General features: G+C 37.2%; 2 protein-coding genes across 4 annotated transcripts; both read left to right on the top strand.

Annotated features, from left to right (window-relative positions):
* The first annotated feature begins 5,457 nt into the window (after nt 1–5,457).
* On the top strand, nt 5,458–17,131 carry LOC115434695 (stress-induced-phosphoprotein 1). 3 transcript variants are annotated; one of them, XM_030156777.1, is made up of 16 exons: nt 5,458–5,646; nt 10,770–10,858; nt 10,951–11,031; nt 11,116–11,172; nt 11,256–11,453; nt 12,211–12,324; nt 12,684–12,729; nt 12,901–12,991; nt 13,081–13,222; nt 13,324–13,428; nt 13,635–13,728; nt 13,859–13,883; nt 14,060–14,137; nt 14,680–14,782; nt 16,349–16,470; nt 16,581–17,131. In XM_030156777.1, exons 1-16 carry the CDS (start codon nt 5,589–5,591, stop codon nt 16,714–16,716), a joined length of 1,539 nt encoding a protein of 512 aa, XP_030012637.1. In that variant the 5' UTR covers nt 5,458–5,588; the 3' UTR covers nt 16,717–17,131. The 3 variants fall into 3 exon arrangements, with proteins under 3 accessions (XP_030012637.1, XP_030012639.1, XP_030012636.1); XM_030156779.1 differs by having other exon boundaries at nt 10,767–10,858; nt 14,063–14,137; XM_030156776.1 differs by having other exon boundaries at nt 10,767–10,858.
* A 4,998-nt stretch (nt 17,132–22,129) lies between these two features.
* On the top strand, nt 22,130–59,736 carry loxl4 (lysyl oxidase-like 4). Its single transcript, XM_030156826.1, has 15 exons — nt 22,130–22,231; nt 23,668–24,004; nt 25,311–25,609; nt 26,221–26,435; nt 40,371–40,409; nt 40,520–40,733; nt 42,045–42,222; nt 47,535–47,689; nt 47,780–47,947; nt 48,817–48,979; nt 49,064–49,307; nt 50,355–50,470; nt 50,760–50,896; nt 56,675–56,786; nt 56,871–59,736. Exons 2-15 carry the CDS (start codon nt 23,689–23,691, stop codon nt 56,939–56,941), a joined length of 2,427 nt encoding a protein of 808 aa, XP_030012686.1. The 5' UTR covers nt 22,130–22,231; nt 23,668–23,688; the 3' UTR covers nt 56,942–59,736.
* Nucleotides 59,737–63,622: the final 3,886 nt, after the last annotated feature.

The raw sequence follows: 63,622 nt of genomic DNA, 5'->3' as shown, positions 1-63,622 counted from the left end.
TTAGGTCAAGTCAATCTCAAGTGGGTCAGAACCAGTAAAATACTATCATAATAACCTATAAATAATAAAAACTACAATTTTTTTCTCTTTGTTGTAGTGTAAAAAAAGTAAAATTACACAAAAAATGTTTACATTTACAGACTAGCCTTTTGCAAAAAAGGTGAATAACCTGAAATTTCTTTTTTTATATACTTTATTTTAACAGGTTTTACATTTTTTAACAAACAGATAGTAAAACAAAAAAGTAAAGACATATGAAACAAGAGATGTCAACAAGCACAGACAGGGTAGTATCAAAAATTAAAGTACAATGATACATAGGTGGCTCAGTGAGTCACAATGTTATCCCATCACAGTAAGAGGGTTGAGTTAGTTTGGGTATTATCCTGTTTCAGTCCAAGTCAGATGATTCAGATATATTCTCATATTGCATCTGATCGTGTCCCGTAAACCTGCTGACATAATTTACATCCATCATTTTCATAAACATTTGTGCACATTTTCCTGGAATACATATTTACACATGTTGACAGTAAAACACAAAGATGTTGATATATATATATATATATATATATATATATATATATATATATATATATATATATATATATATATGTATGTATGTATGTGTATCTATATCTATCTATCTATCTATCTATCTATCTATATACATATGTATGTATGTATGTATGTGTATCTATATCTATCTATCTATCTATCTCTCTCTCTCTCTCTCTCTCTCTCTCTATATATATATATATATATATATATATATATATATATATATATATATATATATATATATCGCATTTAATGATGATGATAACATTGTCTACATTTTTTAAAATTTTATTATTATTATCCTCCTCAGACATTTCACGTGCTACATCTTATACCAGGGGTGTCAAACTCATTTTAGTTCAGGGGCCACATTCAGCTTAACCCAAAAACACTTGGATCCTGTCAAAGAAATGTATTATTAATAATAAGGTACAAGAAGTTACTTTTAAATTGATTCATAGATGTTATCCGGTGAAGACCTATATGATTAAATATAAAAGAAATATTGATACTCTTTGTTCTTTTTGCAGCAATGCAGAGGAAACAATATGTCATTTATTTTGGGATTGCACCTACATACACATATTTTGGATTGATTTAAATAATTTTATAAACACAAAAATTGACTATTCGTGTAAAGTGAACTTTCAACACATTTTATTTGGCCTATCACACATTGATAAAATAACTCCAGAAAAAAGATATATTATCGACCTTTTGATTATTTTTGCCAAATTTCACATTCATTGCTCCAAATTTGCACATCAACGTCCAAACATTACTGTTTTCAAAGCCCCTTTTTCCAATTACATAGACAATTTGAGAAACAGTATAAATTCTAAAGCAAAAAAAAAAAAAAAAAAAAAAAAAGTGAAATGTTTAATCTTATTCAATTTGTATAATCTCTATTTATTCCTCGAGCATTTTTAAAAATTTTTATTACATATTTTTATTTATTTATTTTATTTCATTATTTTTATTATTATTTTTTTTTTCTTTCCTAATATTTTTACTTACACATATTTCTCTATATCATGTAAAAGATTTTGTGAATTATGGAACTTTCTACCCTTGTTGTTGTATACTATTTTGTATATTTACTGTTCAGTGTTTATTGTTAAAAAAAAACAAAACAAAAAAAAAAACCATTCAGCTTAAATAATTTTATAAACACAAAAATTGACTCTTCGTGTAAATTGAACTTTCAACACATTTTATTTGGCCTATCACACACTGATAAAATAACTCCAGAAAAAAGATATATTATCGACCTTTTGATTATTTTTGCCAAATTTCACATTCATTGCTCCAAATTTGCACATCAATGTCCAAACATCACTGTTTTCAAAGCCCTTTTTTCCAATTACGTAGACAATTTGAGAAACAGTATAAATTCTAAAGCAAATAAAACAAAAAAATATGTCAAATGTTTAATCTTATTCAATTTCTATAACCTCTATTTATTCCTCCAGCAATTTTTTTATTTTTATTACATATTTTTATTTATTTATTTATTTATTTATTTTTTATTATTTTTATTTATTTATTTACTTTTTCTTTCCTAATTTTTTTACTTACACGTATTTCTCTATATAATGTAAAAGATTTTGTGAATTATGGGACTTTCTACCCTTATTGTTGTATACTATTATGTATATTTACTGTTCAATGTTAATTGTTCAAATAAAAAAAAAAAAAAAAAAAACATTCAGCTTAACCCTTTCATGCATAGTGGTCACTACAGTGGACAGCTATTCAAAGCTATTATCTTATATATTCCTGGATTTTATTGTTTTAGTTCCATATCAGCCAATAAAGTGAACATACCATTGCTGTAACTTTGCTGTTCTTGATAAACCTGATCTGCAGTAACATGTTTGAGCGTAAGTCAATGCCTTGTTATTGTTATTAGACTATAATTAGCTTTTTTTTTTTTTTGCATATTATCTCCATAAAGTGAGTAATAACTAATATTAGAGTATGTTAAAATGTGACAAAACGTCAGATTAGTGGGATTAAAAAAACATATTTCATAGTTTTCACACAGAATATTAGTAAATGCATGTTTCTTTTTTTTTTTCTTTCTTTTTTTTTTTTTTTTTTTTTTTTTAATGGGCTCAGCTGGCTGACAGGCAGCTGTCTGTACCGATAAGGCAGCAGCCGACACCAACTGTACTCCCAGTCATCATTGCCCATTTTTTTTGACACCTTTGCTTGTGTATCCTTTTTTATTTGGACATTTTACCAGGAAGTATCTCACACTACTTTTTTTTTTTTTTTTTTTTGTACTACTTGTCTTGTCCAGCGTCCTAACAGCAGAATGGTAGTCTGGTTCCTTTTGGTGCTGAACAAATTTGCTTTGCCAAGGGTAACTTCATAAAGTAAATGAAGCGCCCTTTGATATTCTACCGTGTCTATTATGAGTTTTGTTGAACCACATTTCGATGCCGGACCTGACATGGGGGATGGGGGTGGGGGGGTAGAAGAATGCATGTTTCTTTGCTTCAAAAAATTTAACTCATGGTGTCCAGATGAGTGGATATTTTTGCATTTCCATGAAAAATCGGTTCATTAAAAAAAAAAAAAAAAAAATCAATTGCAGTGTTTTTTTCATGCCTAAAGAGGAATAAAAATACTTAAGAAAAAAATCTTGATTAAGGTTCTCATAATTCATGCATGAAAGGGTTAATGATAAGATGAGAAAGTTTAACCCTCCAGTATCCGGGTGCGCCTTTTAGGCACACTTTGCACTTTGTGGTAAAAAACTTCATATTATTTTTCACAATTTAAATAAGGTTAGAATTCAAAAGTTGTTCATTTGTGCATGATCTTTAAAATTCTGGCCACCAACTAAAATTTGCACATTGTGAACAAAAGAAAATTACAAGACTAGCATCTGTCTCCCAAGTGTGCCTAAAACACGCTATTTCTTCCATTATAACTACTGTTTTTGATCTGAAAGCCTTTAAGGCATAAATCCTGCTTTTACTGATATCTGAGCTTCATTTGAGAGGTGAGGGTCGAAATTAATTTATTAACGTTGTTAATGTTGCTGTTAATCATTGGATTATGCCAGGCTGCAAAAATCAAATAATATGTAATCCAATTTTTATGTAGAATATTGAAAAAAAAAAAACCAAACAAAAAAAAACAAACAAACATATTTTGTGTTTTTTGCATCAAAAAATGTAGTGACATGATGATGAAAAGAGATCATTTAAAAGGTTAAAAAAGTAAAATGAATGATTATTTGATCTGTATGATTAGGGCTGACCTTGATTTACAAAAATAAAATAAAATTAGAGCAGAAAAATAAATCAATATATAATATTTAATAGTTTGATTTATAGGTGTGCATTTTACGCACAATTGGTGACAGATGCTAGTATTTTTGAAAATTTGACCTAGCGCCAAAAATAATAATGCAAATTAACCAATGTTGGAGTTAATCACTGACATATGCCAGGATGAAAAAATCAAGTAATATGTGATCCACTTTTTATGTAGTATTTAACCCTTTCATGCACAGTGGTCACTCCAGTGGACAGTTCCTCTCCAGCTGTTCTCTTGTATATTCAGGGTTTTGGTTGTTTTAGTTCCATATCAGCCGACACAGTGGACACTTACTGTATGCACCATCCCATAATACACAGACATTCAGACCATTACTGTAACTTTGCTGTTCTTGATAAACCTGATCTGCAGTAACATGTTTTAGTGTAAATCAATTGCTAATTGTTATTAGACTGTAACTGACAGGTATTTTTTAAACTTTTTTTTTTTTTTTTTTTGCATATTATCTCCATGCAGTGAATAATAACTAGTATTAGAGTATGTTCAAATGTGAGAAAACATCTGATTAGCAGCATTAAAAAAGGCTTTTATTGCATAGTTTTCCATATCATTTGCTGATATTAGATTTTAAATACATGTTTCTTTGCTTCAAAAATTAAATACTGCTGAGTCCAGCTGAGTGGAAATTTTTGTTAATTTTTTTTTTTTTAATCAATCGCATTGTTTTTTTTGTTTTTTTTTTTAAAGAGGAATAAAAACATTGCAGAAAAATATCTTGACTAAATTTCACATAATTAGTGCATGAAAGGGTTAAAAAAAAAAACAAAAAAAAACATAGTTTGTGTTTTTTGCATCCAAAACTAGAAGCACTCGGAGAGCACAGACCTCCGCCAAGGCTGATCAGTGGCCCCCCCCGTGGGCCCCCCCACACCAGGGAGGTTATGTTTTTGCCAGGGTTTGTTTGTCTGTCTGTCTGTTTGTTTGTTTGTCTGTCCGTTAGTGTGCAAAATAACTCAAAAAGTTATGGACAGATTTTGATGAAATTTTCTGGTCTGCACCCCCCCCCCCGTGGGCCCCCCCACCCCCGATCACCACCAAAATTTAATCATATCTTCCTTATCCTATTTCCAACAAACCCTGAAAATTTCATCAACATCTGTCCATAACTTTTTGAGTTATGTTGCACACTAACGGACAGACAAACAAATAAACAGACAGACAGACAGACAAACAAACCCTGGCAAAAACATAACCTCCTTGGCGGAGGTAAAAATGGTTTGTTTACATTACAAACACGGCATTTAAAGGGTTAAAAAATGAGACAATTATTGAGTATTTGGTATTTTTATTTACGGCTCAAGTTAATGAAATAGAAAAAAAAAAAAGTGTAAAAGAATTAAAAACAAACTGTAAGAAATTTTTTTGACATTATTCTACAAGTGTGCCAAAAAGGCCCACTTGGTGCTTAGTAAGGGCCTTAGTGGACGGGATACCGGAGGGTTAATTAGTGATTAATCGATTAAAAAAAAAAAAAAAAAAAATGGTGTACTGTCCCTTTAAGACGCCGTTCAGGGTGGACCCAGCGTCGGTGTTTGACGCTGAGGAAGTGGACTAAACCACCAAAGATTCCCGCAGATTCGATACCGATTGTCCCAATGTGACTAACGTATTCACGCCGGGCCTAAAACGTTTGGTAAAATATTTTTGGGAGATATTTGACCTGATAATGCTGGATGGTTGCTCTCATGAAATTCACCAGGGACATATGCAGGCTTTTGGGACTCGGGAGCGGTAAGAAAAGTGCCCCCCTTTTCGAAAACTTTCTAAACTCAGCCACAAGTTCGATTGATCCCGTAGGCGATAAAAGGAAAAGGCGTGTGATAGAGAAACTGAGATTACTATCGTATAAGACGTGATTTATTCAACTCAAACGTGGTTATACTTTGTAAACTTCTTTTAGTCGTCAAGTTAAAATTGAGTTTTCGAGTCAAACAATGAAGTTCCCCCTCTGCCAGTTAGCGTAACACCCTTACGTACAGTTGCACCACTTCAGTTTGCGCAGTCGGTGTTGTATACATTCGTTATAACACTTATTATTATAAAATACTAACCTTAAACTTACTTATTTTAACTAACAGGGAATATTAATCGATGGTAAAGTAATACAGACTACCACCAGGAGGTTTTAGTAGACTTTTTAGTTGTATATCGGTATGATAACAATGCGTCAAAGTGTTGCAGCTAAACATGCCAGTGGTTCACATTTACGTCTATTTGTGCATGTCTTTAAATGTGTCATGTGCCTAGTTCCTCTTCTTGCTTCTCCATGTTTGTTTTAGTTTCCTAGTAATATAAGCAGCAGAACAGGTTAGTTTACTGACTTACAGGATGTCACATGTACAGATAGGTATTCCTTAATGCAGGGGTGTCAAACTCATTTTAATTCAGGGGCCAGATTCAGCTAAATTTAATCTGAAAAGGGCCGGACCAGTAAAACAATAACATAATAATATATAAATAATGTCAACTCCAAACTTTTCTCTGTGTTGTAGAGGGGGGAAAAAAGGTAATTTACATTATGAACAGGTTTACATCTACAAACTATCCTTCCAAAAGATGTGAGAAACATGAACAAACTGAAAAAAAAGTGTTCAGGGTGGGGAAGCAAAATTTACAATGAACATTTAGTTGTTTTTTCTCAGCAGGCACTACATCAGTTGTTTTGAAACCAAACATATATTGATGTCATAATCATACCTAACACTATTATCCATACCTTTTCCGAAACTTTTGCCCATATGAGTAATCAGGAAAGCAAACGTCAAAGAGTGTGTGATTTGCTGAATGCACTCGTCACACCAAAGGAGATTTCAAAAATAGTTGGAGTGTCCATAAAGACTGTTTATAATGTAAAGAAGAGAATGACTATGAGCAAAACTATTACGAGAATGTCTGGAAGTGGAGGAAGCAACAAAAAACGTACCAGAGCTTTTATTAAAGCTCTCAAATCCAAAATCCTAAAGGATCCAACCAAATCCATGAGAAAAATGGCAATTGAACTTGAGGTAGACAACAAGACCGTTAGAAATGCAGTAAAATATGATTTGAAGTTAAAATCTTACACAAGAACACCAAAACACTTGTTGACAACAGCAACAAATCCAACTTTAGCAATTTTTGGGAATCATGTTTATGGCCGCCTTCTAGCCCAGATCTAAACCCTCTGGATTATGCTATTTGGGGCGTTTCAGAACATGCTACCAATAGAACATCACACAGCAATGTCGACTTTCTTAAAGATACTATTAAAGAAGAATGGGAGAAGTTGTCACCCGAATATTTGAGGAACACTTGCGCAAGTTTCAGGAAGCGTGTGAAGGCGGTTATTGAGAAAGAAGGAGGACACATAGAATAAAAACATTTTCTATTATATAAATTTTCTTGGGGCAAATAAATTCTCATGACTTTCAATAAACTAATTGGTCATACACTGTCTTTCAATCCCTGCCTCAAAATATTGTAAATTTTGCTTCCCCACCCAGTAATTTCAACAATATTCAGCCTCAGTTTATCATTTTCACATGTACATTATAACTTACAGATCACAGTGGATCTTCAAACGCACAAAATATTGAGTAACAGGCCAAATATTGTTAAAATTGAACTAGCGTCTCTTAAGACATTTCAGGTTACTAGCATATTTTTTTGCAAAATTATACTTTGTTTTAGTGTAAATACATGAAAATATTTACATTTACAAAGACAAACATTCGGAGTTGTCCTTATTTTTATGTTATATTGATAGTATTTTACTGATCTGACCCACTTGAGATTGAATTGGTCTGAATGTGGAACCTGAAACAAAAGGATTGTTAATATCTTAATGTAATTTTTGCATTTCAAAAATTCATCCCAAGGGCCGGACTGGCCCCTTTGATGGGTCGGATTTGGCCCCCGGGCCACATGTTTGACACCTGTGCCTTAATGGGGTTCATGAGCTTCACTTATATAACCAGAATTAATCATTTTCTGCTATTACACTGGTCAACAAAAATTTATTGTTAAAGTTTTTTGAGCTGATTTAGGAGAATTTTGGTGTGCTCAATCCAAAAATCACATTAATTTTGCTCAATCGGGTCAACTTTCTGAACTATGCTACATATTGGCTTTTTAACATTTTTGCTTACATTTATGGGCATTTCCACATCATATGATACAAAATTCTTTCATATTTCTTGCAGTAAACGAGTTCTGAAGATTTTACTTTTGCCAATTTATGATTAATGTTTTTTTTTAACCCTTTCATGCATGAATTATTAGAACCTTAATCAAGATTTTTTTTCCTGAGCGTTTTTATTCCTCTTCAGGCATGAAAAAAAAACAAAAAAAAAAAAACAATGTGATTGAATTTTTTTTTAAATCAACCTGTTTTTCATGGAGTTACAAAAATGTCCACTTAGCTACACCATGAATTTTATTCTTGAAGCAAAGAAACATGTATTTAAAACCCAATATCATAAAGTGATTTGAAAACAGTGAAATGAAACCATGTTTAATGCAGCTAATCTGATGTTTTCTCACATTTTAACATATTCTAATACTAGTTATTACTCACTTCATGGAGATAATATGCAAAAAAATAAATATTAACAATTGATTTCCACTCAAGAACCAACCAAGAACAGCAAAGTTACAATAATGGTATGAGTTGCAGTTTATGAGATGATGCATAAGTGTCCACTGTGTTGGTTGATATGGAACTAAAACAATTAAACCCATGAATATACAAGATTAAAGCTGTCGAGTAACTGTCCACAGTAGTGACCACTATGCATGAAAGGGTTAATATTACAGGTGAATGAAATGGCTTCGACTAGAAGATCTTGCAAAAATAAGCCTGATGTAATCTGCTACATCTGCGGTGAATACACCATTGTACCTAACAGGAATCCTGGTAGAAAAGGATTTTTTTTCTCTTAAAACCTATTTTGGGTGAGAACTATATAAAAAATCAACTGATAAAGTCACAAAAATGTAGTAAATTTTGTGAGAAGATCAAATTTTTCAAAATCAAATTAGTAAAAAAAACCTGACCTGATTGAGAAAAACAGATGTCATTTTTGGATTTAGCGGTGCAAAATGGTCCTAATTCAGTTGAAAAAACCTAGACAACTTGCAAAAAACATTTTTTTGTAACCCAGTGTTATTTTAGTTATTTTACTACTAAAGCTCTCATTTTGTTTTTTCTCATTTTGTTTTTTATCTGTACGCATAACTTTTCCCAATGCACCACCATGCACTTTGTTGAATTGTTCTGTTACAGTCTTAATTTTAATAATAATAATAATAAAAAAAAAAAAAAGAACTTCAAATCACTCCTAGTCATTGACTCTTAGCACTGTTCCCTTTTTCTCTCTCTGATTTAATGTTGTAGAAGAATGAAGAAATAGTGCTTCAAGGCTGATTTCCTGCTTACAGTCACAATCCCTGATGATACACTGTTGTATTTTGCATTCCTGTGGAAAGAGCTCACCTTTCAGCTCAACACTAATTTAGGCAGTCTCCTTCAAGGGGAGGAACAGAGACTCTTTTGTTGCCATGGTCCACGGATCTTGTATCATTTATTTGTTAGGAGAGTAGCGATACATGGTATAGAGATTTAACAAAAAGCCAGATTTCAATGGGACACAGTTGTAGTGGTAGTTTAACAGTGGTGTGTCTTGTCATTTGAGTAGTGGGTTAAACACAGACAGCTGAAATTCCTTGTACTTAGTGTAGAGACTCATGCGATGGTGGAATTTCTTTACTAAAGGACACCCAGATACAGAGAACTACGAGTTTATCACCACTCTGGAAAGCATTGTTGAAATGATGGAAGCCTGCCACCTCCACCACCAGTTCCCACACGGCCCAGTGTTTTGCTTCCTATTGTCTTGTCACTTTTTTTTTTTTTTTTTGGTATTACGCCTAAATCTGTGACAGAGATATTGCTTGATCTCATTTACACCTCCACATTGCACATGCAAACACAGAGACACCCCATACTCAAGCCAGTGCTTGTGTTCATTCGTTTTCCAAAGTTTCTGAGAAGAGATAGCATGTTCTCAAACAGCAGTGCCCGACAGGCTTATTGCAGTGGAAACTTAACAAAGTAAACATCTCCTTAAGACCAAAAAGAAACATTCTGAATCTGTCTCACTGGGCAGTTTTCTGTTCTGTGTGCATTTTTGTCATGTTGACTGTTCCCTTGCTGTTTTGTTTTTTTTTTTTTTTTTTTTATGAGCAGCTATTACATCAGCGTTTCTGTCTCCACCCAGTGTCATTAAGAATTTTGTTTTTGGCTTCCTAAGGTCAAACTGGTTAGATATTATTATGAATAAAGATGATGAAACATCCGGTAAACCAACTTGTCGAGTTTAGTCATGTAGTTCTCTTGCTAGATACATTGTCACTTGACGTGGATTAAAAGCAGAAATACTAAAAAAAAATTATTCTAAGTGGTGTTGTTCCTCTTGCTTTTCCCTACATCTTTATTCTTGTTTCAGTCTAGGCCTGTTTATTCATGATTTGAATCTGTGTTATAGATAACCAGTGAAAGATTTGCATTTGATGTAGAAGCAAAGAAGGATCCAATTGTGTCATCAGATTAAATGATAATGCTGCTCATCTCATATTTCCTCAGCACTAAGCATTATGCACTTTCACTTTGTTGGGGGGTAAAGAAATTTAATTAGAGATGTGCTGGTCAAGCTTTACTGCAAAGATACACAAGGAAGGACTCATACTGTAATTACACATTACTGTTGGAAGGAGTTTAATGTCTGTAAAGACTTGCTGTATGCACATTTCCTGTCCACTGTATAATTTGTAAGACAAAATTCTTGAATCTGAGTGGTGTTTGTATTTTCAAGCAGGCCCCCCTGTCCAGGAGCAGGAGGAGGAGGAACACATGGACTGTGGCATCGCAACCCCTGACCCAAATGATGATACCACTTTGTCACAGGTAAACAAATGGTGTTGCCTGATGGTGCAATCGGTACTCGAAAGGTGAAAGTACAACATACATATATGGTATATCGGGGTGTTTGTGTTCAGGATGGACTAAATGGAGAGGAGGACCTGAGTGAGGAGGAGAAAGTGAGACGAAAGGCAGAACGACGTAGAGCTAAGAGGAAGGTAAGCCCACAAATCCCACAGTGATTGTACATGACGGATGAAGCGATGCAGTTTATAATGTGTGAAATGCCAAATCTGTTTCAGCGTCGTCGAAAACGGAAGAAGCAGGAGCAGGTTAAACAAAATGAAAGTGCTGAACAGGTAACGTTCAGTTATTCCTCACAAGCGTTGACTGTTTGCTTTTGCTCTGAACATGTGTTGAGTCATCTGATGCTTTACCGTAGGATGATGAGGACGAGGATGGGGGCGCAGAGTCTGAGTTGGACGAGAGCGAGTCGGAGGCAGAAGAGGTGAAAGATGTACAAAAAGACGAGAAAAAGGAGGCAAAGTCAACCGCATCAAACAAGTATACAACCACTGCAGTCACTGCTTCTTCAGGCATCAAAGGACAACAGAAGACACAAACCAGATCTGCTGAAGAGGTAGGACCAAAAGAAGAGTGGGTTCGCAAGACAGATAACCACAGTTTTAGCTCGGTGGGTCTTTCCATGGCAACTCATCTAGAGTTCAGACCCACTTTACCCACTTCATTGTCATGGATTTTCTTTAAGAAATTCTCATGTGAATGTCATGTATCTCCTAAAGCTTTACTCCAAACCTTTTAAGACATAAATAGTAAAATTGTAGAATCATTTGCTGCATTGTGTGCTATCCCAGTTGTTTGCTTGGCACTAGATCTAGTGTAAATATGTACTGAACATCCATGAAGCACAAACTAATGTAATTAGTTATTGTTTAAATCATTTTTTTGACAACTTAAATAAACAAACAAATCTTTAATTATCAAACATCTCATTGAATTAGATTTTTGATTGTTACTAGTATTATTAAGTTATTTCATACTCAATTAAAAATTGCCAAAGATTTCCCCAAGAAGGATTACTTGAATTGCCTTGAAAGTCTTAATATTCAGTGCAGATGTATAAAAATCTGAATATTGTTATTATTACTCCATATTTCCATATTTTATTACTTTTAAGGGGAGTTGGTGTGCAGTGATCCTTCTAGTTGTGTAAAACCTGTCATTTGTTAGTATTTAAATGTATGCACACTTTTATTCCAACTAAAAGCTTGGAACTTTGCAAATTGGTTTTCACAGTTAATTGACCAATGAAATGACACATTTGCGAGCCTTGGCACCTGCTTAAGAATATCTGTCTGCCATCTTGTGTTCCACAGGAACCAGAGTGGGATGTGAGCAGTGCCTTTTTCGCCAATGCTGCTAGCCATATTAAACCCAAAGGATCCAGTCGCAAATCTAAAGAAAACAAGGAGAACGAGGCCAGGAGAGAGGTCGGCATTTACTTTATATCGTACTAAATATACTAAATATTGTCAGATAGTAGGTGTGGTAGGAGTTTATATCATATCTTACAGCTGTTGTGCTTATGGGAGCAGTGTTTCCTCTGTTGGGTCCAAAGTCTAATGTGAAAAAATGACCTTTGTATTGAAAAAGCCTTTAGAACAGCTATAAAAATGAGTTTGTCACTATAATCTGTATTAACTGCAGGGCTGTGGCTGTTGCATTGCTTTTTTTGTTTAGTATGTATTATACGAATGCAATGAAGTTGGAACATTCAACCAGCTGCAACTCATTTTCAAAGAACACAGCTGCACAAATGAAATGATGAAAATAAAACATTTTGTTACAGACAAATGGAACTGACACCATAACAAAGAAAAGCGCGTCTCTAACAGGTAAATAATGTCTCTGTAACAAGTATGTAATAGGTTACTCAGGACACAGGAAAAAATATTGATTACACATTGTTTTGCACAAATATGTTGCTGCACGTAGTTAGTTAAGCCTTTGGTCTCCTTACATGTGGAAATTATTAACGAGTTTTTTTTTTTTTTCTTTTTTTGCAGAAAAAGGGATAAAGCTGGTGCAGGAGGGGCAGTACGCACAAGCAGTCAGTATGTTTACAGAAGCCATCAAATGTGATCCAAAGGATTATAGGTGAATCATCTGCACCCACAGCCTGTTAGAAATTGCACTATACACTCTACATATATTGAACAGTTATTAAAATAATTGTCTCCCTGTAGGTTCTTTGGGAATCGCTCTTATTGCTACATCTGCTTAGAGCAGTACCCTCAAGCCTTGGCAGACGCTGAGCGCTCCATTCAGCTGGCACCAGACTGGCCCAAAGGACACTTCCGCAAAGGCAGTGCTCTCATGGGCATGAAGGTGAGTACAGGCCATTTATTATTTGCAAAGGATGAAATATCAACCCAATTTTTACCTTTTCTTTGGCTGAATTAACATGGTTTTGTGTGTCTGTGTCGTAGAGGTACAGTGAGGCAGAAAAGGCCATGGAGCAGGTGCTTAAACTGGACAAAGACTGTGAGGAGGCAGTAACTGACCTCTTTAACTGCAAAGTGCTGCAGTTAATGGTAAATGCACTCACAAAGTGGTTACGGTTTTGCTGTAAGCTTGTTAGCTCTAAATGGGAGGGAAGCTTTCTCTTAACTTTCCAGTGTGAGAAGCAACACTTTTATCATGAGTCAATTTTCAGCCAAAACTGTATTTTCTTTTGTAGTTTCATGATTGGTTCTTTTTTGTTATTTTTTTCCTTTACTTATATGTTTCTCTCCTGTAGGACCTAGGTTTTGAAGAAATGCAAAGTGTCCTTCTGCTGGAGAAATTTTCAACTGTGCAGGCGGTTATAGCATCTTGTTCGGATGCTGTCAAAGGTAACAGCACCTGTATAGTTTTTTATTAAATGGCAAGAATTTTCCACTGTAAATCAGCAACCTATAAACCATAAACTCTGGGTAAATCATCTTGCACATGAATTTGAGTGTTTTTTGTTTTGTTTTGTAGCTGCCAGCCAAGATCCACAACCAGGGTAGGTAACTTTTGTTTTTTTCTTTCTTTATTTTTTTTTTTCTTTATTTTTTTTATGAATACTCTCTTGTGGCTGAACGAAAGCACCTACATTCATGTTTTAAGAAATATGCACATGTCACATATCTGAACTCTGATGTCATGGCTTCATGTCACATTCTTGCTCTTCTCTCTCAGAAGCCCTTGCCCATCTCTCTGGGTTGGAAATGTGACAACAGAGTTAACTGAGAAACACCTATGGGACCTTTTTAAAATGTAAGAACCAAGTTTGCATTGACCTTGTGTACTTTCTTATATCTGTTTATTTATTGACATTTGTGAACCCAGGTGATGTACCCACCAATGAGACACTAAATTGCCTTTGTTTCGTTCTAAATATGCTTTTGGAGGAGTTTAAGGTACATTTCTGTACCCTTTGTTCAGAGTCTGGTCCTGTTGAAGCAGGGAACCTGACCTCAGGCTGCTCCTCAGAAACTAGGCCATGACATTTGTTACTTATATTTGTGTAATACATCTGTCTATTTGTGATTTATGTCCTGCCCTGTCTGTTTCTGTTGTGTATAAATTGAAGATAAAGTTAAAAAAAAAAAAAAAGAGATATTGACTTCATTTATGATTAAGTACCTGTGTAAATGAGCACAGTCAATCAGTTACAGTCCTATTGTTAATTCTGTAAGTGAATAAATATCTCAATACAACCATTTGACCCTAAACCCTTTGAAGAGAAACATGGAAATCTGATCTTTAACTGTGGTTATTATTAACTTGTCTGGTACATTGTTTGCACCTCTTTGTAGGTGTGGTGAAATAGAGAGTATCCGTGTGCTGCATGAGAGATTCTGTGCCTTTGTAAACTTCAAAAATGCAACCATGGCTGCTCGAGCCATGGAGAAACTAAATGTGAGTATTCTGCTCATCTTCTTCTCAGTCACATCCTCTTATATTAATTAGTAGAGTCTTGGACTATCATTACTTTTTGAGCTTAGTAAAAATAAACACTTTCTTTCAGCAGCACTGCAGCCCAACAAAGAGGAAGATCAAAATCCATAAATATGATTCTCAGTATCTGTGTAGGTTCTCATTTACCCAGGTCATCATTCTTCTTGGTAGTTCTTCTCGGTTCAACTGGACTGGTTTAGCTCTTTTTTTTTTTTTTTTTTGGAACAGACCTGAAGAAGTCTCTTGGATGAAAGTACATATATGTATTATTGTATTATGTGTTCATGTAAATCATATAATATTTGTTCATAATAATATAAAGCCAGAAATCAAATTATTTAATAATAAGTATCAGTCATATTGTAGTATATAGTATAGATATGCTTAGACTAGGAAGATTATTATTGTTATTAATTATTTAAGGAGAAGGGGTGGGAGTATATAAAGTTATACTTCTTCTCATTCCCTTTGGAATATGTATTATATATCTTATGTTTAAGTTTTTTGTTTATTTATTTTCTTCTGTTTTGACATTCATATTTAAAACTAGAAAAGCCCTCGGAGAGCACAGACCTCCGCCAAGCCAGATCAGCCCCCCCATCACCACCAAAATTAAATCATTTGTTCCTTGTGCTAGTATCAACATTTCCTGAAAATTTCATCCAAATCCATCCATAACTTTTTGAGTTATTTTGTTAACAGACCGACAACCAAACACCCCCCCCCGATCACCACTAAAATGTTATCATTTGTTCCTTGAGTTATCTTGCTAACAGACAGACAGACAAACCCCGATGAAAACATAACCTCTTCGGTAGCAAGGAAAAAAGCCGTCACTAGGAAATGGCTAAAAAAAGGATGCACCGAAGATGGAGGACTGGATAGAGGTTATACGTGACATTTATAGGATGGAGAAGTTGACTTTCTCTGTCAGACTTGATTCAGACAAATTCACCAAGTATTGGAAAAACTGGGTTGATTTTCTAAGACTATTAAGAGCAGATTTTACTTGATCAGAGTAATGTGCATTTAGATCCATGTAAACCCTGGGTTCATGCTACACTTTAAATGTTCAATGTTCATCTTATACAGGGGAAAAGAATGTGAAATATGTGTGTTATTTCCCTTTAACTATATTTTGGGTTGCTTTGTATATTTTTGCTATTTCTGTCAATGCTCCCCTGTTTGAGCACGTTTTGTGTTTTTGTTTTATTTTTTTTTTCTTTACATACATAGAAGTAATGCAAACGATGTAAAATGCTAAGATGATGCTGACTGAAAAAAAATAATAAAAAGATAATTACAAAAAAAGAAAACATAACCTCTGCTGTTTCACTTGGCGAAGGTAATCAATCAATCAATCAATCAGAGTCGAAACATTTTCAAAAAGAGCTAAACCAGTCCAGTTGAACCAAAAAGAACTACCAGGAAGAATCATTCTCAGTGGCTTGTCCATACCAGCATCACTAAAGCAGATCATGAAGAGGCTCATCAACCTGCAGCTCAATGTCTGTTCTTCTCTTGCAGGGTTATTGTATTGAGAATACACGTTTAGTGGTGCGCTATCCTGACCGTCGCACTCAGAGGGTTCTTCCCATTCCACTTAAGACCTGTATTCCTGTCACACAGCAGGCAGGGGCAGCTGCTGGGTAAGAAACACTACATCTGCACTATGAAAACTCTCTAAAACTAAATTAATACAACAGGACTGCACTTTGCCAACTATTTTTATAACCTGCGATCTCTGCTGTCTGCTCAGACCTAGACGGCGTGGCCCAGTGAACGGAGACGAGTGTTACTTCTGGAGAACTACCGGCTGCCATTTTGGGGACAAATGTCGCTATAAACACATTCCTGATCAGAAAGGCAAGGACAGGAAACCCTGGCAGCCTTGAACTCAGTTTATCCTCTGACTCAGTAGTGTGCAGGATGTCAGACTAGGCTAAATGAACCGGTACAAACTGGATCTGGTTCTCTGGGCTAAAATATTCCCCCTGGCAGAGTGGACCATGATAAAATTAGAGAAATATGTGCCTCAAAGGACTGACAACATCGTTGTTATTTCAACCGAAGTTTTTTACTCACATGTATGACATTAACTAGAAAGAACAACACATTTTGGTGCAGGTTGGAATAAAAACTGTTCTCAGCAGTTTGTGGCACATAAAAAAAACCTGTCCTCTCTCTAAGCGATACAACCTCACAGGCCTACAGCTGCAATTTATCTATTGGATTTCCCCCAAAACAAGGAAGTGGAATAGCCTTGGACCACTTCTGGAAAAAAAAAAAAAAAAACCTCGTGGATCTGTACAACAGTAATGAAAGCACACTATGTGATTTTTCTGATTAGGTTTTTTTTTTTTATTTTATTTTTTTCATCCTGGACCAGGGTTTCTCAGTGATAATCCTGCCCCTCCCCCTTTAGAATGCTGCATTGTTTCTCCCATGTTGAAAACTACAGTGATTTGGTCTGATCATGAGTTTGGTTTTATCAGGGACACCTCAGTCTCATTGGTCTGTGAGTCTAAAATGTACAGTTGTCAGTCTTTGATAATGTGTTATAGCAATTTGGGCTCCAGACCATAGACTTACCGCCAGATGGACTTTACAATTCAGAGCCTCTATGATCCAGATTAGAGCCCGACTGATTAATCGGCCCAATTATAGCATATCACCGATTAATCAACATCGTTCAATACGTAACCAGTGTATTAACTATTTGCTGCACAGAGATTCTGTCGCTCGCTGCTCCCATGTGTCTGTGCTGCCTGGAGAGTTAGAAGAATAGTAAAGTGTGTCAGTTTCACTTTCACCTCTGCTCCGACAATCATGCTACCCCCACCCCCCCACCCCCGAAAATCACAGAACGCTATCCGACCCCTGTCTTACGAACTATTCACCCCCCAGCCCTGTCCGTGCACTTCCTGTGTACCTCACAGTTTCATTCCGCAGGTACACCTGGGTATTAATGCTGTATATTAATTGTCGCTTACATTTTAAAGAATGATTTACCAAACTATTTTTATGTCACTACTTATTAAATATAGACTCACATCTTTTCCCAAAAGTGTGCTCTCCCCAGCATAAAAACTACCACATCTACAACATGTGGTTCCCCACGGGTCACATACTAGTCTAATATAAGACTATTATACAGCATTTTAAAGTTGTGTAAATTATCTTTGTGAGATAAACAAAGATTTATGCCACTGTTAATTCACATGTCCACCATTATCTAATATAAGACTGTTATATCATGTATATATCAGTGTTCTTATTTCATATATTGGCCGATATATTGGATATCGGCTTTTTTAAAGCCCCCAATATCAGTATTGGCATCGGCCCCAAAAATCCAATTTCGGTCGGGCTCTAATCCAGATGAGTTTTTTTCTCCCTAAGTGCTCTCATACTGTGCCTTGTTACTCTTTATAGGTGGTCAGACATCGATAGTAGTTTGGTTTAATCTATGTTTCACTTTAATTAAGCATTATCTGCCATTTTGTGAAAACACTAAGTGCTTCCACAAAATGGCAGATATTGTTGGATATGGCAGAAGCAAAAGACACATGACAATATCATACTATCCAGGACAATAATACCACCTGTATAAAAGCTCAAGGTGAAATGAGCTTTGTTGTTCTGAATTGTATGACATGTTGGGTGTTAAGTTGTTCAGTTCTGCAGACTGCTTTTCCCTGTTTTGTGGCCTATAGGAGATAGTTGAGACACTGATCTATATCAACTGAGTAATCTTCCAAAGTCCTAATCATGCCATTGACATTGTCTAAATGGTGCATTTGCAGAGCAAGCATCACAATGCTTCTGTCTGCTGTTGTTGTCCTTTGAAAATCTTTTGTTTTCTTGGTGATAATGTATCTTACGAAGAATCGAATATGTCTTTAAATTGTTCAGTTGTCTTAGTTTTTAAGATCCAAAACATGGCTTTCACTGGACAGCAGTACCATGCAAAGGAAAGTGGCTACTAGGTTTTCATTTCTAGTGAAAAAGGTCCAATTCCATTCTGCAGGACGGTGCCTTACTGAAATATATATTCAGTTATAGTGTTGTCATACAGAAGTTTTAAACTTTGAAAAGCAGTGTTTTTGACCCTAGGGCCTCCATTTCAGTATTTCTGTGAACCAAAGAATGCTTCATCTGATGTCTGTGCACCAGAAACAGCCTTGTTCTATGAGTTTGAACACTAACCAGTGCATTGAAACCCATTGACATGGGTCTGTATCATCCACGAGACAAAAATTACAGCTCAGCACCTGGTGTAAGTCCACACTACGTTCACTAGTAAACTATGCTCAGCATAGTAAGAGTATTTATTTTCTTATTTATACCTTTTGTGTTTTTTATTACAGTGTAACCTGGATGATAACTTCGGCTTTTTAATTTGCTGGCTTTACTGTTTTTACACAAGCGTATAGCAGGTTAAAGTAATTCTTTTTTTTTTTTTTTTTTTTTTTTTTTTTTTTTTACAAATCCCCCCTCACAGTTCAGAAAACAAGCATGATAAAGAACCCTTTGCTGTTCTGAGTATTAGGTACAAACACTGTCACATGATGCACTTCTGCTTTTCTTCTATTACTTACTGTCTTGTGGCCAAAACTTGTGAAAAAGGAATTGAACACCAAACCTTAAGACTGCACTTGCTGATTAAACAAACTGGTTAGCTTGTTAATAATGTGACTGGTGCTGTTAACTTTGGAGGTGCAGTTCATTTGTTTTTGCAGACTTGTTGTCGTCATGTAAAATATACTATAGTCATTTTATCTGATGGATATTTCAAAGTTTGATACGATTTCTCTGGGTTCAATGTTGTGTATTTGTTAAGTTAATCTTTTAAACCCATTTTAACACCCATTTCAGGAAATTGCATTTTTTATTACAATGCACCATTGGTTATGATAGCACTGCAATCATGTTTATTCTTCAAATATTTTTTATTATTGTTACTGCACTGCAAGCGCTGCAAGTCTTTTTGTATTTAATAAAGGTATGTGAAAACTTATGTCCAAGTCTGCTCCTCGATGTTGATTTGTGGCAGTGGTGTGTGGTTATACTGGCTGCCACATGGCGGCAGTGTTGTACATGAAAGGTTTACATTTGGATACAGTACATCACCAACTTAACCACCCAATACAAGACACACATTTATCGTGTTTTTGATCTCTAGATGAGGGGATGCCATGTTAAGTTGTTCCAGGTGCTCATAACCCAGAAACTGTAAATCAAAACTTGCAGAGCTGGTGTGGGGGACACATGGTAACCCTGTCATAACCAGTAGACACTTGTGCAGCCAGCATCAAAGATACAGTGGGGAATCTGTAACCACCCAGACCAGTGGGACACTGAGACATGACTAACAGTACTGAGAATGTGTGGGAATGGCAGTTATTATGCCACAAGAGAGGAACTGAAGCCTGGTGGCCACCAGTGAATGTATGTGAACACGTGTGCACATGTGAGAATGTTATATTAAACCTGAATGTCTTCCCTCAAAAATTACCTTTTTTTTCATTTAACACATCCTGAGAAGCTGCTAAGATGAGGGGATGGCAATTTTATGTGATCAAGCCCACTTTTGGCTGCAGCAAATGGGCCTTATTGACAGGTATGATGACTGTTCCATACAGACTAATCCCTATAACATGTGCCTCCATGCTCTTACAGCCATTATAAAAGTAACAGCATTCTGAAAGTCTGGAGAAAAAGCAGTGGGGGTTAGCCTGAGGAGGTGCTGCCGTTTCAAAAGGCACTTGTTTATTGTTGGAGAGCATGTATTTATTTCATGCCTCCACAGATTGTGGGTAAGGGCAGAGCCGGCTCGGTTGGCGTAATTAGAGAGGAGGAGGAGAGAGAGAGAGCGCTCCGCCACAGAGAGCTGCTGCGCTCAGATACTCAGCCTCGTGAGCCTCTTGATCGCCCCTTTAACACACTCTCACTTGTACACACCCACTGAGCTGCTGAGCATTGGCACACAGGCAGGTACACCTGTCTGGTCTAGTTTAATTAGAGTGATACACAACAGTGCACCTAAGGTTACAACGTAAAGATGTCACACACTGCATTGGTAGTTATATATATTTAACCTTAGCACCCCCTTTTCCTTTTGCTTTTTTTCCTAGAAATTCTCTCTTTACTCTCACTGTCGGCCTTGGCCATCCCTCTGATTTAGCTGCACTAATAGGGGGTCTGCTTTTCCTGTTAAGGTTTAACCAGTCAGGGAGGGACCACCATCCTGCCACCCAGTTGCACCATCAAGTAGTGCACACAAACATCTCAATTACACCTTTTAAGTTTGCACGCGTGCACACAAATACACACATATGACTTAGAAATCTGCATATTTTCATGTTTCTTTTTCTGCCCCCACCTGTCATGATTGTAATTCTTCATGCCTATGAATAAACCTTGCTGCATTAAAAGGGTACCCACTGAGGTTTACTGAAATACACTTTATCAACACAACAGTCCAGAGCCAAAAATTTCCATGTAGCTAATTTTGGCTCATATCCTACTGAAATGTCTCAAAAAACAAATAAACAGCTTTCAAACATGTTGAGAGATCTAATTTGGATGAGGTCTAATGCACTTAGGTGACCCCTTCCTCAAAGGCTATAAACAAGACTCCTGAATTGAATTATACTTTTATGCTCTCTATTTCTTTATGGTAGGTTTTACTATAGTTACATACTCCTGGGCAGGGGTGGTATGGCATATTCTCATCAGTCACGTTCCCCATGGCTACGGTGAGGCTGGGCTTATTTTAGAGTTGGTGGTTTGCGGTCATCTCAACAAGGAAATATCTACCCTGTGGTATAGGGAGCTTCTTTAAGACACTTGGAACTTGATGTTTGAAACTATTCTGGAACCATGTCTTTCCTGTTGGTTACACTTACACACACGTTTACTCGACTGTTGAGTAACAGCCTTGCGTACAGTTTCGTAATGTATCAGCAGCCCATTAAAGAAATACCAGAGTAATTTAAGTCAGGAATGAAACAGTGATTGCTGCTCTTTTATTTTTTTAAAACGTGACACTAAATTCGCCATCTGACTCATTCATCTTTGAGGAATGACAACCTCATGGTTTCACATATAATTAAACAAATGCCAGCCAGAGAAGAATACACCTTAAGTTGAAATCATAAAACTCTTCTTAACCAGTTTTACATTTACATTATAATAAGCGAGTGAAGTCAGTGACTGTACGTGAGAGAATGAGACCTAAAGGGTAAAAGAGCACAGCAGGGGGGAGGGATGCAGGGAGGGATATAGGGAGAAGGAGGGAAGAAGGGAGGATTGACTAAGGGGAGCTTTTGGTAGGCACACTCCTTCACTCAGTCACTCTCCCCTAGCCAGTGACATCCAGGACTGCAAACATTTGCTGCCTGCCAGGTGAGTGAACTTTCACCTTATCTTTTACTTTTATAATAAGGAGCTTGATTTTCTTCTTTCTTATTCTGCTTTTATTTAACATATATCTACTTTGTGCACTACTCTAACAGGTGTTTTAAGGATTTAGACACATTATTGTTCTCATTTATCACTTGATCAGGGTAACATGTCAGTCAGCTATAACAGTTAGCTTCTGTAAATTCCATGACAAGTGATGTTATATTTCTGTGCATATTTCACTGAGCTCTGCAAAGTCTATTTACTTGTTGCTGGTCTGTTTCTCTGTGATTTTATCATCCTGAACATGTTGCCCAGTGTGGCCTGCAGTGATTTAGTGTCCCAGTGTCTGTCTCCATCACTGTTTCTGTTTAGTTGTAACACTTGTTAACCTCCAGTTATAACCTGCCACATGTTTCTGTCTGGTTTGTTAGCCTTGGGGGATGTTTATTTGCAATACTAGTGCGCTGCTGAATCTGTAATTACATGCCTATGTTTGACATGGGTGAAAAACACTCATTTTATGCGTTTTGGCTTTCATTGCTTCTCTGCAAGATTGATGCTAGAATAAAATGTAGGTCTACAAAATAAGTACATAAACTAGAAGGCTATCTCTCAGGTTGTCAACAGATAAGATACCAGTATCATTTCGTGATGACAGAGGATCCAAAAACAATTTTCTGTAGAAATACCTGGACTGTTTTGTCCAGAGGATGTCACCGTTGGGCTTTTTACTTACTAGTGTGGAGCTGAAAGAAATTACTCAGATATTGTCTTATAATATTTCTAAAATATGATGTGTTTTTCATTACAGGGCCTTTACAGACTGTTTTTTAAATGCTAAATTAAGAAAGATACAAAGTCATTTAATAACTTAAGTGTATAAAATGAGAAGCACCATTCACAGTTAGGGCTGTGTATCGGTAAGAACCTGGCAATACGATAGAAATTACAATACTAGGATCACGATACAATATATCGCGATATATCATGATACTGTTAAAAAGGCAATTTTTTTTTTTTTTTTTTTTAGATTATTTCCTGGAAGAATTGAATTACACCCGAAATATGCACAAATACTAAACACATTTTTATTTGATCAGAACAGGATCGAATGCTAAATCACAAAATTTTTCTAATTCTCCTAGTTTCCAAAGGAACTAACATCTGCCACTCTCAGACAGTAAAAAGTGCTTTTAGGATGCTTCAAATAACCATTAAACAATGTTAAGTAATAATAAATAAGATATAAACAATAAAGAAAATCAAAAAACAAAAATGAACCTCCACAATATCTGCATTTGAATAAATACCTAAAAATATCCACACAGTACTTTTTAATATCGTTACAGTATTGTGAAATGAAATATTGCGATATATTGCAGAACCGATCTTTCCTTACAGCCTTATTCACAGTGTGTTTGAACCTTTACCTGCAGGACCCCTCCTCTCATACCAGGATGACCCGCACCCTCTGCTTCAGCTTCCTCCTCCTCCTCCTCCTCCTGTCCATCACCAGTCCCGCTCGCGCTGAACCGCGGAGGACCACGACCTCTCAACGCAGGATGGCGCGCGCGCCCGCCGCCAAGGTGCGTCTCGCGGGAAACTTTGCGCGAGAGCCGCACGAGGGTCGCGTGGAGGTGTTGCACAATAACACCTGGGGGACCGTGTGCGACGACGAGGTGGACATCAAACTGGCCAATGTGGTGTGCCGAGAGCTGGGTTACCAGGGTGGCATCACGTGGGCCCACAGTGCCAAGTATGGAGAAGGAGAAGGTGAGAGTACTTCCGGTCTGACGTTATCTACAAAGACTAAAACAAGTACCGAAAAGTCATGGTGGAGGCCAAAGCCAAACAGACTGAAAGTTATAACAGGGGTGTCAAACTCCTTATAGTTCAGGGGCCACATTTAACTAAATTTGATCTGAAGTGGGCCAAACCAGTAAAATAAAAACATAATAATATATAAATAATCTCAATTCTAAACTTTTCTTTATGTTTTAGTGTAAAAAAAAGTAAGATTACATTATGAAAATGTTTACATCTACAAATTATCCTTTAAAACAATGTGAATAACATGAACAAACTGGATAAATATGTGCAATTTTAACAATATTATGCTTCAGTGTATTATTTACAGACATAATATTATTAAAATTGTACTTACTTCTCTTAAGACATTTCAGGTTGTTCAGGTTATTTCCAGTTTTTGCAAAATTATACTTTGTTTTAGTGTAAATACATGAAAATGTTTGCATTTACAAAGAGAAAAAGCTGGAGTTGTGAATATTTATAGGCTATTACTGTAGTATTTTACTGATCCGACCCCCTTTAGATCATATTGGTCTGAATGTGGAACCTGAACTAAAAGGATTGTTAATATCGTAGTGTAATTTTTGCATTTCACACACTCATCTAAAGGATCGGACTAAACCCTTTGGCGGGCCAGATTTGGCCCCCGGGCCACATGTGTGACACTTGTGGTTTATAAAATAATAAGTTAAACTGGCTTGAATAATACATGAAGTCATACTAGTCTAGTTTTAACCTGTACACACTGCACCAAAAACCCAGTAACACGCTAAGTGCATGGCTTTATGAAGAGACCACCAATTAAGACATCTAAAATAACTAACACCATAAAGTTACAAAGATAACTTGTTGTGGGAACGCAGTCTACATCTCATTAAGGTCGCCTGGCAGACTGGCAGAGCAACTATATGGGCTGGAAAAGGGCATTTGTTTCAGAATAATGACAGCATTCGCCTTACAGAGTTGTGCAACACTTGCTGTGGTTTATAGACATTCTTTACTGCTGCTTTTAAATCCAAATTAAAGAGAAGGTTGAGAGGATTCAAGGAGCTGGATCTACAGCACCCTTCCTTGTAAAATACTATGTATCTACCGCTAAACACGCCGCTAAGGTGCAACCTTAAATCAGGCTGCCTGTAAAAGTCAAGTGTTAGGTACTTAGGAACTGATTTTGGCCTCTGTGTACCGTAGATGCTTTGCCTTGTCAATTCATTTTGCTATCAAGAATCCACAATGCACTCTATAACAATAAATTATGTATTCTTTCAAGGACCAATATGGATGGACAATGTACGCTGCGACGGCTCTGAGAAATCCTTGAAGGACTGCAAGCACAACGGTTGGGGGGTGAATGACTGTAAACATACAGAAGACTTGGGGGTGGTGTGCACCCCTGAGCGCAGGTTGGATCAGACCGCCAGTCGAGGCCACACCACCCTTAGGCCCCACAGCAACACCGCACCCCAGTGGCAGGGCCATGTGTCCACCCGCAGGCACCCTGGATATGGCTACTATGGAAATGGACATCCATATGAGATACCCAGGTTCCACAGACACCAGCAGTACCCGGTACAGTCACATGTCTGATTAACTCCGCCCTAGAGACCTGACCTTTTATTTAACCCTTTTGTGCACAAATTATGAGAACCTTAATCAAAATTTTTTCCTGAGTGTTTTTATTCCTCTTTAGGCATGAAAAAAACAATGTGATTGAAAGTGTTCTTCTGAAAAATAAATTTAAAAAAGTAAAATAAAATAAAAATTTAAAAAATAAATAAATAAATAATGGGAAAAAAAATTCTTATGAACCTATTTTTCATGAAGTTGCAAAAATGTCCACTCAGCTGGACACCACACGCTTAATTTTTGACACACAGAAACATGTATTTACTGATAAATTGTGTGAAAACTATGGGGAGGGCTTGTGATTCTGGGGGTTTATGCTCAGGAGAGATCTACATAATGTTACCAATTCATGTCAGAAAAGGTATGTAGTGTCTTAAAACTTTAATAAAGCTATGTGTAAAAAAAAAAAAACAACAACGAAAAGAACAACAAAATCCATGAATATACAAGAAAACAGCTGTAGAATAGCTGTACACTGTAGTGACCAGTGTACATGAAAGGGTTAATCTAAGAAATATGCGTAACATGCTATCATTATGATTTCCTTTCCCAAGGGTCACAGTAAGGTGCGGATCGAGGAAGTGCGTCTCCGGCCTATCCTCATGGCTACCAAGAAGAAGAGCCTGATGACTGAGGGTGTGGTGGAAGTGAAGCATGCTGGGAGATGGAGGCAGGTCTGCGACTTGGGTTGGAGTTTGAACAGCAGTCGAGTTGTGTGCGGGATGCTTGGCTTTCCAGAGGCTACCCAGCACAATGTCAAAACATATAAGTGAGTATAAATCTTAACTGTGAGCTCGACTGAGAACAACACAACTGACCTTTATGAACTCAAGTTATTAGACTGTCAAACACTGGGCTGCTGCCTGTAGTTCAGAAGGGCAGCATGCTCTGCCTTTCATCCTATTGGTAGATGTATAAAAGCATATCCTAAGGAATTAAAAGGAACAACAGTGGCATCCTGGTTAGAGCCACTGAGAGTAAAAGCATTATGTCAGGCTTATCTTCTACCCCCAGCCACTTCTCCCCCATGTCCCCCTTTACTCCCCCTCCCGTGGCTAGCGTCAGGATGATGATAAAGGGATCTCTGTCCCCTCTGTACTGCCCTTTCTTTAAACCTCTCTCAAGGCAAATCACCTCTGCTCACCTCATTGCTTCCCTCTCACTCTCTCTCTCTCTGTGTGTCTTTCTCTGATGCTATCTCCAGCTTGCAGCTCCCAGACAAACAGCCCCACTTTGATTTTTAAATTCCCATGCCGAAGTCTAATACCACCGCTGATTGTGCTTTAACTGTCCCATCAATACTGTGGTATGGGACAGAGGTAGCTGTTGGAGAGCGGGAAGAGGGTCTTTGTGAAGCAGCTTGTCTTATTGGCAGGACAGTCTCTGCAGGCTTGAGTCAGCAATGCATCTTCCTACATTTTAAAACGTCCTCTAACAGCATACAGGGTGGGGAAGCAAAATTTACAATGAGCATTTAGTTGTTTTTGCTCAGCAGGCACTACATCAATTGTTTTGAAACCAAACATATATTGATGTCATAATCATACCTAACACTATTATCCATACCTTTTCCGAAACTTTTGCCCATATGAGTAATCAGGAAAGCAAACGTCAAAGAGTGTGTGATTTGCTGAATGCACTCGTCACACCAAAGGAGATGTCAAAAATAGTTGGAGTGTCCATAAAGACTGTTTATAATGTAAAGAAGAGAATGACTATGAGCAAAACTATTACGAGAAAGTCTGGAAGATACTATTAAAGAAGAATGGGAGAAGTTGTCACCCGAATATTTGAGGAACATTTGCGCAAGTTTCAGGAAGCGTGTGAAGGCAGTTATTGAGAAAGAAGGAGGACACATAGAATAAAAATATTTTCTATTATGTCAATTTTCTTGTGGCAAATAAATTCTCATGACTTTCAGTAAACTAATTGGTCATACACTGCCTTTCAATCCCTGCCTCAAAATATTGTAAATTTTGCTTCCCCACCCTGTACATACCAGGCTGCCACTGGGAGATGTATAACAGGGCTGGTGTAATTTGAAGATGTAATATGTAGTGATATGTAGCATGTAATTCTGACTTTTTTTTTTTTTCTAAAGAATAAAGTTTCCCTACATTTTACTGCAAGTAGAAGTACTGCATTCAGTATGTGTGAGGCACTGAGTTAAGACCATCCATTCTGTTGGAGTTGATTTCAGTTTATTTCTGTATATCTGATGCCATAATGCACTAAAATATAAATACATAATTTTTGATTTGTGGCAGTTAGAGGTACACTACTGGTCAAAAGTTTTAGAACACCCCAATTTTTCCAGTTTTGTACTGAAATTCAAGCAGTTCAAGTCCAATGAACAGTTTGAAATGGTACAAAGGTAAGCGGTGAACTGCCAGAGGTTAAAAAAAAAAGGTAAGGTTAAACAAAACTGAAAAATAATGTACATTTCAGAATTACACAAAAAGGCGAACAAGAAATGGGTTAACAACTTAAAGCCGTTCTGCAGCAATGGAGGTTGATCAAGGCTCGAAAGTTGGTGCTACCAATTCCTACAGGTGTCCCAACGTTTCTTCTTCTTCAACTCAAAGTCTTTTGACGGTGATGGAAACTGGACTTACTGACACCTAGACTTTCTTGCCAATTTCTCTGTAGGACAGACCTACATTTTGAAGTGTTCTGATGGTCTGTCTTTCTTCTATCGTTAATTGCCTTTTCCTCTTTTCCATTTTTATAGTAACACACTACTTTCTGCAGTACAATACTGTTCAAATAATGCTCACAGCAGTATGGTACCAAAGTGTGTTCCAGCACTACTTTTATGCAGACAGAGGGGGTTGGAAGGAATTAAGAAAGATTGGGACACCTGTAGGAATTGGTAGCACCAACTTGCGAGGCTTGATCAGCCTCCGTTGCTGCAGAATTGCTTTAAGTTGTTAACCCATTTCTTGTTCACCTTTTTGTATAATTCTGAAATGTACATTATTTTTCAGTTTTATTTCACCTTACCTTTTTTTTTTTTTTTTTTTTACCTCTGGCAGTTTACCGCTTACCTTTGTACCATTTCAAGCTGTTCACTGGACTTGAACTGCTTGAATTTCAATGCAAAACTGGAAAAATTGGGGTGTTCTAAAACTTTTGACCGGTAGTGTCCTCTTCAGTTTATGTTCATAGATAATTACCTCGCAAACAGTTGCAAAAACGCTCTATTGTTATACCATTGTATCATGATACTATCATATCAGAAGTGTGAAGGTCTAGTCAGTGAAACTAACAATCATAAAAAATATAAAAATATGTGCAGTGAATGATCAAGGTTGCATGTTGTCATCTGAAGGCTACGTTACACATGGATCTAATAAACAGGATAGAAGAGGCAGAGGGTTCTGTTTTGGTCTTTCATCTAAAATGGAAGTGGTGTCCTTTTTTTCATGGATGAGACAGAAGAATAACCTGTACTCCTCATCAATCCACACAACCTCTTATACCAGATGTGTTTTCACATCATATTGGAATATTTGAGACACAGCAAAAAGCTGAGCAGTCAGATGATCAGTCACAAGTGTTCACTACGTTTCCTCTGTGAACATTTACTGTTTTTTTTTTTTGAGAAGAGGCAATAACCACTTCAAGTCAGTAAAAAATCTGGGAAGTCATGTTTTCCTATGGTAAATTTCAAAATGGCATTAATTATGGTTATTATGATTAGTGTCATGATAAGTTAATAACTGGCAAATATATAAGTCCACCAATATATTAATATGGTCATTGCAGTCAGTCTATGTGAGATGTTTTTTTCAATATACACATGTGCTTCCCTGTAAATCCTCATTGTTTGATTTATTTGCGCATTTACTGCTGTACACATTTTGTGTGGTAAGCATATTGGATCAATACCCAGCTCCACTCTGCCTCTGTCTCTGCATATTCTTCTGCATGCTCTTCACCACTGGAAGACGTGCTTTAAGGTCTGTATTTAGTGTCTGTTTCTGTCCCTTTGACACCAGTCTGTGCTTCCCCTCCTCCTACTGAAAAAAACCCCCCAAAAAAAAACACTGACAGTGGTTTTTGGGAAGGTTCTGCTCTTAAACCACAGCAGGACCACACATTAGCAGAGAATTACCCCAGTGCTATTATAAGACAGAATTGTGTCTGACCGTTTGCTCCTCGGTGGAAGGGGGACCCAGTTGGATTCTGCTGCTGGAAAGCTGCCGGCTCTAGGTGATTCACAGTTTAGCTATTCCGTCTCTCACTTGGCCAGGGTTAGTGTGACTCAACTGCTGACAGACCACAACATGTGCTCTGTACTGTAGGTGCTAGATTCCTCTTGCTGCTGAAAGCTGTAACTGTTGAAGGGGGTAACAGATTTGTTTTATAGACTTTGCAAACTTTTTATTGACTGTACATCCTGCTTCAGTCCCTGAAAGCATTCCTGCATCGTCCTTGAATGAAGCTGTCTCTTTTGAAGTCTGTATTATTGGGAACACAGTGATGTTATAACTGGAGTCTGTTGTTGGAGGAGGGCATCATCGGGCATCATATCTTCAGTAATAAAAAGGATCTTTATAATGAGCTGTTGCTGAACAACCCAGTCTGACTGTGTGTATAATCTACACAGGATCATTTATTAGAGCATAACTTCCCCAAATCCCCGCATTGCAGGTATGATGCTTTTTCATGCTTTTCTATGATTTTTTTTTTTATCGCTGTACAGATTTACTACTATATGCAACATAAGAGACTTGGCTCCTCACCAGATAGAGAGGAGGACAGGGCAGAATGGCTTGAAGGGCTTGGACTGAAGCCTGCAGCTCCTCATTGGCTGTAACAGGATGTTTTTTTCGTTTTTTTTTTTTTTTTTTAATCTTCATCTCAGGTCAAGAAAATGGAACTTAAATAATAGCACTCCGCAGGCTTTTTTAGTCTGACCTAAACCACAACATAGACTTGGATTTGATACTGTTTATCCAACATATCTGCTTGTATAGTTTATATCATTATGGTGATTTTTGTCGTGTGTGTAAATTATATGGCTCTAGCATGAAGGCGGTTGTGACTCGATCTATCTCGGTCTGCCTGTCCTGGATGTGACCTGATGTTTTGCTGTGGCCTGAACCACGATGATGTGTTTGCTTCCAAATCTGTACCTGTTTTCTACCTCAAACAATATTTTGTCTCTTGTGTATGTTTTCCAAAAAGACCATTTCAAGGTGTACATATGCGTCAATATCTAAGCTGCTGTTTGTGTATTTTTCAGGAAATAATTGCATTTAATCTAAATCTGGAAGAATCTCTGCTTGTTTGTGTCTTTCTACATGGGATGTTTATGTCATAATCATATGCATGTAAAGAGTTGGTTGAGAAGTGAAATATATGTAATGTTTCGGGCTGGATTATGGATAATTGTAAGGATTGCACTTTGACTAAAATTACCACTGTAATTATAATTACAAAATCTGAGCAGAATCACTAAGAAACAATTGGGTTTCACACAATATGATGTTTCATGTAACATCTTCCACATTACCAGCTGCCAGGAAATCTTAGGATTGCATGGTTTGACCAAATTTAGCCGGTGACACTCCCCCCTGTTTCTCCACCTTTGCTCGGAGTCCATTCTTAGAAATCCTGGTGCATGCCATGTCTCTCAGCTCTCTGTGTCTCTTGGATGGAACTCTGAAGATGCTGTAATTACAGGTTGGTCACGACCGAGGCTCTCAAGGGTTTTTGCTGAGAGTGAAAATATACCCCCAATTATAGCCATGTGTGTGTGTGAGAGAGAGAGAGTAAGACTGACTTGGCGAAGGAGGGGGAAGAGAGTAACAAGAGAAAGACGAGATGCAGAGAAAGAATTAGAGCAGCAGTCAGACGAGCCAAATTTTCACTTGCTCGTGTGAAATATGTCCAATTACAGCTGCAGCTCACAGTGCAGCCTGCTGTGTCAGCAGCTGTCTGTCTTCCTCTGTCACCGTGGTGATTTGGGGACTAAACCGGTGTTTTATGTTTAATTATGTTTTAGCTGAAATTTTCCTGTGATGAGGGTATCATTTGCAGGCCTTTGGGTGACACTTGGTGTGACCGAGTCTGGTTTTGCTGTCTGATGTCTGTGTGATCTCTTTCAGTGACCGTCTCTCTAATTTATTTTCCCATCTTTTTAATTTCTCTGTGCATGCCAGAGGCTCCTTCTGTGGTTTGGAACAGGCTGTGGAGGCTGGTTTTCAGAAGTGACTTGAGGCATAGTGATTTTTATCAGCCCTGGTCTGCAGACAAATATTTAACAACTATTTGGCACGTAAGACCCATGTCTTCGCTATTTGAAGTAGGGCATGTTAAAACTAAACTACTCTGACTTAATGAAGCTTCATGACAAGTAATTAAGTATTTCATATTGGCTTTCCATTTTCAATGTTTCTTTATCTGGGTAGTAATGTTTGAATAATTTATTGTATGCAACAAAATGAAGTTTAACCCCTAAAGACCCTGTGCTACTTTTGTCTCATTTCGCAAATGAATGTTTCTTTCTATTTAACCTGTCTTAAGTAATTTATCACCATTTATGCCAATATTATCCTGTGTATTTAGCAGTTTTTCAGTGTAAATTTGGTATTTTCCTATATTTAGTCCATTGATCATGTTGATGTTCATTAAAACTCGAAGTAAATTCAGAGGTTATTAAATCGGAAACTGAGAAAACTGAAGAAAAAGTGACATTTTCAACAAATCTATCTTTAACTGAGCATAAAACAAGTGTCTCCATCCACTGTCATTTATCAAACTCTTTGGGTTTTTCCTGGTGAATCATTATCGCAGAAGATGACGATATTTCCATGTTCACTGCAGAGCCTCTAACATCCAAATGGGTCATATCTGATGACCATGAAAAAATGACAAACTGCATTTTGCACCAATTATTTACAAATATTAATAGGATTAGTTTATCAAAAGGCATTAAACATTTTAGATGCTTTTGGTTGCCAGTGGCTGTTTGGGTCTTTATGGATTAAGCACGATGTTATTGGTGAGCTGAGTGCACATCTGCCATAACCATTCATCACATCATTTTAACATATTAACCATTTTTATGACTCAGGTGAGGATTAAAGTGGTATTTTTCTCTGATCTACCAGTGTTGCATGTCTTACTGCAGAGAGACATTATTCATTGCAGTAAAAGGTACAATATGTTACTTTTTTGCAATGAAATATCAAAAAATGACTATGCCTGTGTCATATATATCTATGTAGTTGACTTGTGTAGTTTACAAGTACGCAAAGGTTTATCAAATGTTTTCAACAATGTCATATTTATACTTACTAGACATCAGGGTAAACACCATATTGTTTCATTATATTGAAATGGCATGAATACACTCCAGACAATATAATGTAGACAAAACTTTAATGCATTACACTGCCTGATTTATGCCCAACAGATTTTCATCAGCAATTGCAATGAATAACAACTCCCATGATCCACCACTAGTTCAATTAAACTACTGTATGTTTCTTATCAGTTTCATTGCAGCAAAAATGACGTACTGTGCATTCAACAGTACACTAGATGATTCATGTAGCAGATGGTACAATGGTAAAAAGTACAAATAAAGTGGAAGAAAAGAAGAATGTGCCCAGTCACATGCATTATTTGTCCACACATTTCTATTAAGGGGTGAAAAAAAGGGGTGAGGTATAGGGTAAAACATGCGTAAAGGTAGAGTGTGCCAATGAAAGTCTGAAAACAATACACTGGAAAAAAATCTAAATCTTACCAAGTGTACAGGGTGTCCCATAAGTCTCCATACATAGGAAAAATAAACGTTTCTTGACATAAACCATTTTTATTTATATAATATGCCCTATATGACTGCCATTTTGTCGGGAACAAATTGATCCAAAACACTTCCTGTTTTTTTGAACTTGACAATAAGTTTTGCCACAGTGTCGTGTGTGATACTTGTCCCATGTTTTCTGTTAAATGCGCTTGCGACCATACGACTGCTTGCTGAACCGGCCATCAGGATGATTTCAATTCGTTGCTCTTTTTTCAAATGCATTCTTTGGTTTATCTGAAATATAAAGAAATACATATTAGAACCATATATGTATGGAATGTATTATGTCTCCTGTGTATGGAGACTTATGGGACACCCTGTATTTTTCTCATTTCTGGTCAAAATATCTCATCACACTTAAAATAAGACATAATCACCTAAAGAGTAACTTTTCAATGAGATATAAGAACTTTTTTTTATTTTGACAACATATCTTGAAAATCGTATCTCAAGAAATCTAACCAAGATAATTTTCACTTGTTCCACTGGTAGATTTTTTGGCTTGAATTAAGCAAAACTGAATTGAATTAAGCAAAAAAAAAAAATCTGCCAATGGAACAAGTGAAAATGATCTTGGTAAGATTTCTTGAAATAAGATTTTCAAGATCTATTGTCTAAAAATGGGTTCTTATATCTCACTGAAAAGTTACTTTTTAGGTGATTATGTCTTATTTTAAGTGTGATGAGATATTTTGACTAGAAATGAGAAAAATACACTTGGTAAGATTTAGATTTTTTCCAGTGTAACCACTAGAAATTTGCCAGAAAACAAAAAAAAGCAGTTAGGGTGATTAAACCCAAACAGTTGTGTAAGGCTCGTCTTTTAACAGGCGGGCGGGACTCCCTGTCATGAGCTTCTGTTCTCTTGGCTCCACATCAAGTGTTGAAACACACAGTTTAGATAAGCAGGCTGATGAAGGGAAGTGGAAAATGAATACTGAGGCTGTCTGTTTACCCCATGAGCTCAAATGGGTGCTCCAATACGATCCCATTTCAGTAACGTACATGTAATTGACTGGTGATAACCTTCAGTGTTTACTTGAATTTATTCATATTAAAGATGTTTTTTATTTTGTTTATTATCCTAGTATGAAATTCAACATTATTAAACAGTGGTGTAATTCAGTCAAATGAAAGAACTGAAGGTATCATTTATAGCCCGTATAGTAGTCCTTTTGGTTTCTGAGGAGGGAAAATGGTGAGCTGATTGGTCTGTGGTGAGGTCACAAACAAGTCACAGACATGTTTGCCTCATGGGGAAATGTGTGTGTTTGTGTGTTCACGGTCTTCTATGTCTGCTCGCAGAGGGCATGCTCCTGCACAGCCACATGGTAGACACATCTAAGATACTTTACAAGTGTAATTCAAGACACTGTAAAGGATAAGTGCTAAATTCTATACGTGTGTCAGTCGCAATTTGCAGCTGGTCTCACATATGAAGCTTTATTTAGTGCAATGAGCGGGATTTAATATTATGTCTTCGTAAGATTTTTCTCGCTGAGGTCAAACGTTTGGTATAACCATGGAACGTACAAGATCGTTTAGCTAAGATTAACTGAGATTTCATTCGCATGTGTTTATAATTTAAACTGGGCACTGAGGTCAGCAGTTGTACTTAAAATGGGCCTGAAAAAAATGAGTCTATTTCAAGAGTTTTATTCAAAATAGCCAAATTGCTCTTTGCTAAATTATCGCTGAAATGGAACAACATTTATTTTAGTACATTTCCCTAAGAGGAACTAATATATTTAATGAGGGATTGTTTGTATTTCTAAGTACAGAGCAGGAGGGTCATTTCTGGCCTCCTGTCTACGCACAGCAGCAGGAAACAAGTTATTTTGTGATTTTGGAAAATGTACAGTCAGCAGCACGTGACTTCAGGGAACCATCTACATAACATCATACCAGTGACAATGCTTCTCTTGATTCCGGCATCCTCAATTTGTTTTCAAAGTGTATGCCCTAACTTTACGGGAATGTCTGCAGTTTCTTGTCACAAATATTTACCTACCTGTGCTTTCTTGGGTGTGTTTGTTTCTCTTAAAGGGAATACCACTAGATTCAGCTTTGAAATGTGTTTAGTGAATGATTTTACTAAGTATATGATGGCAGGCTGATATATAGCTCTGCAGGGATTAAAATTATGTGTATGTGGTACCTGTAGATATGGAAAGTACACATCAGCGAATATTTATTTTGATTAAAGCTGGAAGTTGCATTGCCTGGTAAAAGTCCACATTGGATTCAACTCAGCATATAGGTAAGAGCAGGTTATTTAACCCTAACTGAGGCAGTATTTTCCCATTTCTTAGCCCTCACAGACCCCAGCAATCAAAAGCATCACTGATCTAAAATGTTTAATAACTTCTAAACCAGTAATCCTATCAATACAGGTAAATAATTCAGGTAAAATGCAGTTTCTCAGCTTTTCATCGTCATCAGATATGACCCATTTGAACATTCAGAGGCTTCATAGTGAATGTAGAAATACTGTCATCTTCTGCAACATTGATTCACCACTAAAACCCATGTAGTTTGATAAATGACAGTGATTGCAGACGCATGTTTTTATGTTCACTTAGTGATATGTTTGGCTGAAAAAGTCACTTTTTCTTCAGTTTTCTTTGAAATTTACTCAGAGGTTTCATGAGTCCCTACAGCAGGGGTGTCAAACTCATTTTAGTTCAGGGGCCACATTCAGCTAAATTTGATCTGAAGTGGGCCAGACCAGTGAAATAATAATATATAAATATTGCCAACGCCAAACTTTTCTCTATATTTAAGAGCGAAAAAAGAAAATTTACATCAGGAAAAGGTTTACATCTACAAACTATCCTTTCAAACGATATGAATAACATGAACAAACTGAAAAAATAAGTATAATTTTAACAATATTATGCCTCAGTTTATCGTTTACACATGTACATTATAACTTACAGATCACAGTGGATCTACAGATACACAAAACATTTAGTAACAGGTAGAATATTGGTAAAATTGTACTTACTTCTCTTAAGACATCTCAGGTTGTTCATGTTTTTGTTCAGGTTATTCACATTTTTTGCAAAATTGTACTTTGTTTTAGTCTAAATATATGAAAATATTTACATTTACAAGGAGAAAAATTTGGAGTTGTGACTATTTATAGGTTATTATGATAGTATTTTACTGATCTGACCCGCTTGAGATTGAATTGGTCTGAATGTGGAATCTGAACTAAAAAGATTGTTCATATCTTCAGTGTAATTTTTGCATTTCACAAATTCATCCCAGGGGCCAGACTGAACCCTTTGGCGGGCCGGATTTGGCCCCCAGGCCACACGTTTGACACCTGTGCCCTACATGGTCACTATGTTAAATGCAAGAAAATACATAATTTTTACTTAAAAATGCAGAGAATTGTACGATAAATGGTGATTTGGAAGTTGCCACAAAAATAGTTCTTGGTCTTTAAGGTTTAAACAATTTTTAATTTGCTTGGCGTATAAAAATTAGACAATACCAGGATTCATCAGGCTTATTTGGGTTGTGAAAGAGTGGTTCAGGGAGCATTAGAGTTCGTTTTCACACATGGATTCCAGTGACACTTCCCTTTATCCATCCTATCTGTGCACATACATTTATCAGTCAAGGACACTATATTCTAACCACAGAACAAGATATAAAAAGAGTGGATGGAGCGGTCTACATCTGAGTGTACCTCCTACTGATTAAGTGCAGTTACTCATTTGAGAACAGATAAACACAGTTATCAGGTTCATAAGGTTATACCATTCAGTAGTTTTCCATCATGGCACACAGTTAACTCAGTATTTTTCTATCACGTGGCATAAACAATGCCAAGGCAAATGTGTCCTGTAATCAAAGCTAAAGGTAGTCCAATGAATTTTTTTGTGGCCAGGCAGTACATATGAGCTGTAAAAATGCCTTAACCTACAGCAATGGAAAAAAAAAAGAAAAAGTCTCAAATATTATCATGAAATTTTTATGGAAAAAAAATCTTTATTGTGTTTCTAAAGGTGTGTTTTTTTTATTGTTAATAAGAAAAAATAATAACACTAAAGTCTTGACAGTTTCAGTATGTCACATCCTGGATGTATTTCATTATCTTGCTGGAACATTCAGTTTTTACCTCGACAGAACAGAGCATGTGCAGAAGGGAGCATGTGGGTTTGGAGAATGGAACAATACTTGGCAGAGTTCAGTGACTTAAAGGAGTGATATTTAGCTTTTTTAAATGGAATTATGCATTTTAAAACATTTCCCTGTGGTCTACATAAACTGTAAATGCTATGCTTGGGTCTGAATTCTTCATTAATTCAACTCCACAGGTCCATCTTCAACCCTATTTTTGAGTAATGACACCAGAAAGGTCATTTTGAGCGCTGGCCCTTTAAATGTACATGAGCCACTTCACGCCCTGCCCCCTCCAAGTTGTTGGCTGCGCTGCTCTGTCCCGTTCAGCAACTTGTGTTCGTTAATACAACCAACAACTGAACGGTTTAGGTAATCGGCTTGAAGTTTGGACATATTTTCAGTATGGACTACAACTGCTGCTGCTGACAAACAATTATGGTGTACTCTGAGAAATATTCGTCGGAAGTCTTGACCTTATACGTGCAAATGTCATGACATAACTAGTTATAGACGCAACAAATTAAGAAGGAATTGCAATGGGTTGTAGAAATCCACTCGATTTTTACCAGAATGAGTATAAAGATAGCTTTGCAGCACCTAGAAGGTTTAAATTCAAACTTTTGGAACTATTAGGGTCCCAATACACAAATAACTACACCAAAGACTAATAAAAGTGGGTATGACCCCTTTAAGAGTGATTCTTAATGCAGTATATCACAAATGCACAGAATGTCTAAAAACTTTTTTTTCCACCACTGTACATATTCCAAGCAAATATGTTAGTATGTTAATTACCAAATGTGTTTTTACTGCATTAGGAACTACAGTTTGTCCATTATTCACTTTATATATACTGGTATCACACGATCTGTATTAGACAACAAAATATATGAGTCAGCCAGTGGCGTGTGTGTTACTGAGCATTTTCCTGTAATTGATGTGAATGTCTGCTTTGAGGACATCCTGGCATGGTGTGTATGGCATGTCTGTGTTGCGTGTCTGCCAAGAGAATAGAAGGCTTTCCTCTCCACTGCTCTGCCGAGCCATCCAGCCTTCTTGGTGCATAAATCTCTGCTTGGTTCATGTATTTTTTCAGACATGCAGTGCAGCATAGTGCCGAGTTTTTGTTTGTACATTGTGCTTGGTCAAACCTTGTTTTCCCAGAAATGTGACCAGTATATCACTGATGTTGAATGTCATGTTTTCTTTTGCCTCTTTTTTTTTTTGGATGGCATGTGGCTTCGGAGGTTAACAACGCACTTCAAAAATATCTTATGTTTGTTGTCCTTTTATAGTGCTTACTTATTGTAGCTACGTACAAATCTGTATTATGTTACAAGCGTTGAGTACAAACAGACTAAGTAACGATGTAAAGATGGATGATTTGCTTAAAACGACTCAATAGCACTAACTAATTTCAGTGTGTACATTGGTTGGCAGGAAGTTCTATTTCCTTATAGTGGAGGAATGTGAGATACACTGGCTATATACTCTAAACATAAGCACAATAAAAACAGTGAATAAAAAGTAGCCCGCATTCCAGCTGGAAATACGGGCTACTGGACCTATAAAGCAAGAAAAAGACACGGAAAGTAGACTTGATTAAAATACAACACAGACAGGGGATTTTTCCTTACACTATGCAAGTCATTGCCATCAGATGTGCCCAACTTTATACTCCCCACAAAGCCACACAGGCAAGTCATCCCGGTTTTATATGCAGAAGGTATATTTAGGGTAGTGTGATTCACCTCTTTCGATAAAGTCTGTGTCTATTTGAAGCCGTCCTCGATTAAGACCACCTTTCTCGTAATAAGCAAGTCTAGGTGTATGTGTATGTGAAAGAAATCCCTCCTGTGTGGTCAGGTTACTTATAAAACAAACAGCAGAGGCTACCGTATATGTTACAGTTACTACCTTTCGAAACAGGTCTCCAGGGTCATGTCACAGGATAATATGTACGTGTAACCTCAGTAAATACACAGTACAGACCTGATATACAGGGTTCTCCCTCAGGTTTCAGAGGATGTACGTGCTGTCTAGGGGGAAGCGATTACAGAACATTTTAAGTTATGTTTTTTCATATTCTTTCGGTCCAATATCCTTGCACACATTTCTGAAATAAAACTGTCAAAACTGTACTTGCATTGTGTCTATAGTTGAAATACATGTGAATTTCATAAACTTCTGCACATAGAACACATAGAAGAAGAATAAACATTATATTCTTCCTGTAATAAAATGCTAAGGCACATGTTATGGTCGCAAACAATGCACTCAGTTGTATTTTATAGTATTTTTTAATCACTGAAAATGCTGTGAACATTGGTTTTCATTGCGTGTGAACACAGAATCACCTTTACACATATGAGGAATTCTTTGCCGGTAGATGTTGCCTCTAGTAAATCTTAAATACAAGATATAATTATAAAAAATGCATGGAAGGTAACATAAGAAAAAAGAAACCCTGTATGCATATAAACTCGATAAAGACACAGTATCCACTTATGTGCAGTACCAAAGTTTTGCTATTAAGCCATATTAAATAACAATATTTTTTTCCTCATATAATGTGAACTAACTAGCTTTACTAGATAACATAGCTCTGTAAATGAACAATTCTATTTGATACTACGTTTACTTTAGTTTGCCTTAAGATTCTCCACAAATTGTATAAGCCTTCTTTTGTTGCGAAAACCTTGCATACAACAAATATTAATCTATTCTTTGGTTATTTTACAGGAAAATATGGGATACAAAGGTTGCTGATCCTTCAACAAGGTAATAGAGGGACTTTTTTATGCTTGATATTTTTGGAATGAGTCACTGCTTTGACTTCATGTGTTGAACCTGATAAAAAATTACCAAAAAACTTGTTCTTTTCTTTGTAGACTGAGCATCATGGCAAAGAAGAAGGGATTCTGGGTAGAAAAGGTGCACTGCCTGGGCACAGAGAACAGCCTGTCCGAGTGTCACGCTCAGCTTTCGATCCCCCGTAGCCCCACCCCCTGTAAGAACGGCAGACATGCAGTGGTCAAGTGTGTCGCAGGGCCGCAGTTCGCCCGCATCTCCTCCGGAAGACCCCAGGCTCCGTACCCAGTTGTGGTAATGTTACTGTAACCATGTAGGTCAGGGCTATTCAACAGGCGGTTCGCGGCCCCTCTACCCTTAAATAGTAAATAAATAGTTTAACAGCCGCTAAACAGCACATACAGCCGACTCTTTGTGACACTTTATGCCATTTTGCAACACGTTGCATCATTTTGCTGCACTGCCACTGTTTACAGAAGGCCTAAGAGACCAGTGTTAATATGAAAACATGGTGCGTTCAATGGAGAAGAGACGCAAAGTTGGTGCTTTTTAAAAATTCACACACATTTTGGTTATATAATGTAAATACTGTCGAATGAGTTTATTCTAATTTGGTATAGGCCTATCTTGCTCATTGTTCTGGCTTGAAGTCTAAGACAGGCGTGAGTAATGTTATTATGTTAAGTTATTTGATGATGAGAATGGGGGTGGGATTAAAAAAGTTTTTCTTCTTCCCACTTTTTTTCGAGTGTAAATGAACGATTTTAGAAGTTTTGAACTTGCATGTATTCTGTAAATGCTCGCAATAAACAAATAAAGGAACTAGAAGCACTCGGAGAGCGCAGACCTCCGCCAAGGCTGATCAGTGCCCCCCCCCGTGGGCCCCCCCACGCCAAGGAGGTTATGTTTTTGCCAGGGTTTGTTTGTCTGTCTGTCTGTTTGTCTGTCCGTTAGTGTGCAACATAACTCAAAAAGTTATGGACAGATTTTGATGAAATTTTCTGGTCTGCGCCCCCCCCATGGGCCCCCCCACCCCCAATCACCACCAAAATTTAATCATTTCTTTCTTATCCCATTTCCAACAAACCCTGAAAATTTCATCAAAATCTGTCCATAACTTTTTGAGTTATGTTGCACACTAACGGACAGACAAACAGACAAACAAACAAACAAACCCTGGCAAAAACATAACCTCCTTGGCGGAGGTAATGAATGAAATGAAAATAGAAAATTTTACTAAATGTGATCTGTCTTAGTCGAAAATAGAGCAATATTAATGTTTATAACTTGCTTTAAATGTTAAGTTTACATTTCTTACTTGCACTAAAAGCCAGCAGTTACTGTGACTGTGATGGTATGTGTTATGTTAAAATTTAACACAACAGGTTAACAGTTAAATAAAAATGTTAAAAATGTGATTGTGATATGTGTCAATTGTACATCCAATATTGGAGTAATACTACAGGGGTTTGGCTCACAGTCCATAGCATTCCGACAATTTGACCCCTGGGAAAATAAAGTTGAATAGCCCTGATGTAGGCCTTCATTCTGACAAAGCGAAACCCCTCTGTACTTAATAATCTAAGCATCTGCCCTTTTGTGCAGCCTGTGCGTCTGAAGGCAGGACCCAGGTTGGGCGAGGGTCGTGTCGAGGTTCTCCGAGATGGAAAATGGGGAACCATCGTGGACCACAATTGGGACAGATCTGCAGCCAGCGTGGTGTGCAGAGAGCTGGGATTTGGAACTGCTAAGGATGCACTGCATGGAGCCTTCATGGGACAAGGTGAGAGGCTTTTTTCCACCGCTTAGACTGGAATTTCTGGAGAACTTTAATCTAGATGTTTTGAATCTGCAATTTTGAAGGTTTGAATCATGTGTTATGGTATTCATTGCTTATCTTCTGCTTATCTTAGACGCCGCACCCGTCTGCCCTCACTGATCAGATAATGTATGGGCACGTGTGTTTGTTTGTCTGTGTATGTTAGCTGGCGAAGCTGCAAATGTGTTGATTGCGATATCTCCAGCTGTGATTATGTGAGTCTTGTGCCAAGGGTACCAGCTGCCTAAACACAGCACACACATGCACACACACTGGCGTACTAAATGTTATACTATAAGCCATGGCGGTTTACGTTGGCACTTGGTAACTGAAGTCACAGACATAATCTTGCAAACTTTTCTTTCAGTCCCTAAGTGCTGTGGTCTTTTTCCTAGAATTTCACATTTTAAGCCATGGAGACACACGGATTCAGTCAGTATCCAGCTGCACCAGTGGCGTTCCCACCCTTATGAGATGTGAGAACAGCTTCCCCATGCCTCATGGTCGGGTGTAGTCTTTAATCATGCTGATCAAGATGAAATGTGGTATGACAGTCTGCTGGTTTAGCCGTTCACTTGATCACACTGGGGATATTTTTATATGTGTGTGATCAATCCCTTTTACCTTTTAACCTCCTAAATCGGGTTTTGTGTGAGTGATGTCACTTCTGCTACCTTTCATTTTGACTTGTCAGCTCTTCTAAGGGGCCTTTCCAGTATTGCAGCGTCCGTCTCTTTTTCACACCGGTCGTCTGGCTCCTGTCAGCACCTTCAGTCGGCGGGTCAGGGGTCAGGCTCTAAGTTACAGCAGTCTGATGCAGAGGTGTTTAATTGTCAGGGAGGGGCAAGAAAGCTTTCAAGTTTCTACCAAAAATATTTCCCCTAATGTGTGTGTAATAAAATCTGACTGAATTATAACATTAAGACGTCTGCAGCTGTAATTTGGTCGAACATATGGCAGGTTTACCCTCTACTTTGACCACTTATTACTCCTGTCTCTCATCTGAAAATGCAGGTTTTCTATACTGTTTCCTGACTTGGTGATTTCAGCACACATATATATAAGTCTTACTTTCTCTCACGCACCCCCACTATTAAATGCACCGCTCTCCCTTTCCCTTTCTAACATATGCTGGACATATACTGTACATTACCATGGCAGGATCACTGACTTCACAGTCATCTTACAGCTTCCTTTCTGTAACATGCTGCCTCCTAGACATTTTACTGACATGTAATTTTCCATGTGCACGACGGCCACATAAACACAGGTCTATATGTTGTTGGAAAAAGCTTAAATTACACTCTTTGAAAGAACAAACCTTCACTGAGAAAGAGTGAAAGAGGGAATTGTTGTAAATGCTCTGTAGTTTTGTAACCTGTCCAAGTTTTCATATAAAAAAGCATCAACATTTTTCTTATAGATGAACTTGTCAACTCACTTTCTCTCAGTGCTTAACAGAAACATCTTCCTGTTTTCAAAAAAAATTTCAGTCTGTGGTTTAAGGACCACACATGAGAGCACTGGATTATGTATGATAATCCAATTTGATAATGTGATAAGATTTGCAGGTGACTGGCTGTTAGACTAAATGACTGTCACTGATTGTGGATTTGAATACAGTCTCCATCAGATTTGGTGAAATGCATGCACATCAGCTCTTACCTGCAGGTGTTTTGTACATGCATATCCACAAGTACAAGTGCTCCAGGGATAAGGGATACTGGGATAAGTATCTCTACACAATTCGTTCATGAGCTTTGAATTTTCGACAAAAAAGACAAGTAATTTTATTGCTGGTTTGCCTCTAAAATCTGAATGCAGACAGATACTTGCACGCTTACATGACTTCAGCAACAATCGGATAACTCTAAACCTATCTGATGACAGGAATTTGCTTACAGATTGACCCAGAAAGAGACGTTTCGTGGAAAGAAAAACACTACAAACACTACATTAATGTGCCTAAAATGGAGCGTAATTTAAGAGAGCAAAAGAACAGGGTTTTCCTCCTAACCACTAACCAACTATTTGAGCTATTCTCAACAAAAATGTGACTTTTGTTGCCATTTTTCCATCCTCTAAAGTCAATTTTTTTAATCCGTTCTAAAGTTTCCTGGTATTTATTTCTAATTATAAGGCAATCAAACTCAACATGTTTCTTGTAAAAAGCACATACTACTTTTATATTATGTGCCATTATACCTATCATGGCTGTATTTAATGTCAGTCTTAGATATTATTTGCTAAAGCGAATCAATTTTTGTCGATGTCAGGAATGAAAGTGAAGGAAATGTTCTAAATTCTGTTCGGGCTACATCTGCCAACCCTCTAACTCCCATCATCATTGCATTTATCATCACCATCACCAAAGTAAATTACAGGGATAACGTTTCTATTTCCTTTCTTGACCAACTTTGTTATTTTACTGTGTAATTTTACCCGTGAAGAACATATAGCTATAGTGTACTCTGCCTACATGCATAAGGGGCGAAACACACTGAACGATTGTGTGTGTGGCCACTTTATTTTAGGTTTTCATAGATTTTTGCCAAACTACAGTTAAAATACAACATGCCACTGTTGATTTTGAGGATCTCGAGAGCGTGGGTAGTCGATTTGTCTTGATAACAAAACAGTGGGAATCTGGATTGAGCTTGTGGCCTTCCTCATGTAGATAGAAGTGGAAGTGGTGTAGATATGTCTTTTTTATACATATGAACCCACGCATGGTGACCAGTTTGGATCCAGGCCTACAATCTACCAAAACCAACACAGAGACAGACTGGGTTAGGCTGCAATCTGGTCCCCACCATTTAACCCATCCTTAATTTCACCCTTTTTTTCTCAGTTTTTCTCTCTCTCTCTTCCCTCGGTTTCTGTGGCTTTGGTTATGTTTATTCCAATGGTAACTCAATTCCAATTTTGCTGTTTGTGCCTTTTGTTTTAAGAAAACACTGAAGCAAGTGTTTGCTGTGTTTTATAAACTTAAGTCATTGTGGCATAATCTTTTTGCTGTCACAAAATCTTAAGCTTTTTTTCCACCACTCTCTGTGTTGTTTAAGAATTATCTGGTTTTAAATGACAAATAAATGCCAGTGAAAGTGCTTTATTTTGTTGACACAGACACCCAGGGTGGTGGACTGCACACAGACAATGTTGTTGTTATTGTGCCTAAAGCAACAGCGTAACGGTAATGAGGTGTGACAGATCCCCGAAGCTGATGGTGGTGGCACTGCTACTTGTCTGGCAGGAGTGTTTTGTCATGACAGATAGGAACTTTTTATTGTACGTGTGACACTGAAAAGAGAAAGTACATCCACATAGAAGAAGTTTTAATTCCATGATGTAATGATGTGAGCTTGATAAAATCTGCCTACGCCTTTGTGTTTGCATCACGTAGCCCCGAATAGAAAGAAATATTGTTCAAGAGTTGTTCAGGTGCTCTTTTTCTTCATCTACAGACTGACTATATTTTTAATCAGTCTTTAAATCTATCATAGTACATGATTTCCCAGTTGAGATTTAACAAAATACATTACCTTACCTTAACTTGGACACAGAAAGAATAAAGAGAGTAGTCTCACTTATGCTGTCGATTACATTTTCTTTCATTTTCATCCACACAGCATAACTAAGCTACTGTATTTTCTCAAATTGCCTAAACTGGTGCCAGGTTTTTAATGAAACAACACTTGTATTAGAAGAAGGCATGTGTTTTTAAGTTCCTCTGTTTAATAAGTAGAAATTGTTGAAATTGTTTGATCTTCTTCTGTTTGCAACATTAAAATTACTGCAATGCACTTTTCTATAAACTCAGTACTTCCTCGATCACACAAAGTAAAAGCCCTCTGGTGTTTCAGTGAATAGAAATCATTCAGTGCTTAAGAGAGGTTGAGCTTGTACGTTTCTACATATGACAGTTTCATTGAAAAAGTAACACACGCCTGCAGTGACTGAAAACAGACAGTATCACTTCATGAGTCACCTAGAAGGACATTGTTGAAAGTAGCTGGTTATGTAGTTTAATATACCAACCTTGTACAGTTGTACATTGTGCTTACCTGCCAGAGGTTTTATCCATAATATTTTTCACCTGATCTGCAGTTGAGAACATGTATTAACCAGAACCTTGGCCTGGTAATTGACTCCTGGTTTTTATTAGACGGAATATGGTAGATAGTAAGAATACTTCAGTTGACTTATCTTTCATGTCAACTAACTAGATTCATTATGCGTTATAGCATAATTCAGTGGATGCTTTTTTATGTAAATTACCTCAGTCAGGACTTTTTTAATAGTAATCTAGTGACTAGGATCAACATTGGTAGTTGAGATAAGGACATGATTTACCTGAATTAAATTAAATATGTAGTCTCTTCTGTTGTACAGGGTGGGGAAGCAAAATTTACAATGAGCATTTAGTTGTTTTTTCTCAGCAGGCACTACGTCAATTGTTTTGAAACCAAACATATATTGATGTCATAATCATACCTAACACTATTATCCATACCTTTTCAGAAACTTTTGCCCATATGAGTAATCAGGAAAGCAAACGTCAAAGAGTGTGTGATTTGCTGAATGCACTCGTCACACCAAAGGAGATTTCAAAAATAGTTGGAGTGTCCATAAAGACTGTTTATAATGTAAAGAAGAGAATGACTATGAGCAAAACTATTAGGAGAAAGTCTGGAAGATACTATTAAAGAAGAATGGGAGAAGTTGTCACCCGAATATTTGAGGAACACTTGCGCAAGTTTCAGGAAGCGTGTGAAGGCAGTTACTGAGAAAGAAGGAGGACACATAGAATAAAAACATTTTCTATTATGTCAATTTTCTTGTGGCAAATAAATTCTCATGACTTTCAATAAACTAATTGGTCATACACTGTCTTTCAATCCCTGCCTCAAAATATTGTAAATTTTGCTTCCCCACCCTGTATATTTAGCAATGATTACATTGAATTTTTGTTTGTTTGTTTTCATGTGGAAACATTGTGTTAATTGTAAATAGGGTTAGGCAAAATAAGTCTCGACTTCAGCCTAAACCCTTTTGGTCACATTGTATATGGAACAATGGATAAGTTGTTTTTGTTTGTTGTTTAAAGTAATTAACAACTGAATAAACTACTACTACCACTGTTGTTAAAATCCAGAAGAATTACTCCCCCCAAAAATACAAAAAATTCACTTCAGTTATTCTGCTTTTGACGTTTTACATTCATTAAGGTAAAGACACACTTGGACCCAAGCTCACATTTTCTTCTTCAATTCCAGGCACAGGACCTATCCATATGAACAACGTCCAGTGTATAGGGAACGAGCGCTCCATTCTGGACTGCTACTTCCAGGAGGTCCCACCATGGACATTCAAACACAGCCAGGATGCCTCAGTGCGCTGTAACGTTCCCAAGACAGGCTCAGAAAACACAGTATGTAAACCACACCTTAAAAGACATGCATGAGTCAGCACAGTCCAGTAGTGCATCACTCATTTAATGTTTTAATCTGTGTGTTTCCAGGTACGACTTGCAGGTGGCAGAGTCCCCTCAGAAGGCAGAGTAGAGGTGCTGATGGAAGTTGGGGGACGTAAGCGCTGGGGGTCTGTGTGCAGTGAGAACTGGGGCATCAACGAGGCCATGGTGGTGTGTAGACAACTGGGACTGGGATTTGCTGCCAGTGCTCATCAGGTAACACATCAAAACGGGGCAAAACTAGCACAGTGGCAACAAACATTTACTCTGTAATATTTGTGACCAGTCATTCTAATGCAACCCCTAAAAATGTAGATCATTAAACTCACAACAGTCATTACAACTTCACTAAAAGTCAGATTTTTTTTTTTCCACTTAAGTTTTTATTGGAATTTTGTAAACACCAAAACTAACAAAAAAAACAAACAAACAAACCTTGCTTGGGTACACTACATGACACTACATTCACATTATTCAGTTGTTCCACCATTCCAGGTTCTGTAATCAGTCCATTTATTCCATGTTTTGTCCAATTGTGCTTCTTGTAGTTGCAGATTGTGAGTTATTTTTTCCATTGTATATATTCCTCCAATACTTGTGATCCATTTGTCCTTTGTTGGTAGTTCTATCCTTCCCCAGTTCCTTGTAATAGCTTTTTTGCAAGCCACTAAAAGTACCTTAACCAAGTATATGTCGTCCCACTACATTTCCATCAGACAAGTTACACAAATACAGTCCATCACAGCACATTGGAATCTCATACCCCATTATTAAGTCAGATTTTAATTGTCTGACTTTAGTGTCATTTCAGACACTAACTAGTAGGCATGTTGTTGAAATGAAAGTGCAGTGGTCAGAGGCATCATTCCTCCAAGATGTCAGAAACCATCAACAGAATCTAATTGGCAAGCAGTGTTATTGATAACGAATCATAAAACAAATGATCAACAAATGAACAGATGGAGGCCAATCCATAGCCCTGTCCCTGAAATCTCTGTTGCTGACAATGAGCTATGATAAAACTCAGTGATAAAAAACTTGACAAACTGTCGATGTCCTACGACCCCTCCCCCTCTGTTGAACAGGAGACCTGGTACTGGACTGGTGACCCAAATGCAGCTGAAGTGATTCTCAGTGGAACTCACTGCGTTGGCACCGAGCTGTCAGTTCAACAGTGTCGCCGTAACAACCATGTCCATTGTCCTCGAGGAGGTGGTACTAAGGCCGCTGGAGTCAGCTGTTCAGACAGTGAGTGGAAACCATCTTTTTATCTGTTCATACTGTCATTTAAAGGTGTTTGAGTCTATACGTAACCTCTTATATGTACTTTAGCTGCACCTGATCTCGTACTGGACGCCCAACTGGTCCAGGAGACGGCCTACCTAGAAGACCGACCTCTACACCTGCTCACATGTGCCAACGAGGAGAACTGTCTGTCATCTTCTGCTGCGAGGATGAACTGGCCCTATGGTCATCGCCGTCTGCTGCGCTTCTCCTCCCGAATCATGAACTTGGGTCGTTCTGATTTTAGACCTAAAGCAACAAGAGAGAGCTGGACATGGCATCAGTGTCACAGGTACATCATCCCACAAGTGTTTATTAAACTAACATTGCTTTAGTGAGTGGGGTGGTGCTATAGGAATAACTATTTAAATACTTTGTTTGTATGGGGTGCTGCGGTTGCACTTTGGATCATTTAAGTGTTTTTGGAAACAGTTGCTCAGATTAGCCTGGACAGGACACAGGTGAGTTGTGGTTTCGAGAGGTTATTTGAGGCAGCCAAAAATATTCTGACTTGCACCTGTTCCTTACACAATTCATACTTGTACGTGCATTAAAGACATAATGACCCATCATAGGAGTAATTCAAGTTATATTTAAGTTAATTGCATTCAATTGCTACCAGGAAAGAAAACAGGTTAGCGTGATCTTTTTGCCAGAGCACATAGCGTATAGTTTGACAAGGGGTCTGCAGGTAATGTGCACATAATAAGAGCCTTTGTCTGTCACTTGGCCTCAGGAGGAATTTGTCCGTTAGTTGTAAATAGATGACATATTGTCCTCAGGTTTGGTTTCAACACATTCCACACTAACTCGTAGCACGTTTCTCTTATTTAGTTGATGACGAGAGCACTTTTGGGCCTGTCGTCATTGCAAGAAGAAGGAGCCATTTAAAGCCCACACTGTTGGCTGTGTGAGATGTGTCTGTGTTGAGTTATGGGTGGCCTGAAACAGTGTTGTCATCCCTCCAGATTCATTAACCGCCACTCCACACATGTCTGTGGAAATGACGGTTGAATTGATCCCGTTAATGTAAGTCAGGTTTAATACAAAGGACAGGGGCCGGTCACGCTGCAGTTCGTTACAACAACACATCAGAGCTATGGAAGTGTGATTCAAAGCCCTCCATTCACCTGAAATAAGTAAACAGCTCAGCCAAGGTAACACTTAAACAAGCTCCTGTGAGAGGTGTGACGGTGACACCCAGGCTCGTGTTCAAGCAGTGAGGTCATTAGGCTACTCGTCATAGGGAGCCAGTGTTCATGTAGCCTAAATGCACACACTTATATATGTACAGGAATGTACACGCTCTCACCTGGAGTTTCCCTCTCTGTCCTCTCAGGCACTACCATAGCATCGAGGTATTCACGCATTACGACCTGCTGACTCTGAACGGCTCGAGGGTTGCAGAGGGACACAAGGCCAGTTTCTGCCTGGAAGATACTTACTGCCCTGATGGTAATACTCTCTCCCATTAGTGACAGGATTTAATATCAATATTTCAACTACAGCTCTTTAGATTCGCACTTTGTCATTAATGTATTACAGTACATTGCTGCTGCTGCTGCCATTGTTGTTTGTTCACTCTCCATTTACTTTTTATATCATGGATGAATTAGCTTATATGAAAAGGCAGCGCTCATATGTAGTCCAACACATTTTAAATATTACAGGGAACGTCAAGCATTAAATGAGCTTTGATGATGTGATTGATAATGTTGGATCTGTGTGCGTGTGTGTGTGTCAGGAATCCAGAAGCGATTCTCCTGCTACAACATGGGTGACCAGGGTATCTCTGTGGGCTGCTGGGATACGTATCGCCATGACATCGACTGTCAGTGGGTCGACGTGACAGATGTACGACCAGGAGACTACATCTTCCAGGTCTGGTGTGGTCTAACAGTACATTTTATGTTTCTTCAACACATAACAGGTTTCACTAGAAGGTCACTCCATCAAGGCCAGCTCTTCTTTTCATTCAACAATATTATTAATCCACAAATAAACCATAAATTATGATGTATGTTTTTCCTCCTTTTTTTCAGTTGATCCCACTAGTGAGTTTAACTGACTTTTACCATAATCCTCTAATTCTTCAGGTTTTTATTCATCAGTTTGTATTGCAAGAGCCAATAACCCCACTAGATTCTGAATATACACACCTTCCATCTGCAGCTCTCTCCTCTCAGTCCAAAGCAAAAAATTAAATATAAACATAGATGAACCAAAATCTATTTCATGCTGTTACAGAACAGTGAGGCCACTCAGACACAGAGTAGAGCAGTAGAGTTGTGTCCACGTCACATCTGACTGAATCTAATCAGTGACTGGTAATTTAACATATTTCACATATTTAATGATCATATGTACAGCTGGGCAAAATGGGCAAAAAAAATAAATCTCATGTTTGTATGTTTTTTTAATGTTTTGGAAGATTTACAATTTTGATTGATTTTTACTGGCTACATGAACTGAAGACGCAACTTGATTCACTAAATTCACTTAATTGCTAAAACTATATGCCATATATGATTGGAAAACAATATCATAGTCTGCCAAGAAGGAAACAGATTGCATGTTGAATGAGCAGGAAAGGTCTTCAGAGGAATAATCTTGATTTTTCATGACTTTCAGAAAGCAAAACCTCAATTAATTGAATCAGTTTGGTATATTACCCAACCATGCTCCTACATGTCTGAAAAAAACCCAGAGGATCAGCCAAAAATCTTTATCAGAGTAGATTTTGTACAATTTGAAAACACAGGCGATGAGTTAGATCACTTCAATTACAATATACTGGAAGGTAATGCTAAAAAAAACTATAAATCACTGCAGCATTAACTGTCGACATTCTAAATTTTCCAGTCTTAAAGAAAGTGAAACAAATTTTGACGTCTATTCCTCCAAGTTTCAGCATATTAAACGCTCATATGTACAGCTGGGCAATATGGCCAAAAAAATAAAATCTCATGTTTTTTTGGGTTTGTTTTTTTTATGTTTTGGGAGATTTACAATTTTGATTGATTTTTACTGGCTACATGAACTGAAGACGCAACTCGATTCACTAAATTCACTTAATTACTAAAACTATATGCCATATATGATTGGAAAACAATATTATAGTCCATATACTGCCTGCCAAGAAGGAAACAGATTGCATGTTGAATGAGCAGGAAAGGTCTTCAGAGGAATAATCTTGATTTTTCATGACTTTCAGAAAGCAAAACCTCAATTAATTGAATTAGTTTGGCATATTACCCAACCATACTCCTACATGTCTGAAAAAAAACCCAGAGGATCAGCCACAAATTTTCATCACAGAGTACATTTTGTACAATTTGGAAACACGAGGCAATGAGTCAGATCCCTTCAATTACAATATACTGGAAGGTAATGCTAAAAAAACCTATAAAGCACTGCAGCATTAACTGTCAACATTCTAAATTTTCCAATCTTAAAGAAAGTGAAACAAATTCCGACACCAATTCCTCCAAGTTTCAGCAGTTCTGACCCTTCCAACAGCTTTAAGCTGTTAAATGGGAGCGATGACGTAACGTCTTTTGTGGAGGTAACCAGAGATGTTTTGAATGAAGAGGACAAGATGCTCTACACATAAACTTCCTCTTAACCTATTACCTCTGAACCTCTCACGGCCCACTACAATCATCGGTCTGCCTGTCATTACTTACCCAGTCAGTCGTCGAGTCATTGTGGTGTGTAAAGTTCAACACATCAAGGAGACTGACTCCTATTATCTACCATCTCTAGTTCAGACTACCGATCCCACTACAGTATGCAACGCTTCTCTGATCTTAACATACTGCCAATTACCTTGCGGCTGTGGGAGACTGGTTAGTGTAACTCGCTGTCTCACTCAGTGGTCTGAGAGGATGCACTCCTGTAATTATATTCATACACTACTCAGTTGAGTGGAGATGAACTTATTTAATTCACTCATAATAGATGTGACTGACACATATAAATGCATCTGCTGACTGGATGTAGTTCAACTATGTATAGTCTGGTGTAATTATAAGAAGTACCTTTCAAAGTTATGCGCAATGTGGAGGCGGAAAGAAGGAATGAATGATGGATCGAGACATAAATAGTTGAAATGAATGAGAGAGAAATTGGAAGGTTAAAACGTCAGGGTCATTCAAGGAGACTAGGACATGCCAAATTTAACAGAGGAACAAAAAAAGAAAAAACAGCCCAAAGTTAAGACACACAGGGAGGCTGCAGAATTGGAAAAATACAAGCAGCTTTTACAACAGCTCTTTCTGCCTTTGCTGGGTTCTTTCATTTATCTAGTAAAGTGCGGATGATGCCTGACTTTTCTGATCCCAGGAATTACAGAAAGACTCGGCAAGCCTACCCTTGAACCACCCAGCACTAATGAAACACACCAATTACCCAAATTAACTATTGACTCCCTGTAGTCAAACAGCACCTAGTCTCCCTTCCATTAGGAACGGCTAATTTGCCACCAAGGAATTCCTCCTGGCCTGTTTTTATTTTTATAGGCACTTTCTCACTGAGCAAGGCATTCTGTCTGTGAACCGGCCCCCCTGCGCAGGCCTCGTACACCCAACTCCAACACTGTAATTTAGCCTGAAAAATTAAGAGACAGTTTTTGTGCATTCACAAAGTTTTTAAAGTTTTCTCCTTTTTTTAGTGTAGGTTGCCTTCCTTCTCCCTGTAGCTGTTTGCAACCTGTACTTAAAGTGGGTGTAGCAGTTTACAGAGCAGCTATTAGAGTAAATGGCTTCTCAGTATTATCAACAGACCAGATTAAGAGAATGGTTGTATCAGCAGTTATGGAGCTGCTCTCCAAATAACACACTATTAGTACAGTGTATGGCAGCACTCAGAATAAGATTTCAGACGCATAAACATGCTTATGCATAAACCACTGTGTTGCAAAATTCTTCAGTTACAAGCTAATCAAGTCCTTACCACTTGCTAAAAAGGGGAGAGTAGGTTTCTCATGGTAGAAGTCGGGGGCTATAGTGTGGTCTGACCGCATTCTCAGGCTTTAAAGTTGCATAAGTTGTCATGCTGTCAGTTTTCATGTTTTGTGTGGGCAACACTGTTTTTTTTTTTTTTTTAACATGTTTTCATACAAGTAATAAAATATTTTACTATGGGTTCTCCTTAAAGATCCACCAGTGTGTTTCGTGCTTTGCATAACACATGGTAAAAGAGTTTTACTGGGACGTTATTCAGTCCATATGCTCAGATGTAGACGTCGGAGTGAACATCATTCCAATGTTAAGTCTATGAGTGAGTTCTGGCTAACGTATTTATGTGTTAGAATAGAAATAGTGTATGGAAAAGTAATCCAGCTTTTTATAGATGAGAAAAGGATCGACTATAAAGCAATACCAGCAATAACAAGCTCTCTAACAAGTTTACATTCGACCACTCTGTATTTCCAAAGGCTTTGTCAGTGTGGAAGAGGAGTTGGAGCAAGAGTTACTGTATTGGATTTAAGTGATAAATGTGTCTATATATTTTTTATATATTTGTTTTGTTTTGTTTTTTTTTTTGCTTTTTTTTATACTTTATTTTTATTTGTTTTATCAACAGACGTTACAACACAGAAACCAGGGCTCACTGGTTGAACACAAAATATTTAAATGGCAGACAGTAGTAATTATGCATTGTTTTGTTTATAGTCCAGCCATTTTCTCCAGCACTTTATGAAGATATGTTCCTTGAGCCATAGGTAGTTAGTCAATCTTTCCATAGAGTAGATTTCCTCTATTATAGCTAGACACTGATCTTCACGGGGTGCATCAGTTTTGAGCCACTTCCTTGTAATGGCCTTTTTGGAAGCAATTATAAGAATTTTGAAGAGGTATTTATCTTCTTTCTCTAATACATCTCCAGGTAACAGGCCCAGCAAAAAGAACTTGGGGTCCTTAGGAATTGTGAGAGTCATAATACCCTCAATCATTTCAAAAAGCCTTTCCCATATATATGTTTGTTTTAACCCATATAGACCCAGTGCTATTATTGGGTCAGCTCCCAAATGAATTTTTCTCTCTATTTAACCTTTCCTAAGTGATTTATTAACATTTATTGTAAAATTATCTTATGTATTTTGCATTTTTCACTGTATTATATCCTATATTTAATTTAACTCTTCATGAAAATTTACAGTAAACTCAAAGGTTATTATATCAAAACAGAGAAAACTGAAGAAAAAGTGACTTTTTTCAGTAAAGATATGAACACAAAACTAGTGTCTCCATCCAGTGTCACTGATCCAACTCCATGGGTTTTACTGGTGAATCAGTGTTGTAGAAGATGACGGTGTTTCCACATCCACTACAGAACCTGTGAACGTCCAAATGGGTCATATCTGATGACTATGAAAAGATGACAAACTGTATTTTACATCAATTATTTACATGTATTGATAAGATTAGTGGGCTAAAAGAGAGCTAAAAAAATGGTTAAAATCTAATCAAACCTGTCAACACCTGTGATGTCTACTCCGCATTTCATTTCCATCTCAGTAATTAGCAGTTTTATATTGTATTTATTATATTAATGATGTATTGTATAATGTACACTTTTATATAGTAATGTGTTGTATACACTGTATTGTCTTGTTTGTATGTTTAGTCTGTTTTTAAATGTTGAGGACTACGGATGAAAAATAGCTCTCAGCTAAATCTGGCATATTTACACAAAGTAATGTTTTTTTTTGTACTGAGTGTTCATTAATATGCGCTGTCCTCATCAAATAAACAAATAAATAAATGCACAGGTGTAGTTTAGATCAGAAGATGCTTTTGGTTACTGGTTGTTGTATGAGTCTTTATGGGTTAATAATGGAGAACCCATTTGCTAGTCTGCTGTGGACTCAATGGATCAGTGTAGGGATATAACGATTACCGGTATAACGATAAACCGCGGTAAAATTGCAGACGGTTAGTATTACCATTTAAATTCTAATTATCACGATAACTGTGTTTGATTACTGCACTTTTAGGGGGAAAAACCCAATGTAAATATATGCTTTTATGTCAAATATTTGAATATAGTTTTAATTTATTACAATTTTGATTTTCTTTACCTAATATTTGGAACCAATATTCCCTTTTAGTCTTTGAAAAGGTTTGTTAAGCATCTTTGTGTTATTTATGCAATAAATTATATACATTTTTCAAATTGGATTGTATATATTTTTTTATGTTTTCTGGCCTTTTATGTTTTTATAGTAGGTTAAAATAAAAAAAAATAATAGGCAGATGAGATAGATGAAGTTGTGCTGAAAAAAAAGATACCAAACATGGGTATAGTAAACATTTCTGTATATAGAGGCAAAATCAACAGTAATGAAAAATGGACAAAATAGGCTCAGACCCCTAACGGTTAATACTTTAATGTTTCTGCCAATAGAAAGTACATTGTGCCTATTATTTAATTTGGTTTTTTTTTTCTCTTTTTGTTTTGTTTTTTTTTTTCAAAATACAACTTGGTTAAATTATTTCAGTACTTTTTGAACATTTTGAGCACAATTTCAACAATACTGCGATAATAATGATAACCGTGATAATTTTGGTCACAATAACCGTGATATGAAATTTTCATATCGTTACATCCCTCGATCAGTGCTGACAAAGTGTGTATGATTGTGTCTGTTTGCAGGTGGAAGTCAATCCCTCAATGGACATGGCGGAGTCTGATTTCATGAACAATGTCATGAGATGTCGGTGCAAATACGACGGGCACAGAGCTTTCATGTATGGATGTCACGCGGGTAAGCATAATAAGCCCTTCTTATGTCTTTCACTGTCTGCTGTCTTTCTTTATCTGTCACTCACTGTGTTTTTTTCCCATATAGGAGATGCATATAGCGCAGAGACCGAAGACCTGTTCGAGCACCAGAGGCAAATCACCAACAACTTTGTGTAGCTCGTCCCGTCTCTCAGACCAGTGCGATGACCCTCCTCTGGGGTCCAGAGACTACTCAGGGTGGGCTGATGTCAATGGCCCCAAGTCTTTGGGACCTTAGGACCCACAGCAAGACACAAAATGGTGCCTGTCCATTTCTTTGGCAGATGTAGCTCAATACTCAAAAAACATCACAGAAGTGACCCTCGCAGAGACTCCATTCTCAACTTGAACAGCCACTGACAACAAGAGAAGAACAGGTGCCATTTTTTTTTATTCTAGTTAATTAAGAAAATATTGGGTTTTGATTCAAAGTAATTAGTTTTGTGAATGTGGACGACTAATGACTTTAATTAGTTAATCAAAATACTAAGAAACGAAAACTTTACTGTTTGTCATTACAGCGGTTTTGTTGTTTTGTTGCTCTGTTGGGAAATCTCAAGACTAAAGGATCAGAAAAACACACAAAAAAAAAAAGTTTGCATAATTTCTGTTGCGAAAGACTGAGAGCTGCACAAATAGTATGAAGTACTATGATTGGCTCTGTTGGGATTATTTTACCTAAATTACTGTTACTATTCTTATTGGATCATTTGGAATTATTGTGCTTTATATTAATACTGGTGCTCCTTAACAATACTGTATGTCCTTATATTAACCTCACTATGTTTCAGGTGAACAGTGTTGTATTATGCATTTTGGGTTGTATTTTCAACTAGGCGTTTTATTCTCTCTTTGGTTTAAACACAATAATTATTTTATAAGGGAAAAAAATACAGGTTCTGCTTCTCATCTAGAATAGATCTGAAGAGGTCCAATTATTTTTAATGGAACAAAGCACTTTATCTTTGAAACATCAGTATTTTAATCTTGGCCCAATACACTTTTAATCTTAAATTATACAAATTGATATTTCAGGGTTTTTATTGAAATGATACTTTAGTTTGTTTTAACATTTCAGTAAGTGAACTATAAAGTTTGTTTTTAGTTTTCATTTGCAATGTACTATTTATGCTGTAACATTATTTATTCATGGGTTTTACACATACATGGCATGCTCAGTAAGGCTTTGTTAGCTTTTAATTTACAATATTCTGTTGTTTTTTTTTTGTTTTTGTTTTTTTTTAAATGTAATTTAACCAGAGAGGAAAAAATTATCTCATAGGTACAGTACATATTAACTTTCCAATGATGCAGTTGAATATTTGAAGATTTATTTTATTTTAGTTATTAAAACAACTGTAACTGTAGAGTTGTTCTCTTCCAGTCGCTCTGATGGGAGAGAAAAAGCCTGACAAAACCACAGTATTGTGGTAGGCAGGCAGGCTGGGTTCTGAGACCATATAAAAAGCCTTTTAATTACGTCTGTTTGGGTTAGACTTAAGGTTACGGTTAAGGTTAGGCTATAGCATGTGCTTTATAAAGAAACACTATGGAGTTGTTACTTATGGAATCACAGACATAAAAGGAGAAAGAATCTGGATTTACATTTCTACTCCAGCTCAGAAACGCTCTGAATTTCTGACGGATCGAGACCAGAGAGACGAGCACTGAAAGAAGTATAAGGAAGTAAGACAGAAAGATGGAAAAAGATGAAGTTTGGAGAAAGACTTATGCAGACATACAGTTTTTACTACCAGAGCTGCCTTATGAGGCCGTACAGAGACCACAAGCTGGCATGTTCAGCTCTCCAAAGAGAACAACATGTTTGTCTGAGAGAAAAAATAAACTCAATTCAGGCTTCATCACAGTAAACAGTGGCCTTATTTAAAGTGAAACCCCGACCTGCTAAAACATACCGTATCTTTTCTACATCTTTGCTGAATAAGTCACTTCTCTTCTCTTTACCAAAAAATGATGCAACTTCATTTGCTTTACAACATGGAACTTGTGTTAATCCAGTTTTTTTAAGCCCATTAATGTGTTTGATGTGTTTGGCTTATTGTCCTTAGTGGTTAGACCTGTTAAGTCCTCTAATGGACGGTTTCTGGGACACAAAGTGGAAAGGACACGTCACTCATAAAGACGACTGTAGACTTAATTAATTCCTTTAGCAGATTGTCTTCTTCCTTACTGGGCCTTGATGATTTTTACTCCACAAATGAGACTTGGAAAAACTGTAGCGCTTTTTTTTTTTCTAGAATTACCTTTTATTACATTGCATTGCAAACCTACCTAAAAACAGCCTTCCATATTAAAAGAACAAATTAGTAGTGTAACATGAGTGTTTGCTGACACTTTTCTGTTGTTTTGTGGTTTTGTACAGTTGGTATTTACATATTACCATGGACTTTTCTATGTGTTATTTAATATTTTATGCCAATCCATATCTTGGTTTATAATCACCAGATTCATCATATTACTGTATTGTACCCATGCTAAAAGCATAGTATTGGGATATTATTTTCCATGGCCAGTTATGCTTTTATTATTTTGTCTTTAAAGCTGAGAGTGTGAGCTACATGGTGCTTATCTACAATCATATTCATAGAAAGCTGTGCTCTCAGGGACTTTGACCTCATCAAGAGTAAAAAGAACATTTTATATGTGATGTGATTTCGGTTTCTTTCAGCTGTGGTGCATAATGACTAAAGCAAATCTGTACCCACATGTTTTTTGTTTTTGTTTTTTTCTTGCTGGCAGAAACATTTTGGTATGAAGTGATAAGCTTTGCTACCCTTTTTCTCGAGAAAAGTTAGGATAACTGTGGATAGACACTGGCTGAGTCAGAGGCAAGTTTCAGTTTAAGAACAAATCACAATCCATTCATTCATCATTACTGTGAATCAATAAAACTTCATCACATACAAAGCTGTCCTCTGCTTCCTGCATCCTTTTTATTCTGCATAAACCTGCAGAATATTTGTTGATGATAAAGTGGCTTGAATTGTATGTGTTCTCGGCATCAAGAAGTCAATAGGTACTATACAGTCGTGGAAAAAACTATTAGACCATCAAAAGTAATCAAAAACAATGGTTATGCAATCGAGTACTAACTCCTGTGTGTATCATGTGACTAAAACAGACAGAAAAGAAAACATGGAATGCCTGAAAGCACTGGTTTTGGCAGTACAATGCCATAGCTATTGATGTAAGAATTTAAGGGATTTTGATTATTATCAAGAAAACCATGGAAAATGGTTAGATATCAGCTCATAAATGAAACTCTTATGAGCTATTTTTGTTATCATTATATTTGTCCAAACAAATGTACCTTTAGTTGTACCGGGCATTAAAATGAACAAGAAAATGAAGAAAACAAGGGTTGTCCAATAATTTTTTCCGTGACTGTATTGCATGTTGTATTTTTTTGTTTTCCATTAGAACAGGTGGAAATACAACAAAAAATACAACATCTGATATAGTTGCGGAAAAAATTATTAGACCATCAAAAGTCATCAAAAACAATGGTTATGTAATCCAGTAGTAACTCCTGTGTGTATCATGTGACTAAAACAGACAGAAAAGAAAACATGGAATGCCTAAAAGCACTTTTTTTGTCAGTACAGTGCCATAGCTATTAATGTAAGAACTGAAGTGATTTTGGTTATTATCAAGTAAACATGGAAAATGGATAGATATCAGCTCTGAAATTAAACTCTTATAAGCTATTTTTGTTGTTATCCTTATATTTGTCCAAAAAAATATACCTTTGGGCATTAAAATGACCAAAAAATTGAAGAAAACAAAGGTGGTCTAATAATTTTTTCCACGACTGTATCATACATTGTATTTTTTTGTTGTATTTCCACCTGCTCTAATGGACAAGAGGAGTCGTTCTGTGGTAAGCCCCAGTCTGATCTGTGGGTTCAGGGGTTTTCTGGAACTATTTAATCATGTTTCCCCTAAAGTGACTACACTGCCCAAACCTTTTGATATTCTGTGACTTAGACCTTTGCAAACATCACCTCTCATGGGAAACTGAGTAACTGACAAGCCATTTAAGCAAACAAAAATACACCAGACTGTTCAGAAATTAATGGATAAACTTAAACATATCAAATCTGGTCGGTGGGTGGAGTAATCAGCTATGTCTGGAGAGGAAATTTACTCTTAACAAAAGTCTGATTTGATCACAGCTGACAAGTCCACCCAGAAAGAAAACATGGGTGCTGTGAAGTGGTCACTCGCTGGGATGAAACAGCTGCTGGGCAAACAGGAAAGGGATACTTGAAAGCAGAGCACCTGGGTTCACGGGGTGTATTCGCGCACATTCAGGTTCCTTTCATGCTCTTTCAGCATGTTGTAATCCTCTAAACACACAGTCAAGAAGACCTTGCAGTTTATCTTGACTCATGTTACAGTAAGTCTTAAAATTATTATTATTTTTAACCTGTGGAGAAAAAAATCCAGGGATAAGCTCATTTTCCATCATTTCAGTTGTACTTGTTCTTTAGAAACATGTCAGTACCAGTAAAATAGCTGAAATACTCTCATTCAGATGACATGTAGAGCTGTCGTTCAGCAGCTGTTATATCTACAAAAGGCTGTCAGTATTCTAATACTTCTGTTTGATTCTATCACATTCACTTTGGTTGGTATTCAAATATCCTTGTTTTAACATAATTATGGTGCTGAAATAGTGTTTGTTTGTTTATTTGTGCCCATGTTTATCCTACATTATGAGGGTGTAAACCTGACTTCACGCTACATTGTGGGAAAACAGCTTGCATTGTGGGATGGGACATAAAACTGAACCCCACTGTGTAAATCATTACACTTGAGGGCTTGTTTTAGGGTTAGGTTAAGGCTAAACTTTGGGTAAGTGTTAAGTTTAGCCATGTTGTGGTTATGGAACCCTTGTGAAATGAATGGAAGACAATTAAATATATGAAAACCTTCAATGTGTGCACGTGTGATGTCTTGTTTGACTAGTTCATCTTATGCTAATCTGTGTGGACGCCTCCATTGTGATCTGCTATGAATAGAATAGAATAGACTTTATTTGCCATTTATTTGCACAGATACATAGCAGTATAGGCGCATTGGAATTCTTGTGCGTTTCCCTGAGTCACAAAAGGGGAGCTTGAACAAAAAGTAAAGATATGACAAAAGAACAGGCAGATACAAAACATAAAACATAGCTAAAACCTACAAGAAAACAGTTGTTGCACATACAGCTCAGATGCATATTTGTAACAACAGAGTATTATATATATATATAAAAAAAGGGGTAATGGTAATGATAATAAGAGTCCTGAGAGGTAAAGAAGTTATTGCACATTTGAATTAAAAGTACTGTGACGTATACAGGTTATTGCACATTAAATTTAAAGTACCAGGAGGTAGATCAGTATATTGCACATTGAATTAAAACACTTGGAGGTAGAGCAGGTTATTGCACAATGCTATAGGACTGCAAAGGAAAGTTAGCCCATGGTTAACTACAGTAAAAAGCATTGGTTGGTAAATATGTAAAGTACTGAACATAGTCCTTTAGAAATGAAATAGATACAGTAAAAGAAATTCTGCACGCAAACACAAGATTAGATTGGAATACAATCTTAGGTAAATAACAAACTGATTCCATCTCATCAGCAGGTTGACTCATTCTTTCGGACATGTGTGGACCAAGACCCAAAATGAAACACAAGCAAAATCTATCAAGATGCATCAAACCAAGAGAAAGAATGCAATTGGAGGAAAAGAGTCGACGAAAATGAGCAAACTGCATTCGTAAACACTCGCAGTCTTGATGTTCTCATTTTATCCTTAGAGGCCCGCTTCCTGTTTGCAGCGCATGTTTTTATTTGAGAGGCCCCTTGCCACCCCACCCTGACCCAATGGGGACCACAGACAGCTCCACAATGGAGACTGTGTGCCCTCTCTGAATGACAGACCTGTCCATACAAGCTACGAGGAACCCCCACCCTGTTACACACACACACACACACACATACAGACAACTGGACTGCATAACAGGTTTTGCCGTCATCTCTTTTGGAGGCAGTGTTCCGTGGTTTATAAGGTAGACAGACATGGGCAGAGATTTTTGTGATCACACCTCAGATTATTGAGCAGGAATGTCTTCAGCCAAAGCCACACAGCAGCTTTGATAACAGGCGCTGCTGTCTGGTTTTGTGGTGCTCTCATGATAATTCACTTTTTATCACCAGTTCAGGGTGATGAGTTGGTGCTGCGTAGTCTGAAAAGCTGATGAGGATGCTCATTATTGTTTACTTCCCATTATAAATGATTTACCTGTTTTCATTTCGTTGGTATGTGTGCAGTATGTGAGTTTGCTCCCGTGTGCTCATGGATCATAAGCAGACTAGTGACATACGATAAATCAGGCCCTTAACTCATCACCTGGTATTATTAATATTTACTGATAAGGAGATGCTCTCTTGAATAATGAATGCATTTGCATAATTGCACTACTCTGTTGAGAGAAAAACACATTATGAGGCCCATTGAGAGAGTAAATGAATAGACAGTGAGATAAATGATTTGACTTACAGAAGCAAAGGGAACGTTTGCAAATTAGTACAGTGCCTTGTAAAATGTTATCAGCTTCTTTATGTGCTAACTATATTGTTTGCAATAAAGAGTATATGAGTGAATGTATCGTAGGTATGTGCATGTGCTTGTGCACGTACATAACCCCACCCCCTCACCCCCCACCTCAATCTTTTCCTCTCCTCTTATGAGATTTACTGCAAAACAGCCCTGTGAGAGAGTACACACGCTCTGCCCAGTCTC

This window comes from Sphaeramia orbicularis, chromosome 15 (genome assembly GCF_902148855.1).
Source record: "Sphaeramia orbicularis chromosome 15, fSphaOr1.1, whole genome shotgun sequence".
Taxonomy (NCBI): domain Eukaryota; kingdom Metazoa; phylum Chordata; class Actinopteri; order Kurtiformes; family Apogonidae; genus Sphaeramia; species Sphaeramia orbicularis.
Note: the sequence above shows the minus strand (reverse complement) of the source record. Positions and strands in the feature narration are given on the sequence as shown.

Bases quoted from the DNA above. Each gene is read 5' to 3' on its own strand.
- loxl4 (XM_030156826.1), top strand. From the start codon at position 23,689: ATGACCCGCACCCTCTGCTTCAGCTTCCTCCTCCTCCTCCTCCTCCTG. The intron at 48,980-49,063 runs GTGAGTGGAAAC...TATGTACTTTAG, and splicing joins TGGAGTCAGCTGTTCAGACA to CTGCACCTGATCTCGTACTG. The intron at 49,308-50,354 runs GTACATCATCCC...CTGTCCTCTCAG, and splicing joins ACATGGCATCAGTGTCACAG to GCACTACCATAGCATCGAGG.
- LOC115434695 (XM_030156776.1), top strand. From the start codon at position 5,589: ATGGTTGCTCTCATGAAATTCACCAGGGACATATGCAGGCTTTTGGGA. The intron at 12,325-12,683 runs GTCGGCATTTAC...ATTTTGTTACAG, and splicing joins AGAACGAGGCCAGGAGAGAG to ACAAATGGAACTGACACCAT. The intron at 12,730-12,900 runs GTAAATAATGTC...CTTTTTTTGCAG, and splicing joins GAAAAGCGCGTCTCTAACAG to AAAAAGGGATAAAGCTGGTG.